The 72,089-nt window shown below is 38.1% G+C and overlaps 2 protein-coding genes and 1 pseudogene across 2 annotated transcripts; 1 reads left to right on the plus strand and 2 right to left on the minus strand.

Moving 5' to 3' along the window:
• Positions 1-17,219: 17,219 nt before the first annotated feature.
• On the minus strand, positions 17,220-33,984 carry LOC148576650 (uncharacterized). The gene is made up of 5 exons (XM_088502765.1): positions 33,865-33,984; positions 18,284-18,410; positions 17,985-18,043; positions 17,611-17,670; positions 17,220-17,507 (listed from the first exon to the last, which is right to left on the minus strand). The coding sequence occupies exons 1-5, from the start codon at positions 33,982-33,984 to the stop codon at positions 17,220-17,222; spliced, it is 654 nt and encodes a 217-aa protein (XP_088358891.1).
• Positions 33,985-38,821: 4,837 nt separating this feature from the next.
• On the minus strand, positions 38,822-39,654 carry LOC107606925 (pentatricopeptide repeat-containing protein At2g15690, mitochondrial pseudogene; annotated as a pseudogene).
• Positions 39,655-44,898: 5,244 nt separating this feature from the next.
• On the plus strand, positions 44,899-46,865 carry LOC148576651 (uncharacterized). Its single transcript, XM_088502766.1, has 4 exons — positions 44,899-45,099; positions 45,185-45,382; positions 46,269-46,364; positions 46,473-46,865. Exons 1-4 carry the CDS (start codon positions 44,899-44,901, stop codon positions 46,863-46,865), a joined length of 888 nt encoding a protein of 295 aa, XP_088358892.1.
• Positions 46,866-72,089: the final 25,224 nt, after the last annotated feature.

A 72,089-nucleotide genomic window follows, 5' to 3' on the forward strand; every position in this document is an offset into this window, starting at 1 on the left:
TGAAAATATTCTAAGTAACAAGGATTCACGGTAGGGACTATAAGTAACTCATAACCAAACAAGGAAAACAGGTTGATGCTGAGTCAAATAGATATAGAGAAAGCAAAAATTGGAATCAAACATCAAAAATGCAATATATGAACCAGGAAATCAAAGAGAATAAGAATGCGTGCCTGGCATTCATGAATGGGTTTGGGTAAAGCAGAGGCAAGCAGATTTCAAAATGCCAAAACCAAAACATGAAGGAAAAATTTTACAGAAATTTGGGCAGCATTCCGGCTAAAATTGGATTGTCCCGGAAAATAAACTGCAATCAAATAGTTCATATGAATTAAAATTGAAACTTGCAATTACATATAAGGAATATAAACATGAAAATTCAGTGTAAAGAGCAGCATGAAATAAGAAATCACAGCATATGAACATTACAAACATCACAGCAATAGCAGAATTGCAAATTTGATAAAACAGAAACATAAACATTGCAAGTAATCAGGCCTAAATCCACTAACCACATCCTAGGCTACCTAACAACCTAAAATCCACTACAACATGCATATCTAACTAGCCTAAACATGAGCATAAACAGAAAATAATGAAATAACGACTAAGGATAGAAGGGAGGCGTTCGTCGGAACCTGGTAGGCCGAATAAGGAGAGTGAACAGAAAGGTGGCTGGGGGTGGTGGTGACGGCGTCTGGCACGGCGGCTGGCGGCAGTGGGCACGGCTGTTCGGGGCAGGGGGAAGAAGGGATGGGTAATGGGGTAGGGGGTAAGAGGGGAAGGGAGGGGGTAGGTGTGTGGGTGGTGCGGCTGGGATAGGCGGCGGCGGTGGGTGGTGGTTGCGAAGGGGGCAGTGGCGGAGAGGGGGGTAAGAAGGAGAAAGAAGAAGAAAGAAGGGGGAGGAGGAAGGGGGGTCGGTGGCGGCGGCGTCTGGGAGGTCGGCGGCGTCTGGGGGTGGCGGTGATGGTGGCTGGATGGTGGTGGTTGGATTGGAGGGGAAGAGAGGGAGAAGAGGGTTTCAGGGGGAGCGCGACTGATAGGGTTCGCGTGGTTTGGGGGTTATAAATTTGAATCCACGCGGTCGCGTGGGGCACGCGGTCGCGTGGCTTGAGCAAAATGGGGGGTGACGCGATTACGTGGATGACGCGATCGCATGGAATGGCTAAAAGAGTGAATGATGCGATCGCCTGGGGAATGCGATCACGTCGCTGGGATTTGTGCTAAATGCACAAATCCAGTGTCGTTTCAGCGCAACTCTCTGTCTCCTTTGGGGTGTTCGTGCAATCCATGCGACGCAGTCGCGTCGATCACGCGATCGCATGGGGTTGGCATTGTGCAAGTGACGCGATCGCGTGGGTGACGCGATCGCGTGGGTGACGCGATCGCGTGGGTCATTTGTGCGAAATGCACAATGGCCGCACGATTCCAGCCTAACTTTCTGGACGTTGGATCTTTACGCCGATCTCCAGGTCACGCGGCCGCATGGATGACGCGGTCGCGTGGGTAGTGTTTTTCGCAATATGACGTGATCGCATGAGTGATGCGGTCGTGTCACGCACCCCTTTTTTTATATGCAGTATGCAGAATGCAATTATTAATATAAATGCGATGCAAAGTTCCAGGTTCAATATTATAAAATAAAATAAAACTTGAAAACAAGCAAAACAAAATAAAAATTGAAAAATGAACGATCATACCATGGTGGGTTGTCTCCCACCTAGCACTTTTAGTTAAAGTCCTTAAGTTGGACATTGGAAGAGCTTCCTGTTATGGCGGCTTATGCTTAAATTCATCTAAAAATCTCCACCAATGCTTGGAATGCCAATAGCCTCCGGGGTCCCAAACTAGGCATGTAAAGCTCCTGAACAGGTTCAAACAAATTTTTGGGCTCCCGGAATGACGAATGTCGGAATAGATTCCAGGATCCCAAACTTTGCTTTTAAATCCGCCTCCGTCTTGATCTATATTTTTCCATCCGGGTGGTTTAGAAAGTAGATTCTCACCATGGTGACCAAACATTTTCCGCGATCCATTCGATTGAATATGATACCAATCCGTGCACTTCAAGTTGAAGCGTGGAACCTTATTGAGCCTTGTGCACCAGCTCTGAGCACGAGCCATTTCCCTCTTACTCTTAAAGCCGCAGAGAGCTCTAAGCTGACCATCTGTTTGAAGCAAACCGTATTCAAGTGAAAAAGTAAAGTTAAAGGTTAAAGATTGCACCCACTTGAAGCTTGTATTGGGTGGTAATGACCTTGGGGAAGGTGTTTCCGGTGGTTCTGTAAGTTCTACTCCCTTGTGCTCTTCTGTGAATTCCTCCACTTCTTTGCAAGATTCTTCAAATGTATCTGTGTCCTGGTCAAAGTCTTCTGTGTCTTCCTCATCACTTAAGTCATAGATTGGAGGTTGAGAGAAATCTACCTCTGCATCATCTTCGTATTCATTTGGGGAAGATTCTTCGATCTCAGAGAATTCACTTGCGGATGCAAGTTCATCACTAAGAGAGCTTGACTTGTGACTATCATCATCAAGGGAATTTGTGTCCTGGGTTATTCCATCTAGTTCTTCGTAAACGACTTGCCTGGAGGATTGTGCACTGTCCTCCTTAGCATTAACTGTAACGTCCTTGACGGAGTTCTCTTCAGCTCTAAATTCCCATGGAGGTTCAGCGTCTCCTAGATCTTCAATCAACTCTTCTTCTTGCATAATGACAGCTCCTTCTACTTGTTCTAGTACGAATTCATTCTCTGTCTTGTCCACTAGAGTTTCTAGTAATTCCTTCATGCTACGCTCTTCGTTAGATTGTCCACACGGGGCTGTGGTTGGTTCTTGAATGTTCGAACGTCTAGAAGCTAATTGAATTACTGCTTGCTCCAGTTGTCGAATAGTTGTTTGAAGTTTATTTACTGTCTCCTTGAGGCGAACCTCTGATTCTTGGGGTGATGGATTTGGACATGAAACCTGGGAAAGTGGTGGTGCTTGGGAGTGAGTGGATTGGAACTGGGATAGGAAAGGAGCATACGGTGGCGAATGGTGAAGAGAAGCTTGTGAGTGTGGTGGTTCGAGGTTATGTTGAGAGGATGGTCTATAAGCACGGGGTAGGGCTTGTTGGTAGTTACAAGGTTGTCCACCATATCTATCAGCTGGGTATGCATTGTAGAATAGTCGTTGTCCATGATATCTTGGAGGGTGTTGTTGCCGAAAGGGTTGATTAGATCCTCCTGGCTCCATCCTTCCTTGATTGGTCTGACCTTGATGCATATTCCTGCTATAAATTCTATTTCCTTCAACAAAGTTAGAACCAAACTCAAAGCGAGAAGGGTGAGAGTTCATAGTAGCAAATAAAATTAAAAAGGAAAAACAGAAATAAATAAACAAGTAAAAGAAAAATATTTACAATAACCAATAATAAGGCACACGTTAGCAGTTCCCCGGCAACGGCGCCATTTTGATAAGAGAACTGAAGATTGATGGTTTAGAAGTTATAGTAAACTCTCGTTGCAAGTATAGTTACTAAACCAAGCAATCAACCTTTCTTGCAAAAGTTTTGGTTGTCACAAGTAACAAACCCCTAAATAAATTGTTAACCGAAGTATTCAAACCTCGGGTCGTCTTCTCAAGGAACTGCAGGGAAGTATGTTCTTATTATTGGTTATGGAGATTGTAAATTCGGGGTTTCAAGAATGAGGAGCAATTATGACAAATAATTTAAATAGCAATTAAAATAAATAAATAACTGTAAAATAAACTTTTGGCAAGGTATGAAAAATTGGAAGTCCAGACTTAGTTATCCTTATCAGTAATAATGAAAGTTGAATCTTAATTCCACTTAGTTGACCTTTACTAAAGCAAAGGAAAGTCAAGGGACTAATTAGTTTGATCTTCGAATCCTATTTATTTCCTAAGAAAAGGTTAGGATTATTGAAGTTCAGTTCAATTAGCAAAGATAACAGTTATCAATTATATTGAGCTAAGATAACTCCTGAGTTACTGATTTCTTAACCAAGACCAAAAGGGAAAAAGTAAATCTATTGGAATAAAGATGTCTTCAGAGTAAAAGCAATAATAGAATAAATAAAAGAAAGCAATATTAAACTGAAATACCTCAAATAACATTAATTCAAATAATCTGGAACATAGAAGAGTTCATAAATTAAATGGCAAAGTAAATAATCAACTAAAGTAATGGAATGAATAAAAGTGAAAGGGAAGCTTAAAATAAAGGAACATTAAACCTGGGATTGAGAGTCACTCCTAAAACTAAGAGAAGTCCTAAATCCTAAGAGAGAGAGGAGAGAACCTCTCTCAAGACTAACCTAAATCATGAAAAGTAACTAATTGACGAGCTCTCCCTGAATGGATGCATTCCCATACATTATAACCTCTGGTCTATGCCTTCTGGACTTGGATTTGGGCCAAAAAGGGCTTCAGAAATCGCTGAGAGCGTTTTCTGCAATTTCTGGTGCGTGGTCTCTGTCACACGTCCGCGTGGGGCACGCGGTCGCGTCATTCGGAGCTTTTCTTGTCACGCGGTCGCGTCAGTCATGCGGCCGCGTCGCTGTTGATTCGTGCTTGGCATGCGTTCGTGTCGCCCATGCGATCGCGTGGATGCCAGTTTCTTTAGAAACTCCGTTTTGTGCTTTCCTTCCATTTTTGTATGTTTCCTTTTCCATCCTTTAAGTCATTCCTGCCTTAGAAGATCTGAAACTACTCAACACACTAATCACGGCATCGAATGGAAATAAAGGTAATTAAAAATAATTAATTTTAAAGTATAGAAAACATGTTTTTCACATACATCACATAATAAGGAAGGGAAAGTAAAACCATGCAATTAATATGAATAAGTGGGTAAAGGATTGAATAAATCACTCAAATTAAGCACAAAATACATCATAAAATATGGGTTTATCAGCCATATAGTACCGTATGAAACGTGGAAGATACAGGTCCTTACCCTCCATCATACACCAGATGAGGGTGATTATAGCAGCAGGCACCTCTATCTAATGAGTGCTCGGCATCACATAATTACTCAGGATCTGCTGCCAAAGCCGAGCCTCATCATTCAAGTAAATCAACTTGATTCCCTTAGGCATCACTGTGTTCTTTCCCATGACCCATGGGGCAGTAGGATCAATGGTTATTCTCTGCTTGACTGCATCCCAGTCAAATCTCATGTATCTCATATCCTCTTCAGCCTTTTGGTAACCGTCAGGCTGATCTGACTTAGGCTGGAGCCAGAGGATGTCCTCGATAGCTTCCTCAGTGACTAAAATTTGTTTCCCTCTGAGGTGCATTGCATCCAGGGAGGTCTTGAAATAGTTACAGTAAAATTCTCTAACCCAGGAGGCATTGACCTCTGTCAAGTTCCGTTCCATGAAGAACCAACCTCTTTGTTTTATCTGTTCGGAAGTGTACTGGGTGAGTTCTTCTGGAATTTTAAGAGTTCTTTCCAGGTAGATGTTCCTGGCAGTGGCAAACACTGGATACTTGAGCTCGCAGTATCGGTTTGCGAATTTGATTGGGTCTGTGGCAGTGAGGAGCTAGTCGGCCTTTTCCTGCGAGGTAAAGTTCTTTTCCTGCCAGGAATCGTCGTGAAGGAGATCCAGGATAGAGGTAGAAGATTCTCCTCTTTTTCGTTTGCCTGTATTTGCCTTGCCTTTTCCTTTCCTTTGGGGATCAGACATCCTGAAAAGCAAAAATAGCAGGATATAATTGAAGAACTAAAGCAGGAAAACAAGTAGGCAAGTAGGATTTTGTCAATGTAAGAATAAAGGCAAAAGAGTAATATAAGCATGAAATGAGGTAAATATATGTACATTTTGGATTGAATTCGAGTTAAAGTCTGAGATTAAAAATCACAATCCAAATATATTATAAGTGGAATTCAAGTTAATTAGGAAAAATAGTAACCATGCCTTGAGTTAGAAAGTTAAAGTAGTTAGGTAAAAACCAAAAGGAGAAGTTAGAAAGCTAAACTGGTTAGGAGTTAAAAAGGAAGTTAAAGTGAGTGGCATGAGAATAATTTCCCTAGTTACCAAGAAATTCACAATTTTGAAGAACAATCAACTCATATCCAAGCAAGGAGTGCAGTTTATTGATGATAATTCCTATAGATAAAGTAAATGTAAAATGAGAATGAAATTATCAATTAGCAATTTATTACTCAGGGAACCAAAAGGAATGAGAATGCAGGCCCGTGCATTCATGAATTGGTTGGGTTGTAGCCAAGTAATGCAAAATATTGAATTTCCAAGCCAATATATGAATGGGGGTAGATTAAACCATTTGCAGAAAATTGGGCAGTATTCCGGCTAAAATTGGATGTTCCCGGATAATTAACAACAAGAAAAGCAGTTCATATGACAGGAAATAGTGCTGAAAAGATTATCATGGTATAATAGCAGCATCAAACATGAAAGAACAGCATATGAACATGACATCATCACAGCCAATTCAGAATCACTAATCAGATAAAAACATGTAGCAAAAACGGTGCAATTATCAGGCCTAAATCCACTAACCACATCCTAGCTACCTAACCACCTAGAATCCACTACAACATGCATCTCTAACTATCCTATTCCAAACAAAAACTGTAAAATATGCAACTAACTGACTAATTGGAAAATGAAATCGGTGTTCGGCGGAACCTGGTGTGCGTATGAACAGTAATTGGACACAGAGAGATGAGGGGAACGTAGTGGTGGTGTTGGTGACGCGGCGGTGAGGGAAGGATGGCGCGACGGCATTCTGCGGTGGCAGCAGAGGTGGTTTGGTGGTGTTGGGTTACGGTTGGGTGAGAAGGGGGAAAGAAGAAGGGGGCGAGGTTTTGTGGGGGACTAGTGGTGGCACGGTAGAGGTGGCTCAGGGCTGGGGTGGCGGCAGTGGTGTTCGGTGGTTGTGGAGGGAGGAGGAAGGGGAGAAGGGGAAGGGAAGAAGAAAGGAAAGAAGAAGAAGGGGGTGGCATCGGTGGCAGTCCTGGCGGCTGGGATGGTGGCGCGGCGGCAGGTCTGGACGGCTGGGAGAGGTGGTGGTTGGAGGGTGGAAGAAGAGAAGTTGCAGAGGGGGGATGGGGGGTTTCGCGTGAATGGGTAGGGTTTCGCGTGAATGGGGATTAGTGTTTTTGAATCCACGCGAACGCGTTGGGCATGCGATCGCGTGGTTGGGGTGAAAAGGGGTGTGGCGCGGCCGCGTCATAGACGCGATTGCATGAATTAGGTAAAAGGTAAGTGACGCGTATGCGTGAAGTACACGAACGCATCACTGAAAATTGTGCTAAACGCACAGTTTCAGCGTCGTTTTGGCACAACTCTCTGTTTCCAAAAAAAAGGGTCCATAAAATCTGCGCGACACGTATGCGTCGCTCACGCTTTTCACGTGGGATGTGCATAGTGCAAGTGATGCGTTCGCGTCAGGGACGCAAACGCGTGGGCCAAATTGTGCTAAAGGCACACTAGCCGCACAATTCCAGCCCAACTTTCTGGGCGTTGGATCCTTACGCCGATTTCCATTCAACGCCCACGCGTGGCCTGCGCGCTCGCGTGGGGTTTTTTTTTTTGCAAATATGTAGTATGAAATATGCAGTGCTAATGTAGATGCTATGAATAATTCCAGGTTCAATGAAAATAAAATAAAATAAAAACAAACAACACGAAATAAAATTGAAAAAGGAACGATCATACCATGGTGGGTTGTCTCCCACCTAGCACTTTTAGTTATAGTCCTTAAGTTGGACATTTGATGAGCTTCCTGCTATGGTGGCTTGTGCTTGAATTCATCCAAAAATCTCCACCAGTGCTTGGAATGCCTACAGCCTCCGGGGTCCCAAACTAGGCATGTAAAGCCCTTGAGCAGCTTCAAACAGATTCTCAGGCTCCCTGGGTGTTGAATGTCAGAACAGATTTCAGGATCCCAAACCTTGCTTTTATATCCGCCTTTGTTTCGATCTATATTTTTCCAGCCGGGCAGTTTGGAAATTGTATTCTCACCAAGATGACCAAACGTCTTCCGAGACCCATTCAGTGAACTTGACACCAATCCTTGCACTTCAGATTGAAGCGTGGAACCTTATTGAATCTTGCATACCAGCTCTGAGTGTGAACCATTTCCCTTTTACTCTTAAAGCCGCAGAGAGCTCTAAGCTGGCCATCTGTTTCAAGCAAATCGTATTCAAGTGGATAAGTAAAGATAAAGGTTAAGGATTTTACCTACTTGAAGTTTGAATTGGGCGGTAATGGCCTTGGGATAGGTGTTTTCGGTGGTTCTGCAAGCTCTACTCCCTTGTGTTCCTCTGTGAATTCCTCCACTTCCTTGCAAACTTTTTCAAATTCAACCATGTCTTGATCAAAGTCCTCGAATTCGTCCTCATCATCACTCAAGTCATAATTTGGAGGTTGAGAAAAATCTACCTCCACATCACCTTCGTATTCACTTGGGTAAGATTCTTCAGGCTCAAGGAGTTCAGTTGCGGATGCAAGTTCATTACTAGAAGGGCTTGATTCATGATCATCAATGCTAAGGGAATCAGCTTCTTGGTCTGTTCCGCCCAATTCTTCACAAGGTATATGCCTTGGAGGTTGTTCACTATCTTCCTTAGCATCAATTTCAAGCTTCTCGGCAAAATCCTTTACAGTTCTCGATTCCTATGGAGGTTCAGCATCTCCTAAATCTTCAACCACTTCTTCCTCTGCAACTATTATGGCTTCCTCCACTTGTTCCAATACAAAGCCATGCTCCTCATTGTCCACCGAAGTTTCTAATGTCTCCTTCATGCTACGCTCTTCTTTTGATTCTCCACATGTAGCCATAGGAGTACTTTGAGTGCTCAGATGTTGGGAAGCTAATTTATTTACTACCTCGGTTAAGGCAGTCGCAAATTTCAGTACATCCCTTTGCATCTTTGCTTGTCCTTGAATAAGAACACGAAGGGTATCATCCATTGGAGATTGGGGTGGATACGAGGGTTCATTAGTTGGGGGAGAAGGCTCATAATACGGAGGTGGTTCTTCTTGATAAGGGGACGGAGATGGTGAATATTGAGGTGGTGGTTCTGGAGAGTAATTGGATTGGAGTTGGGGTGGATATGGGTTAGGGTCGTCTGGAGGTGTTTGGTTGTAGGGGGCTTGTGAGTATAGTGGTTCAAAGCTATGTTGAGGAGGTGGATCGTAGGTATATGATGGGGGTCCACCACATCTATCATCTTGGTATGCACCTTGGAATGGCTCTTGACTATAGCAGTTTGGTGGGTGTTGGTTATCACGGAAGGGTCCACTATAACAATTGTCTTGGCATGCATTGTAGGATGGTCTTTGTCTGTGGTATTGTGGAAGATGTTGCTGCTGGAAGGGTTGATTAGATCCTCGTGGCTCCTTCCATCTCTGATTGTTTTGACCTTGATGCATGTTCCTGATATAATTTCCATTCCTTGCAACAACATTGGAACCAAACTCAAAGCGATAGGGATGAGAATTCATAGTAAAAAATTAAAATTAAAAACAAATAAACAGGTAAAAGAAAATATTTACAATAACCAATAATAAGGCACACAGTTGCAATTTCCCGGCAACGGCGCCATTTTGAAGGACGAAACTCTCGCGTGATCTAGAATTTTCACAAATAAATTCCCGTTGTAAGTATAGCTTCTAGACCGACAAGAATTCCTTTCTTACAAAAGTTTTGGTTGTCACAAGTAACAAAACCCAAAAAAATTTATAACCGAAGTTTTCAAATCTCGGGTCGTCTTCTCAAGGAATTGCAGGGAGGTATGATTTATTATTGGTTATGGAAAAGGTAGAATTTTTGGGTTTTTTTGAAATAAGGAGCAAGTAATTTAAATGACAAGAAAAATAAATTGATAATAATAAAATAAAATCTCTTGGCAAGATATGAGAATTAGAAGTCCTATCCTAGTTATCCTTATCAACGGTGATGAGAATTGGGTTTTAATCCCACTGAGTTAACCTTTGCTGAACAAAGGAAGGTCAAGTGGACTAATCAATTTGATCCTCATGTCCTAGTCAATTCCTAAGGAAATACTAGAGTTATTGGAATTTAATTCAATTAGCAAAATAACAATTATCAAAATAACAATTATCAATCACGATGAGTTTGATAACTCAAGAGGCTCTAATTAATCAATTAAAGCCAAGAATATAAAAAGCTAAATAAAAATCATAAATCTGAAATACCTCAATTGCATTAATAAAAGAAAATCAATTTAGACATAAAGAGTTCATAAACTAAATTCTCATAAAATAAAATAAATAAAAAGAACATTGAACCTGTGATTAAAGAAGATGAAATCCCAATCCTAACATAAATCCTAATCCTAATCCTAATTCTAAGAGAGAGGAGAGAACCTCTCTCTCTAAGAACTACATCTAAAACCTAAAATTATGAATTATTCAGTTGTATCTCCGTCTATCTTTTGATTCCTTCATTCTCTGGCTTATATTCTGTGTTTCTGGCTTGGATTTGGGCCGAAAAAGGGTCCAGAAATCGCTGGGGGCATTTTCTGCAGATTTTTGTACTTGGCGTCTGTCACGCGTCCGCGTGGGTCATGCGCTCGCGTCATCTGGGAGTTTTTGTTGTCACGCGTACGCGTCAATTGCGTTCTGCTCAAGGCGCGCGTCTGCATCATCCACACGTTCGCGTCGCTACATTTTCGCGCCAGGCACGCGTTCGCGTCGTCCATGCATTCGCGTCACTGCCTTTTTCTTCAAAACTCCATTTTTTTGCTTTCCTTCCATTTTTGTATGTTTCCTTTTTGTCCTTTGAGCCATTCCTGCCCTATGAGATCTGAAAATACTTAACACACAAATCACGACATCGAATGGTAATAAAAGGGTAATTAAAATTAATATTTTTAAAGCATAGGAAACATGTTTTTCACTTATATCATAAAATAAGGAAGAGAAAGTAAAACCATGCAATTTACATGAATAAGTGGGTGAAGAATTGAATAAATCACTTAAATTGAGCACAAAATACATCATAAAATATGGGTTTATCAGTCATGCTTCTTTATTTTTTTACGCAGATAATTCAATGGATGTGCTACAGTTACATCGATCCACCAGTCATGCAATTCAAACTTGATTTCTATTGCGTGTCGCCAGGAATAGTGGTATAAAGAATATAGTGTTTTCGTAATCTCACGGTAACTATTGCATGACTGGCTGCTGCTTTGACAACAGGAAACGGTGATAGGACAACGTAACCTGGATGCATTCCATAACGGGCTAGATCCAGTTTATGAGGGCTTAGGTACGAATGATAAACCACTATTTTATGGTTTATCTTGTACTCAATTGAGTAGTTTTTATTAACTCTTTACCCACTTATTCATACTATTTGCATGGTTTTATATTTCCTTCCTAATTATGTGTTTTGATTGAAAACATGCTTCTTTGATCTTATATTTGCTTATTATTAATCCTCTCTTATTACCATTAGATGCCTTGATATGTGTGTTAAGTGTTTTCAGATATTATAAGGCAGGAATGGCTTGGAGGATGGAAAGGAAGCATGCAAAAGTGGAAGGAATACAAGAAGTTGGAGAAATTGCTAAGCTGTCCAGCCTGACCTCTTCGCACTCAAACGGCTATAACTTTAGCTACAGAGGTCCAAACGACGCGGTTCTAGTTGCGTTGGAAAGCTAACGTCCGGGGCTTCGATTTAATATATAATATGCTATAGTTTCCCTGAGGTTAGGTGACGCGACCGCGTGATCCATGCGGCCACGTCGCAGTGACAGAAATCAGCGTGTTTGAATTCTTCTCCAGCGATTTCCGGGCTGTTTTCGACCCAGTTCGCGGCCCAGAAAACATAGATTAGAGGCTATAAAGTGGGGGATTGCATCCATTCATAGAGAGGCTTTCACAATTCATAATTTTAGGAGTAGATGTAGTTTTTAGAAAGAGAGGTTCTCTCCTCTCTCTTAGGATTAGGATTTAGGATTTCTCTTAGTTTTAGGAGTGACTCTCAATCCCAGGTTCAACGTTATTTTACTTTATATTTATCTCTTACGTTCAGATACTTCAATACTTATATTAGTTATGTTGCCTATTTGGCTTATGCTACATTCACGTTATGATTTTCTTAATTAATATTATTTGAGGTATTTCAGATTTAAGATTGCTTTGCTTTTAATTTAATTTAGATATTTTCTTCCTTTTGGCTTTGGTTAGGTAATTGGTAACACTTGAGTTGTCAAACTCAGGAGTGGTTGAAATTGGCAGATTTTGCTTTAGCTAGGATTGCTCTAACACTAGTCCCTCCACAGGAGTTGACTAGGACTTGAGAATCAAGCTAATTAGTCCACTTGACTTAACTAAGTGGGATTAAAATCCAATTCTCATCACATCTGATAAGGATAACTGGGATAGGACCTCCAGTCTTCATACCTTGCCAAGAGTTTATTTTTATTGCTATTATTTTATTTCCTCTGCCATTTACTATTGTTGCTTTTTATCTCATACATTAAAAACCCCTAATTTACAAGACTCATAACCAATAATAAGAACACCTCCCTGCAATTCCTTGAGAAGACGACCCGAGGTTTGAATACTTCAGTTATCAATTTATTTAGGGGTTTGTTACTTGTGACAACCAAAATGTTTGTACGAAGGGATTTTTGTCGGTTTAGAGACTATATCTACAACGCGACCGTTCTTATGACATTCTTTACTGGCAAAAATCCTAACGTCAACGAACTTCGGCGAGGATACCATATTTTTTGACAAAGTGGAGGCAGCCAAGAGAAAATGGGTGAGACATCATTCTAAATTCAACCATATTTAGATGAGAACTTATTTGTCCAGTTTATGTATTCTACCTGAAGTGTTGTTGTGTTGAAAAATGTTAGACACTGCATCATTTTTTTCTTCATGAACTTATTGAATCGTACTCTTTTCATTTGAAAATTACTTTGTTATGTCAACTAACAATGAATGGGAAAGATTGAACGAACTTGTGAATTGCATGATATGGTTGTCGTGTATCTTACAACATGCAGTTAATAGTTGAACGTGTTGTTATTTGTGAGTTCTTGTCGCAGTGGTTTATTACAATGTGTTGGAAAGGACATTGGTGGCTGTATGCATTTGACATGGTAAGGAAAAGGGTGTTGGTAATCGATAGTCTGAGATATGATGAATCCACTGATGAAAGGAAGAAACTAGATGCATATGCAGTAAGCTAAGATACCACGTGTGCGTTGTTTATGTATTCGTTGATAAAAAAACAACAAAAACTGACGACACATCGATGAGTATTTTACAGGGGCAAATGATTGAAGAAATGGCCAAAATTGCCATCCCAACTTACGAACGTAGTACGAATGGGCCAAATTTTGCATATGCCACCATCCCTATGCAACCAAACAGGTAAGTAGAACCCATCAACATACCCAACAAATTTATCCATTCGCGGTTACAGTAACATTGTTATCATACTTATTAGACCATACTAACTTAATTATATAGTTGGGATTGTGGCATCTATGTCATTAAATTCATGGAGTCATAGACTGAGGATTGTAAACTATTTGAATGGGATTATGTAAGTTACTCAGTCACTTTGTTTTAATTCTGTAAATTCCAGTTCATGTTTATTTGATAATTCGATCATCACCCTCACAATGAAAATACCATACAGGATATGCTTTAGGGATTGAGAAGGGAGCTTATGGTGGATATTATCATGGGAGCACACAATGAATTAATTGAACAGGTGCGAACTCTATTGGAACACAATGATCAACGTGTATGATACAACCGTACACGAAACAAGAAAAAGGAGGTTAAATCACCATTCACGGCATCAAGCACTAGGACATTGATGAAACGGGTTGGAGAATTACCTGTGAGAAAGAACCGGAAACAGAGAAAGCAATAGATTTACTTAGTCTTAAGACCAAAGATACCTTTGTCACATTGTTTATGTGCTTTCACTGGTGAAGTTTTGTTAGAACAGATAGGATATATTTCCATTTAGAAGAACATGCTTGGTTCTATGTAGAACAACTCTGATTCTGTTTCAAGAGATTAGCTAAGCGCGTAAAACCTATTGGTTAAGAATAATCATCTGAGTAACAATAGAAATAAACATACACTATCCTATTGAGTCGAACATCCATGATAAAATACTTCTAACAGATCACACACAATACACCAAGACTATTTTAAATAACATTCTATGAACAAGAAGAAATAACCATCCCTATCATACCGAATCGGACATCCAGGTTAAATTACTTCTAATTTATCAAACATAATGCACCCAAACTATTTAGAATAACCATCCAGGTACCAAGAAAAATAAACATCCGCTATCCTATTGAATCAAACATCCAGGTTAAAATATGTGTGAATTCACCGTGACTTTTCTAAATTACTTTTTGGGTACAGGTAGAAATAACCATCCTCTATGCTTCTAAATCAAACATACTCAGTAACATACTTCAAACTGATCACATAATACAACCATCCTATTCAGAAAGACCATATTGGGTACCAAAAAAATATAAACATCCACTATCCTATTGAATCGAACATCCAGGTTAAAATACTTGATACTGAAAACACACAATACACATTAACTATTCTAAATAACTATATGGGTACAGGTTTAAATAAATATTTACTATCATACCGAATCGAACATCCAATTTTAGATACTTCTAATTTATAAAACACACTACACCCATACTATTCAGAATAACCATCTGAATACCAGTAAAAATAAACATCCACTATCCTACTGAATCGAACATCCAAGTTAAAATTCTTGTGAGTTCACCATGACTATTCTAAATAGCTGTCTGGGTATAGGTAGAAATAACCATCCGCTATGCTACTGAATCGAACATCCATGTTAAAATACTTGAAGCTGATCACACACAATACACCATGACTATTCTAAATAACTATATGGGTACATGTTTAAACAACCATCCTGTATCATACTGAACCGAACATCCAAATTAAAATTCTTCTTAATTACAGAAAGCCAAACTCACAGAATACCAGTTTCATATACATCTGACCATCAGCAACTCGCAAAACGAAATAACCATCATACATACATACTGAGTTGGAATAACTAACAAGAAAAGGAGATGTAATATATACATAACATATTATGTATCCAAAATAGTCTAGGTATTGTCGAACGAGTTTAACAAGGACATGAATCCACCAACTCCTTGCGGACCAATTTGCCGAGCGGGAGCATCCAAATCTATATTTCTGCAAGATTCCACACGCTTGTCCAGAAAGAAACAAACACAAACAAAAACAAGTCATTATCCTATTAATCAACTATGTACTAAAGGTGAAGCTTTAAATTAATTACGATACCTACTGGGGCTGAACTCTTACGCTTTCTCTGCATGGATTTCTTGATCGACTTTTCCAACTCATATCCAAGCCTTTTACCTTTTGGCCGACCCTTTGTGTTTACCTTCGATGGGCCTTGAATGTCCCTTGCAGCCACCACGGACGAAATCTCTGTGTCGATGCTAGTGTGTGCATCAGCGACAGCCTTATTCCGAACCTTGCCACGGTAATCAACTAGCTTGGCCCTTGCATCGTCCAGAGCAACATGCAACATGGCTGCCTCATCATCACCATTCACAAATTCTTGAGCAACGTTGTAGAAGTGTGCCCACAACCCTCTAAATAAGTTGTGGCTCTCATCCGAACGTCTCACGTCGTGGGTACTCTTAATGTAGGTGTACTTGCGCTTTATTTTCTTACTCCAACAATGAAGAACGTAGCATGAAGGAAATTTATTCACTTTGTAAGATGAAAGTACTACAAGACAGTGGCAACGCAACACACCTGAACTCTCAAACAAGTTGCACTCACATTGTACCTCATGAGTCAAACGGTTCAAACGGACGTTGTACGTAACATACCGGGTCTTTTCGCAGGCTAGAATTTCCTATTCCACTTTTATCCAGGCCAAGTCGCCCTGTTCATTAACAGCAAGAATATTGCAATCAGCCTTCTTGGCAAACTCCATTTGGACATCCCTAAACATGTCGTTGGTGTACTCTTGTTGAAATTGTCGCTCGATGGCTGAGCTAGTTGCACATGGGATAAATCCTCTCGAGTCTGCAGCATCGTCCTCCAATTCCTTCTGCTCCTTGTTTCCAAGCACATTGTCGAGCTCGTAGACGAACTGAACCAAACTAGTCTTGGAATGTAAGTATCCACCAAAGAATGAGTGCATACTCTCACTCCTTTGCGTACTCCTCATAGATGCCTAAAATTGACCCTTGAAAAAGATCGGCACCCACATGTGTCAGTGATGAAACAAGTCTACACAAAACATACCACCCAACAATAGAAACCCACATAAAGAACAGATTTTTAGAACAAAATACAAGAGCAGTACATAGCATAACCACCGAGCTTATATGGTATCTTTTGCGTAATATACCATATGCACCAACGGTGGCGTGTATTGGGTATGACCTTCCTAATTGCAAACATGGACCTGTACTGGTCTGTGATGATGCCATATGGTGCAGTTCCCATGTACTTCAGCCATTGCGTGAACACCCACTCGAAGCTAGGGATCTCCTCACTACCTAGCAGAGCACAACCCAATAAAGTAGACTTACCATGGTGGTTCACACCTACGAAAGTGGCGAACGGCAAATCATGCCTAAAGTAAAAACAACCACATTTATTAACATCCAACTAATACAAAATACTACAAATCGTAAAAAATGTGAACGTAATTAATTTTTACCAGTTCGTGTTGTATGTGGTATCAAATGATACCACGTCTCCATAGTACTCATAAGAAGCCCTACACCGTGCATCCACCCAAACTGCAATCCGAAATTTGTAATCGTCATCCACATTTACTGCATAGAAGAAGTTCGGATTCATCTCCTTCATTCGCATGAAGTAATCCAGCATCACCTTGACATCAGCGTTGACATTAGTGGATCGTAGTCTTATTGAGATGTAATTCCTGCCATCCTTCTCGGAGAAGCCCAGGTTCGACGGCCCACCAACCTTATTAGCCAGTGCTAGAAATGTCTTGTTGGGTCGAACTCCCGCCTCATCATTAACCTCAATCATGCATTTCACATGCATGGTCAACTCTCTATTATCGTGGTAATGCACCGCCTTTTTAGTTGAACACGAGTGCGAGTGCCTCAAATCAACCTTCAACAAGATTCAGTCTTTCTTCTATCTGTCAAACTTTGCATATATCTTTGCTCTGCACCACACACCTGCAACCCTGTTCTTCCGTGTAGGTGCTTTGACACAAGATCCACGAAAACCCTCTCGGTTACAATGGATAGATTGGTTAATCGGTTCCTTTGTCATCCTATCAAGATTTATTTTCTGTATCTTACATACGAAACCGACTTTCTTTGCATATGTTGTATAAAAATCCTGAGCCAACTTCAAATGCTCAAACCGGATCCCAACTGTTGGTATTTTGTCTTCGGCAAGGCAACTATGATCCGGTAACTACGAATCAGTTCGAAACAGACATCATTTTATGAACATGAGAATTAATGTTTGATACAAACATGAAGTGCACGAAAAAACAACAATATACTAGAGACCAAACCTCATCAACAAGATCTGTGTCATCACTTCCAAACTCAATAATGTCCGTACATTCTATGGCCTACAATCAAACATACACAAACAAACACAAAAAAAATCCAACTACTTAAATACCGTACTATTAAACAAGTGTCATCTAAAAATATTTTATTCATACTTTTTAAAGGAATATCATTAAAATTTTATTATTATACAGCACTTAACAGAAATCATAACAATGAGAAGTGTACCACATATGAAATACACCTAGGCAACCTAAACCAAATGTTCTTCTATGCTTTGAAAAGCTCCTTAATAACTGCTGTACCCTTTTCCTTTTCCTTACATATGTAGCTAGTTAAATTTTTTGCATGGATGGCATGGGAGCATAGGTACGGCGATTCCATACAATCTCATGGCAACCATGAGCCATAATTTTTCAATAAACACTAAACCTATAATCAACCAATTTCAGTTTAACATATTAAAAAGGTAATATAATATTTTATCGGATCAAGAAAATAAATGGTTCATCTTCATCTTCCATAGAAATTGATCTATAATTTATTACTATTTAACTATTTACAATATTGATGAACCAGAACACCACCAAAAATTTTTTGGACTAAATACCAACAACGATTAAGAATGTTTGGCTTAAAATAATCATCTCATTTATATGAAAATGAACATACGTCCCACTCCACCAACATACATTGCTAACCGTGTTAGACTTTTCACCTTCCACGTCGCAAGAATTGAGAAAATTATCACTTGAATGGATGGTATTGCAGTCGGTGAAGGAATCTGTGGAATGAGAAACTAGTTCAACAAAATTGGACTCCATAGAAGGGGCTATAAGAGGTCACGTAATCTTGAAATGGCAGCCGCAACTCTCCCCTATATTTTGGTGGGCTTCGATGGACTGGACGGTCCGTGTGTTTGTCAGCGGCAGGAAGGAAAAAAAATCATGCGACGGCTGGATTCTCGGTGGTTGGGATAGAGGGAGGCGGGGCCTGGTTTTGGAGGCACGGCGTAGGTTGCGTGGGGGGCGGCAATGGCTTCCGTTCGGTGTGGGGAGGGTGCAACGAGAGAAGAGAGGCTATTTGGAGAGTCTCGGTGGGATAATCCTTATTTTTTAAAATTTTTAAGGTTGATTATTATTAGATATTAATTATTAATGCCACTAATTAAATTTGGTATTATTTTACTGTTTTAACCCTGTTGGTTATATTGTTCCACAACTACATTGGTTACGCATACTTTTTCAAAAACAATAACAGGAAAAAGTTCAAAATATTTGTTTTCTATCTAATAGCATAGTAAATTATGTATTACTAATGTTGTATGTTTTTTTGTTGATGTTAGTTAAAAATATTTTTTATTGATGTTTTTATAATTATTGTCCAAAAAATAATATTTGTCTATGAGAATATAAAGCATTAATTTCCTATTAACACATTAGAATTTAATTTTAATGTACTGTTAGCTAGTGTAAAGTAGTTTTATACATACATTCAATTACGTAACGCCACATCAGCAAAAAAAACTTTCTTTTATGTTAACTGCATAAATGGTCATCCAAATAAAATGGATCTGATTGGATGACTGTGTAAAACATTTTACACTGTCAGTGTATTAAAATTAAACTCTAATATATTATTAAAGGTGAATTCTATCAAACTCTCTCTAAAATAAAGGATAAGTTAAATATATTGCTAAAAAGATATATATTGAATAAAAAAATTATCTAAATAAAATAAATATAGCTCAATGAACATAACATTATCATCATAGAAAATAAAATATTAAAAAATAGTTCAATCCAAATAAAAAAAATTAGACACTGATATGAATATACTAACCACTATCTACAACTAAAATTGTTCTTCCTCTCTCCACCAGCCTAGCCAAGCCAGCATATTCAATCTTGCCCTTACCTCTCAGAGCTGACCAAATTTGTCATTTCATTACAGCTCCTGGAGAATGCAATTTTCATTCAACATTTTGGTAAACGACAAAGCTAACTAATTTACCGAGTTGTATTAAGAACAACGTTGTTCTAACATAGTACATTTATATACCTGATAATTTTTTGTATTTATATACATGATAGTAGTGTTACGTAATGGTTTACTATGATAAGCAACAATTAGAGTAATAACTCCCATGTTAATTTACTATGTATATTTTGACCAAATTAAAATATACATGATGCACCACTATTTCGTGGTACATCTTGTGCTTAATTGAGTGGATTTTATCCACTATTCTCACACTTGTTCATGTAAATTGCATGTTTTACATTTTCCTTCCTAATTCTGTGCTATGATTGAAAACATGTTTTCTGGGCCTTTAAATTACTAACTATTAATCCTCTCTTATTACCATTCGATGCCTTAATATGTGTGTTAAGTGATTTCAGGGTTTATAGGGCAGGAATAGCTTAGAGAATGGAAAGGAAGCATGCAAAAGTGGAAGGAATACAAGAAACTGAAGGAATTGCTAAGCTGTCCAGCCTGACGTCCTAGTACTAAATCGACCATAACTTGAGCTACAGATGTTCAAATGAGGTGGTTCTAGTTGCGTTGGAAAGCTAACATCCGGGGCTTCGCAACGATATATAATTTATCATAGCTGACCCGAAGATAGGTGATGCGCACATGTAGATCACGTGCATGCGTGACCTGGCAAAAACTCAATCCGCGTGAACGCGTGGACGACGCTCACGCGTGACTTTGCCGCATGCTGGACGTATCAAAAATCGCTGGGGGCAATTTCTGGGCTGTTTCTGGCCCAGAAAACATAGATTAGAGGCTATAAAGTAGGGAAATACATTCATTCAAAAACACAACATTCATACAATATTCATAATTCACAATTTTAGGTTTTAGATGTAGTTTTCTAGAGAGAGAGGCTCTCTCCTCTCTCTTAGGATTTAGGATTTCTCTTAATTTTAGGATTGCTTCTTCTCAATTCCAGGTTCAATGTTCCTTTGATTTATGTTTCTCTTCTACTTTTATTTTCTCTATTACTTTAGTTGCTCTATTTCACTTGCTAATTACTTATGTTGCCAAATTGGCTTATGAACTCTTCATGTTAGATTTGAATATTCTATTTAATGCAATTTGAGGTAATTCAGATTTATGATTGCTTTCTTCAATTTATGATATAAATAATTTAGATTTTTCCCCCTTTGCTTTGGTTAAGTAATTGGTGACACTTGAGTTGTCAAACTCAACTGTTGATTGAAAATTGGAATTTGCTGATTGATTTGGATCCCTCTAAAGCTAGTCTTTCCAAAGGAGTTGACTAGGACTTGAGGAATCAAATTAATTAGTCCACTTGACTTTCCCTTATTTAGTAAGGGTTAACTAAGTGGGAGTAATAACAATTCTCATCACACCTGATAAGGATAACTAGGATGGGATTTCCAGTTCTCATACCTTGCCAAGAGTTTTTATAGTTAGTTTGTTTCAATTTCCATTTACTATTGTTGTTTCTTATCTTAAAAAACCCAAAAAGATACTTTTTTTTCCATAACCAATAATAAACACACCTCCCTGCAATTCCTTGAGAGACGACCCGAGGTTTAAATACTTTGGTTATAAATTTTATTGGGTTTTGTTACTTGTGACAACTAAAACTTTTGTACGAAAGGATTCTCTATTGGTTTAGAAACTATACTTACAACGGGAATTTATTTGTGAAAATTTTTTACTGACAGAAAATCAGTTCGTTCAAAATGGCGCCGTTGCCGGGGAATTGCAAACGTATGTCTTATTATTGGTTATTGTAAATATTTGCTTTTTCGTTTCTTTGTTAGTGTTTTTAGTTTTAGGAGTTTATTTTCATTAATTTTCATTAGTTTTTATTTCTTTTGCTACTATGAATTCTCACCCCTCTGGTTTCAAGTTTGGTTCCAATGTTGTTGTAAGGAATGGAAGCTATAATGAGAACAGGCATCAAGGTTGGAAAAATCAAAGATGGGAGGAGCCACAAGAATTTGATCAACCCTCTTGGCAACAACCCCCTCCAATGCGCTATAACCAACAACCATTATATGATGCATACCAAGACAATAGTTATGGTGGACCTTTTTGTGACAACCAACCCCCACCAAATTACTATGGTCAAGAGCCATTCCAGGGTGCATATCTAGATGATGAATATGGTTGACCCCCTTGTAGTTACCAACAAGCCCCGCCATATGCTGATGAACCACCTCTTCAACATAGCTTTGAACCACCATACTCACAAGCCACCTACAACCATTCACCTCCATATGACCCTAATCCTTATCCACCACACCAACCACCATATGAACCATACCCAGAACCACTACCTCAATATTCATCATCTCCATATCCTTATCAAGAAGAACCACCTCCGTATTATGAGCCCTCTCTCCAACAAATGAACCTTCTATCCACCCCAACCTTCATTGGATAACAACACACTCATCTCTAACATCATTGGTCTCACCTCTACACTCCAAAATCTTATATCCCGCATGAACCAACCCTCTACCTCCAATATTCAACCCTCAAGCTCTAGTGCGCTTCCTTTTCAACCACATAATGATCTTTCCATCCCATCACCATCCTCCATGGAAGAGCACCCACATCCATCAATCCAAGAGCAAGATGATCCCAATTATGCTATTGATATGGAACAAGAAAGAAGGAATCATCTTTGCGAATCCATACTTCATAAGAAGCTAGAGGAGGCCCTAAGGGTAGCGGTAGCAGAGACCCTTGAAGACGGAGGAGTGATTAAAGAATTAGTGAAGGAAGACATTAAGGAGGAGTCTGATTTTGTATTAGGGCAAGTGGAGAAGGCCGAATTTATCAAAGAAAAGGAAGTGGTTGAAGACTTAGGAGATGCAGAACCTCCATGGGAAAATCTAGTCATAGAGCCTCCTTCCAAGGTGTTTGATGTTGATGTTGAGGAGGGTGTACAACCTCTAAGGCATATCATGGTTGAAGACTTTGCAGAGGTTGATCAAGAGATGGAGATTAAAGATGAAGAAGCACAGCCTCCCATGCTCTTGGTGAACAATGCAGAAGAGATTGAATTGGAAGAAAGCTACTGATGGGATATTTTTGCGGAAGAAACGAATTTCTCCAAAACACCCAAACTTAACCGGCAAGTGCACCGGGTCGCATCAAGTAATAATAACTCACGGGAGTGAGGTCGATCCCACAGGGATTGAAGGATTGAGCAATTTTAGTTTAGTGGTTGATTTAGTCAAGCGAATCAAGATTTGGTTGAGAGATTTGTGATTTGCAGAATTTAAATTGCATAGAAAGTAAAGGGAATGGGTAATTGGCATGAAATTAAAGAGAACAGGAATTAAAGTGCTGAATCTTAAAGAACAAGAAATTAAATGGCAGAAACTTAGAACGCAAGAAATGTAAATTGCAAAATCTTAAAGTACAAGAAATGTAAATGGCTTGAATTGTAAAGGGAATGGGGAGTTGGATTTGCAGAAATTAAACAAGGAAAAGTAAATTGCAACAAACAGAGAAATAGAAGATGTCTTGAATCAAACCGGATCTTAAACAGAAAAGTAAATGAGCATGGAAAGCAGTAAACAGAGAATATAAAATTGGAATTCAGATCTCAGGACCCAAGAGACTAGAAAACCAAGTCTAGATCTCAATGCCTTCCTAGATCCAACAAGAACAATTGCAAAGGAAATTGTAAATTGCAAAGAAAGTAGATGAAGAAGCAAGTAACCGAAACTGAAATTCAATTAAGCAGAAAATTAAACAAGATCCCAAGGTGAGATTGAAACAGAATTTCTTCAATTCTCCACCCAAAATCCAAGACAAGAAAAGTAAAGAGTGCTGGGCAAGAACAAGGAAGAAGAGAGATCAATTCTCCTCCCAAATTCTCTTCAATTAAACAACAATGCTAAGAAAAATAAAAGTGAGCTCTCAGCAAAATTCTAAAGAAAGCTATTCTGAAAAACTAAAAGGGAAGCTCCCTTAAAAACTTGAATTCTATCTTATTTATACACTTTCTTCAAAAGATCTTCAAGCCTTGAGTTGGGCCTTTGCTCTTGGTGAAATTGGGTTGAGAGAGGCCTTGGTTGATTGCTCTTGGAGTTTGGAGAGGAACCAAAGTGAACCAATTGAACCGGGTTGGAGTTTTGCAAAAGTTTGAGTAAAAGTTTGAGTAAAAGTTTGAGGCTAACTTTTACTCTAACTTTTACTATTAGCCTCCATGCTTTGCTGCTATCCACGTTAGGGCAAAAGTTAGGGGTCTAACTTTTGCTCCAACGTTGGCCTCCTTATGTGTACTTATGGCGCCAACGTTAGCCCAAAAGTTAGAGGCTAATGTTGGCGCAAACTTTTGCTCCCCCTTTGTATTGTTCATGTGCCAACGTTAGCCCAAAAGTTAGAGGCTAACATTGGCGCAAACTTTTGGTGGCCAGGGGGTGTTTTTCTCATGCCAACGTTAGCCACAAAGTTAGGGGCTAACGTTGGCGCAAACTTTTGGTGCCCAGGGGGTGTTTTTCTCATGCCAACGTTAGCCACAAAGTTAGGGGCTAACGTTGGCGCAAACTTTTGGTGCCCAGGGAGTAACTTTCATGTGCCAACGTTAGCCCAAAAGTTAGGGGCTAACGTTGGGGCTAACTTTTCACCCAAAAGTTTGTGCAAAAGTTTGAGGCTAACTTTTGGTCCAGCTTTTTGCTTCCTGGTTCATTTTCACTTATTCCATTGTCCTCTCTTTACTCCTAGCCATTCCTTCTTGCTTCAACCTTTCTTCAAGCTTTCTTCACCTATTATTAATCAACCAAACACATCAAAGCTATGCTCAAAATCATGAGATATTCATTATTTCATAATATATGACAATTATAGCATAAAACCTCATGAAATAGCATGAATTCATACATGGTTGATTAAATCAAAGGAAACATGAAAATCTACCCAATTGGCTTGCTTTTGGCTCAAGAAAGTGCATAATTCAATTGAAAACAAAAGAAAAAGGCTAGTGAAACTAGGCTAAGATGACTTGTCATCACAACACCAAACTTAAAGCTTGCTTGTCCCCAAGCAAGAAATGATTTATTGAGAAGAAAGAATGAAATGGGAGAGGATGTTCATGCTAGTAGAGTGTTATTGATAGTTCATGGGGTTTTATGTGGATATGTACACACTCACCTCTTATTGACTCTTAAGCCTAGAAAGCCTCCTTCAAGCTTCAAGTAACATACTGCTATGACCTCTCATTATTCCTTTATCCTTGGCTATTATCTTGTTCATGAGCTTTATTTGAGTGTCATGTGTAGCAAGTTCATCTTCTTTTCTTTATACTTGACACATTATTCACTATAGACACTTGGCTCACATTCCTTCTTAAAACATTGATGCCCAGCACCTCTTTGGGCTACTAAATGCCTTGTAGTTAGGTTGCTCTTGACAGTGGACTTTCAGCTGATGATCCCGGGTTAGTTAACCCAAGTCACCGAGTGTTGATGCACCCCAAAGAGCTTAGTAGTCCAAGCAGATCCTAATACAAAGACACCACAGGCATATATTCTAAGGTTCAAGATATTGGTGTCCAGCTTTGTTTCTTTTTGTTTTCTTTTGTTCTGCCACTCTTTGGCTGTTTCTTTTTCTCCCCTTTTTTCTTTCTTTTTGTTTTTCTTTCTAACCAAGGATTTTTATTTGATTGAGATTCATAGACAGTAGGCCACTTTATACTTAGAAGGGGACATCCTAGTTCTTTTATTCACTAAAAGTGAGCTATTATACAATCACACATACATACCACCACTTACTTTTATTGTACTTCTATCTAACAGAGAACTATCTCACTTCACATTCAAACATTTCTTTTATTGAATTGAAAATGCAGGGGATAAAGCATGCGTTTTGTTCAGTGAAAGTAAACACACAAGTACACATTTAGACTAGCTTACTTATTGCAAAAAGATAGATTCTACTTGTACTAGATGAACACTTCAGCAAGACATAAATCAAAGCATTTCTCAACAGCAGAAGTTAAGTATAGATACAACCTATCGGTTTGCAGTTCTTTTGTCCTTCCTTCTGTTGTGCCCCTTTTGAGTTATGATGCATAATGTCCTCAAATGGTGGTTAGTTCCCTGCACAATTCTCAAAAGTTGCTTGCTTCTCAAGCCCTTAGGTGACTGGTTAGTATGCATGAATTGAGTGTGGCTTTTAGATTAAATTTGGTTTGGGAACACCAAACTTAATTCTTTGCCACTGTCCCTAATGCAACAGGTTGTACATTTATGAATTCTTTTGGCCTTGCTAAAGGTTATGGAACCAAAACTAAAAAGCAATTAACTGGTTGAATAATTTGTCTGATTGCTTGGAGCTATCATTATGCAAGAGGTGGGAGTATGCTTTTAAATGAGATTTTGGTGGAACACCAAACTTAGAATCCTTCATTCTCCCTTAAATTGTTTTGGTGTGCAACACCAAACTTAGATCCTTGCAATACAGATAAAACTACTCAACCTTTTTATTGAAACAGCTATGAAAAGAAAACTACCTCAGGTTGGGTTGCCTCCCAACAAGCGCTTCTTTATTGTCACTAGCTTGACATCTTATTCTTTGATCATGGAGGCTGAAAAGCATAGTGCCTCAGTTTTTCTCCTCTTACTGTGAACTTCCTTCCGGTCTCCTTTTTGATGATCTCTAGGTGTTCAAGTGAAAGGACCCGGTTCACAGTGTAGTATTCAGATGATTGTGGGGACACCTTCATTGGTTGGGTGTTTAACACCACTTTATCCCCTGGTGAAAAGCCTTCAGTAGGGATCTTCTTGTTTCTCCACCCTCTTGGCCTCTTCTTCTTTTCTTTCTCAAAAGATACTCCCTGCCTTGGTGGTTCCTTATCTAAGATGTTGAATTTCTCATATGGAGGTTTTGGATCCAGTTCTTCCTTGATTTCTTTGGTCTGTTGCACCATCTCTACTTCTTTCAAGCATGGATTTGGAAGTCTTGGAGCTAACTCATTGACTACCTCCTTCAAACTTTGATCTCTGGCCTTATCCTCCGTACACTCTTCTTCTTGAGTGGGCTCATGTGGGGTTTTAAAAACATGGAATGCTAGGTGCTCATCATGCACTCTCAGCAACAATTCCCCTTTTTCAACATCTATCAGTGCTCTGCCCGTAGCAAGAAAAGGCCTCCCTAGGATGATGGGGGTGTTAGGGTCCTCCTCCATATCCAGAATGACAAAATCAGCTGGGAGAAGGAATTTCCCCACTTTTACCAGTACATTCTCTACAACTCCAACTGCTTGCTGGATGAATTTGTCAGCCATTTGAAGGAGTATTCGTGTGGATTTCAGCTCACAAATTCGAAGTTTCCTCATTAGAGACAAAGGCATCAAGTTTAGGCTTGCACCAAGGTCACAGAAGGACTTTTCAATTGTTATGTCTCCTATGGTGCAAGGTATATAAAAACTCCCAGGATCATCTTTCTTCTCTGGTAACTCTCTTTGGAGAATAGCACTACATTCCATTGTCATCTCAATAATTTGTCCTTCTTTTAGGGACTTTTTCTTTGTCAGCACTTCCTTCATAAATTTGGCATACACTGGCATCTGTTCAAGTGCTTCTAAGAAAGGAATATTGATGCTGAGGGTCTTGAATATGTCCAGGAACTTTGAGTATTGCTTATCCTCATTCTCTTTTTTGAACCTCTAAGGGTATGGAAGTTTGGGGATATGTGGCTTCACCCTTTCCTTCTTCTCTTGTAGTTGTGTTTCAAGGATGTCCTTATCTCTCTTTGAGCCTTTTGCATTCTTGATTTTCTGATCCTCTTCACTTCTCTCTTCTGTCTCTTCTTGTGGAACTTCTCTGTTGTGTTCTTCCTGATTGATGGCTTTCTTCTCACTTTCCACTATGATTGCTTTGCACTCCTCCCACTTTGTAGCTTTTCCTTTGTCCTTTGGATTGGAGATTGTATCACTTGGGAGAACATTGGTTGGCCGTTCAGCTTGTTTGGCCAATTGTCCCACTTGTCGTTCAAGGCTCTTCATGGTAGCTTCATTTCTCTCTTGCATTTTGACCAAGCTTTGAGTGGACTGAGCAATTGCTTGTATGGCTGCCTCAAGACTTAAAATTCTACTTTCATGATGGTCTATTGGTGGTATGATGGGGTGGAAAGTGGTTGCTGGAAGTTATTTGTAGGGGTAGAGTGGTAGTTTTGGGGGTTAGATGTTGGTGCGGAAATGCTATTTTGATGAGTTTGTGGATTGTGGTGGGGTGGTTGATATGTATTTTGTGGTTTCTTGTATTGATTATTATTAGCGTTTTGCTGGTCGTGGTTTGAGTAAGTTGTGTTTCTTGAGTTGTTTTGGTTTGAGTTTTTCTGCCACGGTTGCTGGCTGTGGGTGTGGTTATCTCCCCATCTGAGATTTGGATGGTTCTTCCAGGATGGATTGTAGGTGTCATCATAAACCTCATTTTGGCATGAGCCTTGGTTGTGCACATATTGAGGTTGTTCCTGCTGCTGATTGTGGTTTTGGTTGCTTCTTGGGTTGTTTTGATTTGAGTTCCTCTGCCATTTTCATGAGTTGCAAGGAGCCTCCAGCTGAGTGGTCAAGTGATTCTTGAGCCTTTAGGGTGAGTCCTTCATAGAAGTTCTGTAGCTTGTCTCATTCAGTGAACATTTCTGGTGGACATTTCCTCAGCAGAGCCTTGTATCTCTCCCATGCTTCATACAGATTTTCAGCATCTAATTGTGTGAATGTTTGTACCTCGGTTTTCAGCCTGTTAACCCTTTGAGGTGGGTAAAATTTGGCTAGAAATTTAGTCACCAAATCATCCCAGCTAGTGATGCTTCCTTGAGGAAAAGTTTCAAGCCATTGTGCGGCCTTGTCCCTTAATGAGAACGGGAACAGCAGAAGCTTGTAGGTCTCAGGATTCACGCCATTGGACTTGACAGTGTCACAAATCCTTAAGAAGGTAGATAGATGTTGATTTGGATCCTCCAATGGTCCTCCCCCAAACGAGCAGTTGTTTTGGACCAATGTAATGAGTTGTGGCTTTAATTCGAAGTTATTTGCATTGACATTAGGGGTGAGAATGCTGCTTCCATAATGTCTAGCATTTGCAAAGGTATAGGAGGCCAAAACTCTCCTCTGGGGTGGATTGTTATTGTTGTTGTCTGCTCCACCTGGTGGATTGGTTGAATGTTCCTCCATATCTTGGAATTCTTCTTCTGATTCCTCTTCTCCAACAATATTTTTCCCTCTTTCAGCTCTTCTTAAACTTCTAAGAGTTCTTTCGTCTTGTTCATGAAAGATGGGTGTATTTCTTCTTGTACCTGACATACAAGCAGAACATAAGAAACACACAAACCGGTGACACTTCAATCTATTGCTAGAATGAAGTTTTAGTTAGCTTAAGCAAAAATTCAAACAGTTAGTGGGTTAGCCAAAAATTAAAGAAACAGGAAATAAAAATGCTAGATTTAGATCACCACCTCACTTAATCATTGTCAATCTAATCAATCCCCGGCAACGGCGCCAAAAACTTGATGGGATATTTTCGCGGAAGAAACGAATTTCTCCAAAACACCCAAACTTAACCGGCAAGTGCACCGGGTCGCATCAAGTAATAATAACTCACGGGAGTGAGGTCGATCCCATAGGGATTGAAGGATTGAGCAATTTTAGTTTAGTGGTTGATTTAGTCAAGCGAATCAAGATTTGGTTGAGAGATTTGTGATTTGCAGAATTTAAATTGCATAGAAAGTAAAGGGAATGGGTAATTGGCATGAAATTAAAGAGAACAGGAATTAAAGTGCTGAATCTTAAAGAACAAGAAATTAAATGGCAGAAACTTAGAACGCAAGAAATGTAAATTGCAAAATCTTAAAGTGCAAGAAATGTAAATGGCTTGAATTGTAAAGGGAATGGGGAGTTGGATTTGCAGAAATTAAACAAGGAAAAGTAAATTGCAACAAACAGAGAAATAGAAGATGTCTTGAATCAAACCGGATCTTAAACAGGAAAGTAAATGAGCATGGAAAGCAGTAAACAGAGAATGTAAAATTGGAATTCAGATCTCAGGACCCAAGAGACTAGAAAACCAAGTCTAGATCTCAATGCCTTCCTAGATCCAACAAGAACAATTGCAAAGGAAATTGTAAATTGCAAAGAAAGTAGATGAAGAAGCAAGTAACCGAAACTGAAATTCAATTAAGCAGAAAATTAAACAAGATCCCAAGGTGAGATTGAAACAGAATTTCTTCAATTCTCCACCCAAAATCCAAGACAAGAAAAGTAAAGAGTGCTGGGCAAGAACAAGGAAGAAGAGAGATCAATTCTCCTCCCAAATTCTCTTCAATTAAACAACAATGCTAAGAAAAATAAAAGTGAGCTCTCAGCAAAATTCTAAAGAAAGCTATTCTGAAAAACTAAAAGGGAAGCTCCCTTAAAAACTTGAATTCTATCTTATTTATACACTTTCTTCAAAAGATCTTCAAGCCTTGAGTTGGGCCTTTGCTCTTGGTAGAATTGGGTTGAGAGAGGCCTTGGTTGATTGCTCTTGGAGTTTGGAGAGGAACCAAAGTGAACCAATTGAACCGGGTTGGAGTTTTGCAAAAATTTGAGTAAAAGTTTGAGTAAAAGTTTGAGGCTAACTTTTACTCTAACTTTTACTATCAGCCTCCATGCTTTGCTGCTATCCACGTTAGGGCAAAAGTTAGGGGTCTAACTTTTGCTCCAACGTTGGCCTCCTTATGTGTACTTATGGCGCCAACGTTAGCCCAAAAGTTAGAGGCTAACGTTGGCGCAAACTTTTGCTCCCCCTTTGTATTGTTCATGTGCCAACGTTAGCCCAAAAGTTAGAGGCTAACGTTGGCGCAAACTTTTGGGGGCCAGGGGGTGTTTTTCTCATGCCAACCTTAGCCACAAAGTTAGGGGCTAACGTTGGCGCAAACTTTTGGTGCCCAGGGGGTGTTTTTCTCATGCCAACGTTAGCCACAAAGTTAGGGGCTAACGTTGGCGCAAACTTTTGGTGCCCAGGGAGTAACTTTCATGTGCCAACGTTAGCCCAAAAGTTAGGGGCTAACGTTGGGGCTAACTTTTCACCCAAAAGTTTGTGCAAAAGTTTGAGGCTAACTTTTGGTCCAGCTTTTTGCTTCCTGGTTCATTTTCACTTATTCCATTGTCCTCTCTTTACTCCTAGCCATTCCTTCTTGCTTCAACCTTTCTTCAAGCTTTCTTCACCTATCATTAATCAACCAAACACATCAAAGCTATGCTCAAAATCATGAGATATTCATTCTTTCATAATATATGACAATTATAGCATAAAACCTCATGAAATAGCATGAATTCATACATGGTTGATTAAATCAAAGGAAACATGAAAATCTACCCAATTGGCTTGCTTTTGGCTCAAGAAAGTGCATAATTCAATTGAAAACAAAAGAAAAAGGCTAGTGAAACTAGGCTAAGATGACTTGTCATCAGCTACCAAGAGGAAGAGGTTGAAATTGAAGAAGCTTACAAGGAGGTGGAAGAATTCAAAGAAGAGCACAAGAGAGTGGAGCTTGCAAGATCATTAGAAACACCTCTTCCAAAGCCATTACCATCCAATACAACATTCAAGTGGGTAAAATTCTTATCCTTGACCTTTACTTTCCCACTTGAATATGGTTTACTTGAGACAGATGGTTAACTTAGAGCTCTTTGTGGCATTAAGAGTAAGAAGGAGATGGTTAGTGGTAGGAGTTGTCAGGCAAGGTTCAAAATGGTTGTACGCTCCAAGTTGAAGTGCAAGATTGGTGTAGAGCTCGATAGAATGGGTCTAGGAAGTCGTTTGGGTACTTCATTGAGAATTCAAATTGCTTGCCACCCGGTTGAAACAATGGTAATCCACTTCAAGACGGGTGTAGAAACAAGATTTGGGATCCGGGCATACAATAGGATTAATTATGGGAGCTCAAAGCTTGTGAAGAACTCCATCAAAGCTTGAGAAATTTACCTAGTATTGATAGAGCTTATTGGAAATCCAAGCATTGGTGGAAGTTTCAGGATGAGTTCAAGTACAAGCCACCATGACAAGGAGCTCACCAAATGTCCAACTTAAGGACTTTAACCAAAAGTGCTAGGTAGGAGACAACCCACCATGGTATAATCGTCTCTTTTTATTCTTAGTTTTATTTTATTTTAATTTTATCAGTGTTAATTCGTAAATTCTGCATCATCATCTGCAATCTATATTCTGCATTCTCTATATATAAAGCGCGTCCCACGCGTGCGCGTGAACCACGCGCACGCGTCACATACGACGCTAAACCATACAGAAAGTTACGCGAGAGACGCGCAGGAGGGGTGCGTGGCGCACAGGCCACCCCACGCATACGGGTACGCGTGGGCATGAAAAATTGGCATAAAAGCGTGTTAAACAGAGAGTTGTGCTGGTCTGGGGCTGGTACTGTGCTAGAGGTACAAAATCACCCACGCGTACGCGTCCCTGACGCGTGTGCATCATTTCGCTTTCAGACCACCCACGCGTACGCATAGGCTACACTTACGCGTCAAACGGCCAACTCAGTGTCCACGTCACGCGTACGCATCGCGCCCCGTTTCTAAATTCTTACTTCTTTCTTCCCTCCTTTCTACTTCTTTCTTCCCTCTTTCTTACTTTCTTCTTCTTCATCTTTTTAACCTCTCATCCCTCTTCACTTTCATTCATTGCATTTTAATTTTTTGCATATTATTATCTCCTTTTCTAAATTTATTATTTTTCCGTTGGTGTTAAATTTTCTTATTCAACTGTTACATCTTTTCTTGAATTATTCTGGTGCTTCATGACTTATTTTATTCTGATTGGGTATTATTATTCATAAGTCAATGCTATTCTTTTATGATACTTGCATTCCATTTGCATTGATATGCACTTATATTATCTTGCATTACCCACTCCCTCTCCCCCATTTGTTGCAATTTTTGCACTATTAATATGCCATTTGCTTCTAATGTTTTCTCACTTGCATGTTGTAGCTACCATGTAATTGAGACCCTCATTATTTGGCATTAACCCAATCATATTTTATTTGTTTTGTTATCTTTATTTCTGGGTTACTTTTCTTCTTTTCCTCTTCTTTCAGGATGGCCACCAAAAAAAAGGGAAAGGAAAAGCTTCTAAATGGGGAGACAAACAAGTCCATCTGCACAATCCTTGGAGAAAAGCATCAGTTGGAGCCACCCATCCACTTGTACATCTTAGCATGCACCGAAGACGGTGCAATCTTTAAGTGTGGGGAGGTCGATACCGACTTCCGTGGGTTAGTTATTTCCTTCTCAAACACCAATATTTTATTTTCTTTGTTCATTATTGCATTTGCATGTTTGATTGCATATTTGTTTGATTTTGTGCATATTTTACCACTTGGTTGAAGTAATATTTTCTTTTTCAAGAAACTCTTTATAGCATTTCACTAATTTGAATTAAACTTTTTGAAAAACTTGTTTGAAGAAATTTTAATTTGGAACTTGGTTTAGAGCTCGAACACACAAAACCTGTGAGATTCTTGAGCTTATTTGAATTGGTTGCATTTTACCAACCAATATTTTATTTTTGGTGTGTGTTTTTCTCTCTAAAATTGTGATGTTTGTCTTGCTTAATTCTATATTTCCATGGTTTGATGTATGCATGCACTTATATGATTGAGGCCTTGTTTCACTAAGCTTACATACCCATATGGCCTTATCCTTTCATTATCCTTTGCAAACCAATTTGAGCCTATTTTACCCCTTTTATTCTTTCACTACAAGAAAAAAGGCCTATGGCCACGCTTTTTTCTTGCCACGCTTCAAAAGCGTGGCCAAAAGTGGTCAATGGCCACGCTTTTATGAGGGTGGCGATAGATTAGAGATTTGGCCACTTTTTTTTTGCCACGCTTCAAAAGCGTGGCGAAAAAGATCAATGGCCACGCTTTTGTAAGGGTGGCAATTGATTAGAGAAACGGCCACGTTTTTTTTCTGCCACGCTTCAAAAGCGTGGCCATAAAGAGAAACAAGGGCGTTTTAAAAGCGTGGCGACAGGGTTTCATTACGGCCACGCTTACAAAACGTGGCCATATCCTGGTACTCTTTTGGCATGCTTTAAAAGCGTGGCCAAAAGTTTTTTTTCTGCCACGCTTCGAAAGCGTGGCCGTAGAGTGAAACAGCGACATTTTATAAGCGTGGCCAGAGGGTCCCAACCCATTGACTATAACCCGGCCCCAAACCCGGTCCCCAACCCGGTCCCCAACCTATTGACACTAACCCTAATCTTCGAAAACCACTCTTTCACCTTCGAAACCACTCGCCTGGAAGAGCTCCTCCCAACCTTCACCCTTCGCCCTTCGCCCTTCGCCGTCGTCACTCGAAACCACTTCTTCTTCATCTTCTTAATCTTCATCTTCGTCTTCATACTCTTCTTCTCTTTCTTGTTCTTCTACCAATCTTTCTGGATCTCTCTGTTCACCTTCGAGCTCCACCAAACATGGGCGACGGCAAGGTCAAGCTCGCCGACGATCTCTTCTCCTCCAAGCCCTCCGATTCCAAAGGTCTGATCGATTTTCCCTTCCAACGCTTCTTTTTTTTATTTTCTCGATTTTTTCTGTTGTTTTTACTTTTAGGGCTTTCCCTTTCCATTTTCATTTTCCCCTGATTCGTTCTCTCTGTCAATCGCATGCTCAACACGCATGTTCCTTCTTGGTCACAATATTAGCGTTGTTTGCGATGCTGTGGACGTACATGGTTTTTTTATGGAATGAAAAAGCCACAAAGGTGCACTCTGTTTTGGTTATGACTTGAGCATTGTTTCAGTTTGGGCTAAAATCGGAAAAAAATAGTGAGCACTCTGTTTTTGTTGTTGCTTCCATAGTTCAACTAGTTGATTTGTTCTCTTTGTTTGGTTCTTATCTGTTTTGATTTTAATTACATATAATGTTGATTTGTTATCCACCTCATGACTTGTTAGTTTCTTGTTGTTGGCCTATTATTTCTAAGTATCTAAGTTCTGTTCATCCAAAAAACACCAACCCCATTCATAATAACTCTCTAACCTACCATCCATTCCTACAACAGAAATTTAAGAGCACAACCTGTTTGAGAAAAGGTTTCACAGAAAATGAAACACGAGCCTCTTCATTTGTAACATAACACCATCTCTACTGTTATAGAGACTCTATATTATTGTGGCTGAGAAAAAAAAAACACTTATACATATCAATATTTTTGGCAATGGAAGATTCAAGCAAGATACTAAGAAGATCTATTAATTGTTTTCTTCAAAACTATCACTATTTTACCTCAACAGTAAATGCGGTAAATCATTTTATTGTGAAGCAACTTCTCATTTTAGTTTTCGTGATTTTTCATGCCTAAACCTAACAGGGCTAAAGCTCAGGATTCTTGATTATATAGATGTTTAAACTCTGGAGTATCTTTCTCTAACAATAGCTATATCACCTAATATTTGACTTAAATGTGAAATGAAACCATGATAAGCATATGCATATAGGCATCGCTCGAGTTATTGTCATTCTAGTCGCTCAATTCAGCTTAGTCAAGCTATTGGTTCTATCCAAGCAATTGCCAAGGCATCAAAAGATCAAATTCTGGAGAACACAAACCTTTCTGCTGAGAAGGCAGAGATGATTTCAAGGTTTCTGAGGGACTCCAAGTTTTACTCTTCTCCCAAGTTTTACAACAATAAATAATAATGGAAAGTGAGTATCTCCTTCTAATTCCTTTATCTGGTTAGCTTCAATGAGTCAACACATAAGGTATTAACTGATTATCAAGCTGCTGCAGTGACTCTCTTAGCGCTATTATCAGCTGCACCTGGTGATGTGAGTATTACTTATCATGCTTGCTTGCTTGTTGCATTTTGTTCATCTATTGGCTAAGCTTGATTTTAGAATAATAATGTTCATCTCTTGGTTGCTATTCTTGATTCTTGATTTTCGTTATGATTTTTTACTGCTTCTATTTTTTCCTGTTTTGTACTTGATTTTTGGTTCTTGATTTTTCCCTGCATCTATTTTTCATTGCTCATTTCTGTTCTTGATTTTTGTTCTTGTATTCTGTCTGCATCTATTTTTCACTGTCAGTTTCTGTTCTGTTCTTGATTCTTGATTTTTGTTGATTTTTCTATCTGTAAAGTTATGAATTTTGGACTATTCTGTTTTAATATATCTATTGCTAACATTTTGAACTTGTTCTTCTGATCCTAATGCATTGGCCAAATGGCAGATACTCAACCGATTGCATGATAGAAATGAGACTATGTACTATACGGTATGTTCAGAGTTTTCTGCCTCATTCCTTTGTTAACTAACCAATTTAGGCAGAGATATTGATTGATGATTATTTAGCTTTCAATATTTTCCGTCCTTACAAAATGATGAAGAAAGTGATCAAGGTCTCTATAACATGTGGCATGTAAAACTGCATAGAATTTAAGACAAAATGGTATGCTACTGTTCCAACTAACATTTGCTGTTCTTGAGATGTCAAAATATAATGTCACTCTACGTCACTAGCAGAATCCCAACTTGGTTTGGGGGCACTGAATGATGCAGCTCACTTCCCACATGCAAGATTTAGTTTAACTGTTCAAGTCAGTTAGAAAATGATCCCACATTCAGTTATATCAACCGAAAAAGAATCAGGCCTATTAGTAGAATTGAATGGAACTGAGTAATTCAACTCATTATTACATTTGTCATCGAATTCTATTGAGACTCAAACTCTTTTTCCCTTTCCCTTCCTCTCATTCCCTTCTTCTTCTTCCTACCCTAGACCCTAAACATTTACCTTACAGAAAAGTATAGGTTTTTAAAGGTAGTGTAACATTGGAAAATGAATTTCCAGGATGCATGAGCAGCAGAAAAGCATTATTATCAACAGAGCATTAATAAAGAGGGTAAAACAAGATATAAAAGCTGTGAGTAAATGTAATTTAGAATAAATTGAGAGATAAAGCAGGCACAGGAAGTTTGGTTTTGGTGTGAACTTTGTTTCAGTTGTGCCATGTGTGTGTTCCGAGTTTTGGTTAACTTTTTCTTTCTTTGATAGGCGAGGGTTTTGGAATTGTTCAATGTATATTGTGTGTTTAGTCAAATTGAATTGCTGATATATGCAGAGAGTGTGCTATCCTGCAATACCAATGGAAGCCCTGTCATCAGTGGGGTCTGCAATAGAAAACTGTTTAATTTAATTTTAAGCTGCGCAGGTTTAGCTTTTGAATGCATTATTTTAGCTATCAAATTTAATTTTGTTAAGAAAATTGCTTACCCTGTCTCTGTTTCTGTTGCTGTTCTCATTTACTTCAGATTATAATTAAAATTGCTGCCGAGAATGGTGTTCGAAAAATTTTGATTGGACAGTAAGTATCTTAATCATTTGAATTTTTCAATGAATCTTTCTAAAACAAATATGAAGAACTTTGTAACACAAGATGGCAGTAAATGACATCATCATAAGGATAAAAAATCTTTGATGGACTAGTGCATCACCTTATTGTTCACAATCCTCTAGTGTGTATTATTATTAGCATGACTCTCTTAATAGAAATTTAGGACAACTTATCTTTCTAATACGGGAAGGTATATTGTCAACACCAGCTATTCCTGCTGTGATAAGGAAGCAGAAGGCAAGCCAATCTAATTAACCCCTTTTTATCTTAGTCCTGGTGCGTTGGGTTATTTTTTGCTGTAAAATATGTAATGATTCCTATTTATTGATTGATTTATTATGTTTGCAGACTGATTTGAGGTTCCAGAACCTTGCTGTCCTTGCTTTCCACAAAGCTGCTGAAGCCTACTTGGTTGGTTTGTTTGAGGACACCAACTTGTGTGCCATCCATGCCAAAAGGTCACCGTAATGCCCAAAGACATTCAACTTGCTCGCCGCATCCGTGGTGAACATGCTTAGGCTGATTGATTTCATGCTTCTTGATCGCTTCGGAATACACCTTGTGTTACTAGTTTAGTATTGTTCAAGTTTCCTATGCCATTGTATAGTTCTTGACAACCTTTTAGGTTTCAATTGATGTCTTTAGAATGATTATTTTGGTTATGGTACAGTAGATCATAGAAAGATACTACAAATGGAATGATTTGATTACTGGTGTAAGACAGTTTATTTTGGATTTAGCTCTTAATAATTAATATTAACTTTGATACAATTCTGAATGTGTTGGGTATTTGATATGTGAACTTCAGTAGAATTTCTTTCTCAACATGACAGCAATGATAGAGCTTTGTAATTTAACGGTCGTATCTCTTGTTATTGCCACGCTTTAAAAGCGTGGCCGTATCTATCCCTATTGCCACGCTTTAAAAGCGTGGCTGTATCTCCCTCTATTGCCACGCTTTAAAAACGTGGCCGTATCTTCCACCTTTGGCCACGCTTTAAAAGTGTGGCCATATCTTCCACCTATGGCCACGTTTTTAAACGTGACAATCTATAAAAAGCGTGGCAAAGAAAAAAGCGTGGCGATAAGTTTGAAAAAGCGTGGCGACAGAGCAACCGCCACCCTTGTAGAGGCCACCCTTTCAAAAGCGTGGCGATAGCTGAAAAAGCGTGGCGAAAAGCTATCGCCACGCTTTTTTCAGCTTTTCGCCACGCTTTAAAAGCGTGGCAATAGACATATTTTCTTGTAGTGTTTACTTTAGCACATCATTAACTCTAAGCGGAAAACAATAATGTCCTTAATTTGAATCTTTGGTTAGCTTAGACTAGTGAGAGTGCTCATGAATTAAGTGTGGGGAAAATGGGTTTGGAAACATTTGGTTTGAGAATTGAGTATGTTAGAATTTTCTGAAAAGAATAAATGACCATTTGTACCCATGAGAGATGAAAACGCTGACATTTGTACCCATAAAAGCTCGAAACTAATCTTGTACCTATGATAGATGCTGTCCATGTGACAAAAGTGCCCTGGCTTGGATCTAAGCTTGGTTCGTGGGTTTCCAAACCTACGTGGCACTCCCAAACCCCCCCCCCCCCAAATCTGAGCCAACCATTCACCATCATCATCTTCATCTTCTTCACAATCATCCCCATCCATCACTGTCTCTTCCTAGCCACCATAACCTCCATCACCATCACCTCAGCACCGCCACAGCCACCTCCCTTCACCACAACCTCTGGCGACAACCCACACTGCCGCGCCCCTTTCTCTTCTTCTTCCCCTCTTCTCACCTCCGTTGAGCCCAGAAACCACATCGCTAACTCCTCCTCTGGCCACTCAAACCCTTCAATTTCTCATCAACCTCTTTATACGGAACGGCACACCGATTCTCGGCCACTCTATTCTTCTCCTCTAGCATGTTAATTGCAGACTGTTTCTTCCTTGGAGGTGTTGGAAGCTTATCAGCAATGGCCATTGAAGGATTTAGACATGCCAACAACTCCTCCACACGATCCTCAAGATCCATATCTCCATGAATCCTAGCAAAATTTCGAAGAGCCTCCCAAATGTCATCTTCAGGCTGAAATGGCTTACTCTCAATGAACTCCTCAGCTTCATTCAACTGACCGGCATTACCCAGAATGTTAATAACCTCCATGTAATGCTCCATGGTGAGAACAATTCCATACTCCTTCATTGATTCAAAGTGCAATAATCCTTCCTCTACAGCTTCTTCCCTTGCACACGCAGCCAAAACCAATGCAAAAGTTTCACTCTCAGGCCGTATCTCTGCCTCCTTCATCTCCTGAAAAACCAACAAAGCATCATCACCATCTCCATTTTCAGTGTATCCAATGATCATCAAGTGCCAAGAACTCATGTTTCTCTTTGGCATTCGTCAAACACCTTGCATGCAATATTCATGTTACCACATTTTCCATACATTCCAATCAACTTATTGTTCAATTCAACCTCCCCTCGAAACCTCGATCTTCTCAAGAACTCATGAACCCTTTTCCCATACTCAAGCGACCTCGTACCCTTGCACAAATTCAACATGGCGAGAAAAACACCATAATCAGCAACAGAACCTCCGTTTTCCCGTGTCTTCCATCCCCTGCATTTTTTCCTGAGTTTTGTTTCTTTCATTATATTGCTTTTAGTTCATTTTGATTAATTTGGTTAGTTAGAAATGCATGTTAGTGGATTTAGGTTTATTTTGATTCATGCTGGTGTTTGAAAATTTTGCTGTTTTGGTGGAGAGGATGAGCTGGCGCTGTGGTTTCTAGGCTCAGCGGAGGTGAGAAGAAGGGAAGAAGAAGAGAAAGGGGCACGGCAGTGTGGGTTGTCGCCGGAGGTTGTGGTGAAGGGAGGTGGCTGTGGCGGTGCTGAGGTGATGGTGATGGAGGTTATGGAGGTTATGGTGATGGTGATGGTGAAGAAGATGAAGATGATGATGGTGAATGGTTGGCTCAGATTGGGGGGGGTTTGGGAGTGCCACGTAGGTTCGGAAACCCACAAACCAAGCTCAGATCTAAGCCAGGGCACTTTTGTCACACGGACAGCATCTATCTTGGGTACAAGATTAGTTTCGAGCTTTCATGGGTACAAATGTCAGCGTTTTCATCTCTCATGGGTACAAATGGTCATTTATTCTTTCTGAAAATGTGAAAGAAATGTTTAGGACATGTTCATGCATTCAATAATTTAATCATATGCATTAAGAAAATTAGAAAAAAATAAAATAAAATAAAATAAAATAAAATAAAATAAAAAAGAAAAAAAAAAGAAGAAAAAGAGAAAAAGAAAAGAAAAAGAGCAAATAAATAAAAGGGGACAAAATGCCCCAAAGTAAATGGTGAAAGCGATGCATATATACTGTACTCAAAATTAGGATGCATGAATATGTGGAAAACATGGTTAATGGATAGTCAGATGTGGTATTATGATTACATGGATTGTCTAAAGTTAGGTGGAAAGTTTAAGTTAATTAAGGATTCAGATTTTAGTCCACTTGGCCAAATACAATCCTACCTTGACCCTAACTCCATTACAACCCTTAAAAGACCTCTTGATATGTATATCTGTGCATTAATTCTTTGTTGATTGGTAGAAGAAAAGCAAGCCTTAGAAATCAAGGTTAGTAGAGAATTGAGAGAGTCGAACCTTAAACACTTGAGTGATTAGAGTGTATACACTTCCGGTGAGGGTTTGATGCTCGATTCTTTATTCCCGGCTTTCATGAGTTATCTTCTTCTTGCAAGTCTATTTGTACTTCATTTTTATGATTTGAATTAGTGAAATCCAGGTCATATTTATTCCTGAAAGATTTATTTACTTTTGACCAAGTAGGTAGAAGTATTTTTGCATTTAGTTGCATTCATATAGATAGGTTGCATTTCATAAGTTTTACCATTCCTCTTCACTCTTATAGCTTCTCTTGAGCTTAGCATGAGGACATGCTAATGTTTAAGTGTGGGGAGATTTGATGCACCACTATTCTGCGGTACATCTTGTGCTTAATTGAGTGGATTTTATCCACTATTCTCACACTTGTTCATGTAAATTGCATGTTTTACATTTTCCTTCCTAATTCTGTGCTATGATTGAAAACATGTTTCCTGGGCCTTCAAATTACTAAGTATTAATCCTCTCTTATTACCATTCGATGCCTTGATATGTGTGTTAAGTGATTTCAGGGTTTATAGGGCAGGAATGGCTTAGAGGATGGAAAGGAAGCATACAAAAGTGGAAGGAATACAAGAAACTAAAGGAATTGCTAAGCTGTCCAACCTGACCTCCTGGTACTAAATTGACCATAACTTGATCTACAAATATCCAAATGAGGCGGTTCGCATTGCGTTGGAAAGCTAACATCCGGGGCTTCGCAATGATATATAATTTGTCATAGCTGCCCTGAAGATAGGCAACACGCACACGTGACCTGGCAAAAACTCAATCCGCGCGAACGCGTGGCGACACTCACGCGTGACTTTGCCGGGTGCTGGACGTATCAGAAATCGCTGGGGGTGATTTCTGGGCTGTTTCTTGCCCAGTTCTCGGCCCAGAAAACACATATTAGAGGCTATAAAGTGGGGAAATATATTCATTCAAAAACACAACATTCATACAACATTCATAATTCACAATTTTAGGTTTTAGATGTAGTTTTCTAGAGAGAGAGGCTCTCTCCTCTCTCTTAGGATTTAGGATTTAGGATTTCTCTTAATTTTAGGATTGCTTCTTCTCAATTCTAGGTTCAATGTTCCTTTGATTTATGTTTCTCTTCTACTTTTATTTGCTCTATTACTTTAGTTGCTCTATTTCACTGGCTAATTACTTATGTTGCCAAATTGGCTTATAAACTCTTCATGTTAGATTTGAATATTCTATTTAATGCAATTTGAGGTAATTCAGATTTATGATTACTTTCTTCTATTTATGATATAAATAATTTAGATTTTTCCCCCTTTGCTTTGGTTAAGTAATTGGTGACACTTGAGTTGTCAAACTCAGTTGTTGATTGAAAATTGGAATTTGCTTATTGATTTGGATCCCTCTAAAGCTAGTCTTTCCACAGGAGTTGACTAGGACTTGAGGAATCAAATTAATTAGTCCACTTGACTTTTCCTTATTTAGTAAGGGTTAACTTAGTGGGAGCAATAACAATCCTCATCACACTTGATAAGGATAACTAGGATGGGATTTCTAGTTCTCATACTTTGCCAAGAGTTTTTATAGTTAGTTTGTTTCCATTGCCATTTACTATTGTTGTTTCTTATCTTAAAAAACCCAAAAAGATACTTTTTTTCCATAACCAATAATAAACACACCTCCCTTCAATTCCTTGAGAGACGACCCGAGGTTTAAATACTTCGGTTATAAATTTTATTGAGTTTTGTTACTTGTGACAACCAAAACTTTTGTACGAAAGGATTCTCTGTTGGTTTAGAAACTATACTTACAACGGAAATTTATTTGTGAAAATTCTTTACTGGCAGAAAATCAGTTCGTTCAATACACATGTTCATATAGTTGTATATATATAATTTACTATGTATATTTCACTATTAAAGTAGACAATAATAATTGTTATACTTGGTTTTATATATAAATTAAATGTACGTTAAAAAAAGAAAAACATCTCTAATTATGGGGATATATTCCCCTATATATAATACAGACACTACAACAGACGCGGTGGATGCCTGCACCGAACTTCCTGCGGTGTCACAAACCGCAGCAACTTGGGGTGGATTGCTGCGATTCATCTCCAATTTAGCCTTCTGCCACCGAATCGATCTGCTTTTGTGTCGAACCCACTAAACCCGCCGCTAACCCCAAACCATCTACTGATATTATAACCCAATTTCACCCCATGATACCCAAAATAAGGTTCTGATAAACCCGCCAAAGGAGAGTGCAGAGCGCGCGAAACCATTCCCTACTCTACGGTGGCCCAATCTGTGACCGTGGAGTCTCCTGGCTGTCGATCCATCCTTCTCCCTCCTGCCATCGACCCTTTCTAGAATCAGATCTGTAGCTCAGATTCTTCATCGCGCGAACACACAAGGGGCAGAGGCACGAAGCACATCTCCCCGCGCCCATCCTTGTCGACGTTCTCCTCCGGACACCACTAACAGCTGCATTGCACTTCCTATTGCCGATGGATCCATATTCGACTAGCTTCGTGGTTTACAAACCTTGAAGAGGTTAAAGTAAATAAATAAATACCAAATCTTCCTCACAGCAGCCCCAGTCGCGCGTACATTCCCAATCCTCCCATAGTTGAATCCTTATTTTCGCTTTTCACGTGGTCGGTTCTGAGCAGCGTAGTCAGTATTGTTGCGCCCTTGGCTCCCTCACGGTCGTCAGTCAAATCCTCTTCCACACGGTCATCGTACTCGTTGAGGTAACAAGTTCCAGCTCTTTTATGCTAATAGTTATGTTCCTCATATTGGGTCAGTTTTTTATGTTGGGACCTGAGCATTTTTAGTTGAATGGGTGCACTATGTATCAATGCTATTATGAAGAAATCACATTACTTGACATCCGCTGGTCACAAGTGTCAATTATATTAAGTAAAAAAATATTCTCTTGGTTAAAAAAATCTGTAATCGTTACACTTGCTAGGAATATGAACATTGATAACGGTAATGGTGAATCTAATGGAGTAGATGTTGCTCAAGCAAAGAGGGAATATTAACTTTAGGCATATTTTCTTAATTAATTCTGTTAGGATTATTAATGATGGATGTTAACTTTAATCATAGTTTCTTAATTAATTATGTTATGATTATTAATGATGGATGTTAACTTTAATCATAGTACCTTAAGTAAAAATATATGGAATTTAATACACATGTGATAAATAGCAATATCAAAAATGGTAATTAATAATCTAATGCAGTAGATGTGGCTCATGCACATAAAGAATTAGGAAAACTAGTAATTTATTTATGCTCTGTATACTAGGTTTCATTTTTCCAACAGAATATCCTATGGCTTTATTAGTGTCTTTGTCCATTAACAGCTTTCCCTTTGAAATATAATTTGATTCTTCTAATTTACATGTAGTTGGATCATTTGGAAAAAGAGATACTATTTATATAATTAATATATGTACATATATAGAATGGTTTTTACTATCTTGTTACATAGTTAAAATGTGAGTAATGCTATTAGCCTAAGACGCGGTGGTTTCGTTAACAGATTGTAGATGTAGATAATTTTAGCTAATATCCACTGTTTAGTTATGGGAATTTAATACGACATAGAAGGTGAAGGAGAAATAGCGGATATTTGTTGGTTAATTATTCTATTCTTCCATGAGGAATTAATCTTTTTTGGCATGATACATGTGTTTATACTAGAATTGTAAGATGCCCAGGAAAGCTCGCTTCAAGAAAGGCACAAGAGTGGAGCCACCACGTCAGCAGACTCCAGCTGTACCTCCTGTGTCTTCACCATTCGATGATGATGACTGGCTCATCCCTCCGCCCCCCAATAATGGTGGTGTCTCTGTAGCGGCTCTTCTGCAACCCTTTCGTCCACCCAGGAGCGAACCAAGACCTGAGCCACAAGCCGCTAACGGTTCACAAGTGACAGAACCTTGCAATGAAGACATTGACCCGGAGGCGAACGAGGTAGATTCGTTTGATGAACACATTGACAGGATGTTTACTGCTGCTGATGCTGCAAAGTGCAAAGGATGAAAGACTACTGAGTTTTGGGATATTGATCTCATTGGTAACAAGTGTTGAACCATAAAACTTTTTAGTTGATCAGCTAATGATATTGTTATGCTCCTTACATGTTGGGCACATTGAGCACATAAATAACATTTTTTCTTCTTTATTGATAGATTCTGAAGGAATAATCAAGCAAGCTAAAATGAGTGTGAGGGAGGCTATGTTGCGGTCTCTTAATGGTAGCAAGATCATCCTGAGGTTCAATGAGGAACTGCAGGCAGTCGGAGATGGATCTGGCCTGTTGAGTGGCATTATAGGAGTGCTGGGTTCTTATTATAGCAAATTTCCTATCTGTGAAAAGAGTTGGGCAAAGGTGTGGGCAAAGACAGGGTTTATGATGATTGTAAAAAGGTAATGACTTTCAGCATTATTTAATCATATCAAACCTTCAACTTGCAATTACTTACAGCTGGACATTGTCGTCGTAGGAAATGTTCCACTTCCAGGATAGCAGTGGTAGAATCAAGAAAACACTTTTGCAACAAATGGGGAGGTCCTGGAAAGACACAAGGGGGAGGCTGTTTGACTCGTATTACAAACCAACAAAGGTTGAGAAGCACCCCGAGGGAATTCCAAAAGTGCATTGGAAGTGGTTCATTGATTATCGTAATGATCCTGCAACAAAGGTACCCCATTCATTTAATACATATACTTTTTTTAAAAATGAAATCCATTCAAATCAAAAAATGTAATCCATTAATATTTTTATATGATTTGGTATATATAAATAGTTTTTATTCCGATTGAGCTAAATTCGAATCCTGTTGATTAATATACATGATTAATTCACTTTAATATATCAATTATCAGCATAGGTCACAGTCCAGAAGGAATGTTTGACTAAGATCATAATATATACATGCATGATGCTGAGATTGGTGTACACCAACCTTCCTTATTACAACCTTATTTTTTGTAGGTTACCATATAAGACATTTAATTTAATTTGAGTACCCCTATTATTATAATTTATGCTATATGATTGTTATTGGACTATCTCACAGGGACCTACTAAATATTTTTTCCGTTAGTTGTGGTGAGAGTTATGGGTTGCATTTACATATTAGAAATACAATAATATTGTTAACTTCTTATATATAAATAGGGACTGCACTATTGTTCTTATTAAAGCAATACTTAAATTAAGATTGCGTACAGTTTATTCAAATTCCAGACTACTATACTTAATGCCCCATTATTTTGAGTCTCTTGCAACGTAGGATATATGTATAGTATAGCTATATTTATTACTTCGTTGAATTCAAGCTCACTGTTGATTTTAATAGGCGAAGTACAAGCAAAACGCGCTAAATCGAAAGAAGTAACTTTACACGCACAATGGCGGATCTAAAAGCTTGGCTAGGGCTAGGGAAGAAGAGGTAATATAAAGTTGTAATCAAGTATAAGTGGCATTTAGTGTTGATTTATTCATAGATTCAAACAATGTTAGAAGTATTGAAAAAATTTAAAGAAGTGAAATTCATGGCATAAATTGTATTGTCACGGTCACAAAAACAAGGAAGGACAGTTGGTAGGGGAGAAGTATGGATCTTAAAGCACAAAAGATCTTATGGCAGCTATATACATAAAGAAGCTCAGAGGATTGGTGTAAGTACACTTAATCATATATGTTGTAACATGTTGGGTTTAGTTATTAAAATGTCTTGAGTATGCTATTAGCCTAGTGTGATTGTGTAATTTTGTTTATGCCTGCAGGAAAAAATATCTGAGATTGAGCAGCTGGATGAATCTACAAGAATATTGTCAGAAAATGATTTCCTTGCCCAAGCTCTGGGTAAAGAGCACCCGGGTAGAGTGCGTGGGATGGGACATGGGCCGACACCAAGTCAACTCTTCCATCTGAGTTCGCAGCCGCCGGTAGATAGAGCTCAAGTAGAAGAGGCCCAATGGATGCTGTGTGAACTACAAGCGGAGGTGACGACCGAAAAATTGAAGAGGAAAGCAATGGAGGATGAATTAGCAGCAGAGAAAACGAAGAGGCAGGCAATAGAGAGTGTGCTGAGTTATCTGGTCCAACAGCAATGTGGGGAGCTGCCTCCAGACATCGCTGCACGGATGAATTCTTTGGACGGACATGGCGGAAAATAGAAATTAGGATTTATGTGATACTTTGATTTTCAGTATATGTTTTGTTTATGTTAAACATGGGGCATTAATTATTAGCCAAGTACTTTACCTTTTTGGGTGATTATTGAAATACTTTATTGACATTATTAAAATAGACATGTTAGTTTGCTTCGCAGTTAAATATTAATGAGTTTTTTTTTTCATAGTGCAGAATTTTAGAGAAAAAAAAGTATAATATTCTTTAAATAAAAAAGATGGGAAAAAATTTATAAAATATAATAAAAAATAAAAAAATTAAATAAAGATAAGATTCTATAAATAAAAATAAGTTTAAAAAAAAGTCCAGGTTTGTAAAATTAATCAAAATAAAATTAAAAAAAATCTCAGAATAGCGGCGGTTTTAACCCGCCGCGAATAAAGTACATAAGAAACGAAGCAGAAAATAGCGGTCCAGCGAATTGCGGCGGTTATAAACCGCCACTAAGGTGTTCGACGCAAACCCACTGATTTGCGGAAGTTATGCCAGTGATTGCTGGTAACTGCCGCAAAATGTGACTGTGGGGCCTTTATGCGTTGCGGATGTTGTTCCGCTGGCACCCTGTTTAGCGGCGATTTTTAGCAAATAAACCGCCGCCGTTCACCGCTTGTCCTATAGTGAGACCACAAAGTTAATAGCTATGATAATGATGAATGGGAAAGTATGGGGAGCCAATGGAATATTTGTACAATACGTACAATGGAGGTTTAGGGAGTATTAGAGATATAAATATTAGTGTAACCTTTTTTCATTAGCGTAAACCTCTGGGATGAGTGGTATCATGACGTGGTATTAGAGTTCTAAATCCAAAAGATCAAAAGTTCAATCCTTGGTGAACCCCAAAATCAGCTTAAGCTTTTGAGATGAGTGGTTTTATGATATGAGATGTTTATTATCCCTAGTACCCGAATGGTTATTCTGAATATTATGGGAGATGTTCATTTTATAACTCATATAGTCTATTGTACAAATAAGTCATTGGCTCCCTAGCAGCCTAGCAGGACTCATGCTGAATTATAAGTGAAGTTTGTGACTGAAGTACATATCTTCTTGTCGTTGCTCCTTTTATCTTCTTTGGAATAGTGAGATATGCTATTACTGTTTTTTTTTTTTTTCTTATACAATGGTAATAGATAATAACAAATGACTATTGCATCCTATCTTCTCATAGATGCTTCTAATTTCTGCTTAATTTATTTGTTTTATTTATGCTTGAATCTATTTCACATAATCTATTTTTATCATATTTTTTTTACCTATAATATAAGTTTACTTGTCAGTTCAGTTGTGCATGGTTATTTCTCGGTCTTTTCTAGCTATAGAATATTATAAATACTATTGGATTTGTTAAAAATTGGAGACTCCTTTCAATGTAAAAAATAATGTAAACATCTTATTGTTGTGTTTTATGTATGATTGAATTGATTATGAAAAAAATTTAAGCTTGAAAATTTTTGAAGAAATTAATATATCCGTAACAGTAGGTCATTAATATAATCTTCTTGTAATATTTTTTTAGGGCGAACATAGTAGGTTATTATTAGTATATTATTAACAAGATATCAAAGTGCCATATATGTCCGTAAACCTAAATCTAAACACGAAGAGAAGTTAATTTATAATTATTATTTCAAATAATTGAAAAGGCATATATAAAAATGTATTATATATAATTACATCATCATATGTTTAACAATTTTTTATCTGCATTCTCCAACTTTATGTGTTTACGTGAGCGCAGAGTCATTCCTTTGAGGCTTGTGGTTATTTTATTTGGGAAGCTAGTTGGGATTATGTTATTATTTAATTTATTATTTTTTAAAAAGTCTTTCTATCAACTCTTAGCTTTGTTTATGTAATCTTTCTGTAACGTGGGCCAGTTATAAGATTCAGAGCTTTTAAAAAAATTTATTATGAATCAATTTTAATTTATTTATTTATTAAAAATTTTAATTTTAAAAATTATTTTATTAAAATTAATTAAATCAAATTTTGATAATTAAAATGGAATTTTTATTTAATTTTATAATAATTAGATAATTTTTATATTTAAATTATAAAATTTAGTAATTGTAAAATAATAACAATTTTATATGATTTATTTTAAATAATTTGAGATCTAGAGTTTAATATTTTTATTTTTATAAATAAAAAAAATTAACTATATTACCTTATATTTTAAATTAGAGTACTTGATTGAAAGTCAATTAATAAATTGATAAATGATAGTATTCTTAAAGTAATTTTAAGGATTTAATTAGGTTTTAAATTAATACCCTATCCCCTAATTTTATTAACATTACCCTTATACCTAGTTGAAACTCTAACCCTAACTAAAACCTAACCCACACACACTACCACCCCCTTTTTCCTTTTCCCTTTCTTGTAAAAACGCGACAAACAACAGCAGAGAAGGAGAGCTGCGAACTAGAACGGAAAGGAAGGTAGGGAGCCGTGCTGCCACCGCACCACGTCCAGCCTGTCCCACCGCCGCTAAGCTGCCGTCGACGCTGTTGCTAAAAGAAAAGAACGATGCGACGCGAGGGGAGAGAGAGAACTCGTGCCATCGTGCTCCTTGGCGCCATCGTCGAGGTCACCACACGTCGCCACCACTGGTGGGAGCCCGAGGACAGACACGATCGAGAAGCAACATCTCGTCGCTGCCGTCGAAGAAATCCCAGCCATGCCATCGCCGACGAACGAGGCAGAGAGAGAGAGAAAGTAGCGTCGCCTCCATCATTAGAGGAAACTTCGGCCGTCCTTTCCACTGGAGCTTGTCGCTAGAAGAGAGGAGGTGACGGTGGTGGAAGTTTCCGCCGCTGCTCACTGAACAATGCTGAAAAACTGTTGCTGCAGCCACCAGAGAACACCCCTGCAGCTGCCCAACCCTTTCCTACTCCAGTTTGCATTCCGACTCTAGTTCGTTTATGCCGGATTTTGTTCTTCTGAGTGTCGAAGCTACTGTCATTGTTTCGTTTTCATGTTTTCCTTTGTTACAGTAAGCATCTCTATTTTGAAACCCTCACCGCTAGTGTATATGTGTTCTGTTATGAGTTTGGTGAAGATTCTGAGGTTTTTGTAACGTAGGGTCAAGTTCCGGTTGTTACATGTCACGTTTGGAGTTGCTATTGTTGCTGCAAAAGTGGAATGTAGCTATGATTGTGGCTGCCGCTGTTGCGGACTGAGAAAAAGGAGTTTTTGACGTGCTATATAGCTTTCGGGTTTTGACTATTCGAGGTAGGAGCTTTTATTAAAACTTTTTTTTATTTTCAAGAATTGTTACAAGTCGATATTGATATGAAAAATATACTTTTATGATTTTGTAAATCTTATGGGTTGGTCTGAGTTGTGTAGGATGGATGAAATTGTTTGCTTGATTGATTTATTAATTGATTTGGTTAATTATAGATTAAGTGTTGTTTTGGATGAAGATAAATTGAGAATTTATGAAAATGAGGGTCTTGTAAACTTTGAATGAACGAGTAATTTTCCTTTGGCTTTAATGGAAAAAGATTTAAAAGGGGGTAATTTTTATTAAAATAAAAAGTGGCTCAAGTTCAAAGGAAACGATTTGATTATTGAAAATGATTTGGCATTTGGAAACGGTCTAATTAACGAAAAGATTTGATATTTGAAAATGGTTTGATTATTGAAAATGATTTGATATTTGGAAATAGTTGAGAAGGGTTTGAAGAACATTTGGATGGGACTCGAGAAGGGTGACAAAGTCTGAGTTTTAGAGGAGATGCTGTCGAAATTTTTATAAAAATTGGAGATTTGATTTGAAGTGTTATTAAAAAAAAAGAAAAGTTATATTATTTAATTTCAAATTATTAAAATAAGAAATGAGGTATGTTTTGGAGCTTTATTTATTAAGAAAAGTGATTATAAATTGAGTTTGATTATGATTTTGAGTATGATTGATTGTGAGTATTATTGAAATGTGATTGGCAAAGACGGTCGTCTTATCCTGCTTGCGTGTTTGAGATTGAAATGTGAGTATGGTTGATGTTGTGAGGGCGGTGATTTTGTCCCGCTCATGGATTTGGCAAGTTGAGGATGAAGGATTCCCTCTCTTGTCATGGTATAGATATGCGAAAGCTAGAAAGGCACTCTCCTTTGTATTATTTTCTCCCATATCTTTCTCTAGTTGTAAGGTAGAAAGGCATACTCCTTAAAAGTGGAAAGACACTCTCCTTTGTAATTCCTCTAGGAGAAGGTGGAAAGGCACACTCCATCGATATAGAAAGGCACTCTCCTTCATTTGTGTTCCTCCTAGGGATGCACAACCTAGAAACAATGTCCGGGTTAGCTACCAGATGTGTTGGGTTCTAACAGTTTAACCACCACATGAGCTCAAAGCCAGTAGGACAAGCATGCATCATACTGCATTTGTTTGCTTTGTCTAGGCATGCTTAAGTGTTTTGGTTTGCCTATCTAATGATTTCTGTTTAACTGTTAATTGATGTACTTGCTACAATTACTCTCTGATTGTGTTTGCCTTGCATTGTTTGTGTCTGTGATTGATTCTATTTTGGGATTGAATTTTGATAGTGATTTGTTTTGAATTGGGCCGGAGGCTGAGTTCATTTGATTTGGGTCGGAGGCTAAGTTGATTTAATTTGGGACGGAGGCCAGGTTGATTTGCTTTGGGCCAGAGGCTATAATTGGTTGGATTAATGGTAAGTTTTATTTAAATGATTTCTTAGTAAGCCGTGAAATGTATGGAATGTTATTTTGCGTAAACTTTTTATAAGAAAAATATGAGTTTTAGATTTGGATAATGAACTGACTATCACTGCGACTAAAAAATAGTTTTATTTAAAATGTCTTCTTATGACAATTCTTAAAAACCCTCGACTAAAAACCAGTGAGGACAATGTTCTCACCCCCTATAAACTTCTCTTTTCAGGACAGACGAGGAAGCTGATGAAGTTTTTGCTAAGTCCTTAGCTGTACTGTTTCTGTTTGTATATATTAGTCATAGTTTTTCCCTCGCCTTTGTCATTATAATTTTGTAAGAGGGATATAAGTTGTATGATTTGTATGTATATAATATGTATAAGTTACTTGTGTAAGAATTTTTGTATATATTTATATGCATGTTGGTAAAAATTTAAAAGTATTTTTGGTTTTTTAAAGAAAATAGCGATACAGTTTCGAGTCAAAGACTCCGATTTTATTATTAAGAATTTTTGTTGCTAAGCGTCTGTCTCTTAATATATGCTACATATGCCTTTATGGACTTCGTCCATGGTGAGCTTAGCGTTGGCCTTGCTTAGGCATTTTAAGAGGGGTTGCAAAATACATCTTCTGTATAGGTTGGCTCTAATCATAGTGAAAAAGCTAGATTGTCTTTTGAATTTCTTATGATCTTTGATGCCTTCTGATATTGTTCCAGTTTGTAGGTATTGAATGAATGGCTCTCGTCAATCTGCTTCCTGTGTAATACTCAAAACATATGTTAGTGTAACATTGGACACGTCCAGTGTTAGTTGCAATAATCTCGGCATATGAGTTTGACTCCTTGTAATTGCTACCTTTGACAAAATATCAACTCGGTAGTTTTGTTTCCGAGATATATGAGATATTTCAAATTTTGAAAAATAAGAGATAAGGTTGTTGATAATAGATAATATTATTCTAACATTGTATCCCTTACTTGGAAGTTATTGGTTAACTATTGTACTACTAAGAGTGAATCACATTTGACATCTATGGGTATTATTCCGAGGTTTTGAGCTAGTCTGAGTCCGGCTATAAGTGCTTCGTACTCTACTTGGTTATTGCTGGAATGGAAAGTGGATTATAGAGATTGTTCTATATCTGTTCCTTGGCTGTCGTCGAGCAATATTCTGGCTCAAAAACCCTGCATGTTTGAGGCTTCATCAATGTATAGTATCCATGTCTTGTTGCTCTGGGTTGGTTCGAGGGTTAGTTCTGCTATGAAGTCAGCCAAGGCTTGGACTTGATGGCCCCTTATTCTTGATGTTGTATGTCATATTCTGAGAGTTTAATGGACCATTTTATTAATCTTCCAGCGAGCACTAGTTTTGTCAAAATTTCCTTAAGGAGTGTTCCGTCCTTACTATAATAGTGTCACTTTGGAAATATTGTCTCATGCGCCTGGATGTGGTAATTAATGCTAATGCCAACTTATCCAATTTGGGATATCGGAGCTCGACATTCTGGAGAGATTTACTAATGAAATACACTGGCTACTATTTTTTACCTATTTTTGCTACCAAGACAGAGCTAATAGCATAATCGACAACAGACAAGTATAAATATAAAGGTTTACCATGCTCTCGTTTTTGGGGTATTGGGGTGAGGATAGTATGACTTTGAGCTCAGTAAACACCTATTCACAAGCTTTTGTCCATGTGAACTCCTTCTGTTTTCACAATGTTTTAAAGAAATGATGTGGTCGATTGGCGATCCGAGGTAAGAAACGTGACAGCGTTGCTAGCCGACCAGTGAGCTGTTGGACTTCTTTGACTGACTGAGGACTCCTCATTTCTAATATTGCTTGGCATTTTTCTAGGTTGGCTTCCATACCTGGGCATGTTAACATGAAACCTAAGAACTTTTCTCCATGCACTCTAAAGGCACATTTCTTTGGGTTCAGCTTCTTGTTATATAGTATCAGTTGCTAGAATATTTTCTTGAGGTCGCTTGTATGACTAACCTCAGACTTGGTCTTCGCTACCATATCGTCTACATATACCTCTATATTTTGTCCGATCTAATTGGCGAAGATCTTATCCATGAGCCTTTGATACGTAGTACCTGCATTTTTAATCCCAAAGGGCACGACCTTATAACAAAAGTTACCATAGTTATTAATAAAAGCAGTCTTATCCCAGTCAACCGAATACATGAGTATTTGGTTATAACCAGAATAAGCATCTATCAAACTTAAAGATTGAAATCCAGATGAAATATTAACTAATTTATCAATATAGGATAAAAGATATGCATATTTTGAGCAGGCTTTGTTAAGGCCAGCGAAGTCCACACACATTCTCCAACTCCCCTTATGTTTTTAGTGTAAGACCCAAAACTTTTGAAAATTTTATTATGAGTCAATTTTAATTTATTTATTTATTCGTTAAAGACAATAATTTCAAAAATTATTTTATTAAATATAATTAAATCAAGTTTTGAAAATTTGAGTTTGAATTAAATTAGAATTTTTATCTAATTTTATAATAATTGGAGATTTTTCATATTCAATATTTAAAATTTTTGTAAAGAAAACTAATGTGAATTTTATATGATTCAATTTGAATTTTGAGAGATTGAATCTAAATTTTATGAATAAAATAAAATTAAGTAGAGTATTTCCAATTTAAAATTAGAGTACTTGTTTGAAAAATTTATTGGCAAATTGATAAATAAAATGGTATCCTGAACGTAATTTTAAGGATAAAATTAAGTTTTAAATTACTACACTATCCCCTAATTTTATTAAAAATTATCAAACTACCCTTATCCTTCATTCCCAAAACAAACCCTAATTGACACACACTAATCCTAACCCTAATAAACCCACTCCAGCTGCCACCCCATCACCCTCTCTCATGCAAAAACACATCCACAGAGAGAGAGAGAGAGAGAGAGAGAGCTGCACTACGAGGGAGAAGAAGAAGAAGAAGGAGGAGGAGGAAGAGGAGGACGAGGAGGAGGAGGAGGAGGAGGAGGAGGAGGAGGAAGAGGAAGGAGATGACGCCGGCGGGGCTCGGAGCTGCCGTGGCCATCGTGCACAAAGAGAGAGAGAGAGAGAGAGACCACGCAAGAGAGATGGAGACGCTGAGGAAGGAGACATTCCACATCACCACATCTTACCACCGTCGTCGAGCTTCCATTGCCATTCGCCATTACTGATGAAGAGCCCGAGGAGAGATAGAATCACGCCAAAGAAGGAGGTTTTGGAAGGGACCACAATGGAGAAAAAGGACCAAGTTGTCACCATCGCTGGAGCCACGGTCGCCACCGCTGCTGTCAAGGGCCGTCGCAGTCAAAATGCTACTGTCGACACTACTAATAGAGCTCGTTGGAACTACTTGGGGTTGCCGCTGCTTCTTGTGGTTCTGTTCTGACTGCGTCGCCGTGATTCTAGTCACCAGTATGGTACTGTTGTCGTCAGAACCATCGCCAGAGCTTCTGCTACTCTGTTCCATCGTTCCTCCTTAGTTACAGTAAATATGCTTGTTCCGAAAACCTTACGGTTAGTGCTTTGTTATAAATTATTGAGGATTTTGCGATGTTAATGTCTTAGGGTTGAGTTACCGTAGTTTCATGATGCGTTTGTGGCTGTCGTTGCTGCGGGGAGTCCTCGAAACTGCTAGAACTGCAACCATAAGCCGTGTTCGATGATATTGTTGTTTCTGCTGCGAAATAAGAATAAAAGAGAGTTTGTCGCATAGTTGAGTGGCGATTGAAGTAGGGGCTTTTCTTAAAATTCACTTTTATTTCAAGGAATTGTCATAATCGATATCAGTGTGAAAAATATATTTTTGTGAAAGTGTGAGTCTTATGGATCAGATTGGATTGTTTTGGAGAAATGGAATGAAATTGATAATGTATTAAAAAGGGATTGAAATTCTCTAATAACAAAATTAATTAGTAACAATGCTTGAAGCCTGGTGCACGAAATTGTGATCTCAGGCAACGGCGCCAAAAACTCTATACGCACGTCTTAATAAATCATTTTTCATTCACAACTTCGATACAACTAACCAGCAAGTGCACTGGGTCGTCCAAGTAATAAAACCTTACGTGAGTAAGGGTCGATCCCACGGAGATTGTTGGTATGAAGCAAGCTATGGTCATCTTGTAAATCTCAGTCAGGCGGATATCAAATAGTTATGGAGTTTTCGAAAATAAATAATAGATAGACAGAAAATAAAGATAGAAATACTTATGTATATCATTGGTGAGAATTTCAGATAGGCGTATATAGATGCTTTCGTCCCTCTGAACTTCTGCATTCCTGCTGTCTTCATCCAATCAGTCTTACTCCTTTCCATGGCTGGCTTTATGTAAGGACATCACCATTGTCAATGGCTACTTTTCATCCTCTCTGTGAAAATGGTCCGATGCGCTGTCACTGCATGGCTAATCATCTGGAGGCATCACCGTGGTCAATGGCTGCATCCCATCCTCTTGTGAAAATGGTCCAAATACTCTGTCACGGCATGACTAATCATCTGAGGTTCTCGATCATACTGGAATAGGATTCACCCTCCTTTTGCGTCTGTCACTATGCCCAGCACTCGCGAGTTTGAAGTTCGCCACAGTCATTCAATCCTAGAATCCTACTCGGAATACCACAGACAAGGTTTAGACTTTCCAGATTCTCATGAATGCCGCCATCAATCTAGCTTATACCACGAAGATTCTGATTAAGAGATCCAAGAGATAATCATCCAATCTAAGGTGGAACGGAAGTGGTTGTCAGGCACGCGTTCGTGGGGGAATGATGATGATTGTCACGTTCATCACATTCATGTTGAAGTGCGAATGAATATCTTAGAAGCGGAATAAGTTGAATTGAATAGAAAAACAGTAGTACTTTGCATTAATTCATGAGGAACAGCAGAGCTCCACACCTTAATCTATGGAGTGTAGAAACTCTACCGTTAAAAATACATAAGTGAAAGGTTCAGGCATGGCCGAGAGGCCAGCCCCCTAAACATGATCAATAGTCTCTTAAGATGAACAATAGATTAAAACTGAGACCAAAGATCCCTAATACAATAGTAAAAAGTCCTATTTATACTAAACTAGCTACTAGGGTTTACAGAAGTAAGTAATTGATGCATAAATCCACTTCTGGGGCCCACTTGGTGTGTGCTTGGGCTGAGCTTGAATGTTACACGTTCAGAGGCTCTTTCTGGAGTTGAACGCCAGGTTGTAACGTGTTTCTGGCATTCAACTCTGGTTCGTGACGTGTTTCTGGCGTTTAACTCCAGACTGCAGCGTAGAACTGGCGTTCAACGCCCTTTTGCATCATCTAAACTCGACCAAAGTATGGACTATTATATATTGCTGGAAAGCCCTGGATGTCTACTTTCCAACGCAATTAGAAGCGCTCCATTTTGAGTTTTGTAGCTCCAGAAAATCCACTTTGAGTGCAGGGAGGTCAGAATCCAACAGCATCAGCAGTCCTTCTTCAACCTCTGAATCTGATTTTTGCTCAAGTCCCTCAATTTTAGCCAAAAAATACCTGAAATCACAGAAAAACACACAAACTCGTAGTAAAGTCCAGAAATGTGAATTTAACATAAAAACTAATGAAAACATCCCTAAAAGTAACTAGATCCTACTAAAAACATACTAAAAATAATGCCAAAAAGCGTATAAATTATCTGCTCATCAAAGCCTCTTCGGGGGTGGATTAGGACTTGAACAATTTGTTTGTTGCCCTACTGTGTGAAAATTTAATAACTTAAAGATAATTAAAGATAACAAGCCAAGAATATTCATGTTGAGAATGGTTGGGTGTTTGAAATGGTTGAGAAGAGTTTGAGAGTGATTTGGTTTAGATGAAACTCTTGAAGGATGGAAATATTCGAATTTTAGGGGAGGTTCTGCCAAAATTTTTATAAGACTTGAATGAAATCGAATAATGAAGATAATGAGAATTATTGTGTTTTTATAAAGACTAGAGATTTTGTCTTGGAGATTAATTCGATGTTCTAATTAAAGAATTATGTCTTGGAAGAGTCTTAATCTTAAAATAGAGTTGATATATCTTATCTCTGGATGTTTAGTCCTTAGACCTTTGGCAGGGAGGCTGGCCATTCGGCCATGCCTAGACCTTTTTCACTTATGTATTTTCTACGGTGGAGTTTCTACACCCCATAGATTAAGGTGTGGAGCTCTGCTGTTCTTCATGAATTAATGTAATTACTACTGTTTTCTATTCAATTCACGCCTACTTCTTCTCCAAGATATACTCTCATACTTAATTCAGTTAAGTCAGAATGAAGGGGTGACCTGTGACAATCACCCAATCTTCGTTACTCGCTTAGCCAAGATCCGCGTGCCTGAACAACCACAAAGCGGTCTACATGATGTTCAACGTAGTCATTGGGCGACAGCCGGAGTATATTCTCTTGGATATCTAATACACGGACCGAGTCCATGAGATTAGTATCTTCGTGGTATAGGCTAGAATTATTGGCAGCCATTCCTGGGATCCGGAAAGTCTAAACCTTGTCTGTGGTATTCCGAGTAGGATCCGGGAAGGAATGACTGTGAGGAGCTTCAAACCTGCGAATGTTGGGCGCAAGTGATAGTGTGCAAAAGGATCAATGGATTCTATTTCGACGCTAGCGGGAACCGACAGATGATTAGCCATGCGGTAGCTGTACCTGGTATTTTTCATCCGAGACGAGAAATCTGACAGTTAATTAGCCGTGCAGAAACTGTAGAGGACCATTTTCACTGAGAGGATCTTACAGCTTACCATGGAAGGAAGTAACGCATGGTTGGAAGAAGGAAATAGAAAAGCAGAGGTTCAGATGTAACAAAGCATCTCCAGACGCTTATCTGAAATTCCCACCAATGAATTACATAAGTAACTTTATTTTATTATATGTTTTATTTATATTTTAATTATCAAAACCTCATAACTAATTGAATCTGCCTGACTGAGATTTACAAGATGACCATAGCTTGCTTCAAGCCGACGATCTCCGTCGGATCGACCCTTACTCACGTAAGGTATTACTTGGACGACCCAGTGCACTTGCTGGTTAGTTGTGCGGAGTTGTGAAAAGTGTGAATCACGATTTTTGTGCACCAGTAAGCGTGTGCTTTAGTATTATTTTTACCTGGACCAGAGGGTAGCTTGGTTCTATCTTTTGCAAAGTCGTCGTTAGGATTACAAGAGCTTAGAGTTTTGTTGGAAGTGAACCATGGGAAGGGAGGCTTCTAGCAGTGGTAGCCGAAGATTTCGGACTTTTGGTGACGAACGACCAGAGTGTACATGCCAGAAGGATTACCAAACATGATTAGAAGTCTTGACGGTTGTCGGTATGGGTGATGGGTGCAGTTCAGCACCTATGACAATGGAAGTACCGACTAACACCTTTACGATTTTTAACTATGATTTTTGCAGTTTTAAGGTTTAGAATGACTTTCAAATCTGATTTGGAGCTTTGGTTTAAATGATTTGCTTTTGAAACTAGGGTTGGAAATTTTGACCAAATGATACGGTTTAAAAGGGAAAAGGGGTTCTATGATTTTGTTAACTTGTGACTTTGGGTTTGTAATTTCACTTATAGAAAGGGATTCAAATGGAAAGGGTTTTGATTTAAGAGTTTCAATGAATTTAGGAAAATCATGCTTTAAAATGATTGATTTACAAACAAATGATTTTTGACTCTTTTGAAAAAGTTTTAACAATGAGCTCATTTATATGGAACTTGTTTTAAAGGTTTTGAAAAGTATTACAAAATTGGTAATTGGTTTAAAAGAAAGAATTTTCAGATTCCTAATGACGATAATTAGAGTGACGCAGTGGAAGGCGAGAGAGAACATCGACACGGTGGGATGATAGTGAACGAGATGCTTTGGCAACTTCTTGGGTTGGTAACGTTGAAAGTAGGACGCTTCCTGGAGAATATATATATATATTACATCGTGTGATTTAGATTTTCAAAGGTGAAAATCTTTTTAGGAGGGAAGAATGTAAGAATCGCAATTAATCAACCGGTTAATTAAAGTGATTATATTGCCCCAGATTAGATTCCAAAAAGTTAGGATGAGAATTTGGGGATTTAAATATGATTTTTGAACTTAGTAGGTTTTTCTGAGTCAGGAAATGTGTTTTCTATGAAAAATCGTAAAAAACCACGAACCGGTAGTTGAACCGGTAGTTGAACCGGTTGAACCGGTTCAAGCCTGCCCGATGCTGTGCGAGAAAAAGTAAAAACAGTTAAAAATCTTAGAAAAATATTAGAAATAAAAAACCAGGGGTTAATTTTGAAGGTTTGGCCCGAAGTTAGGCCAAACGGACAAAAAACGCTAACGGATTGAACCAGGCCCAAGTTGGGCCCAAACCGAACATATATAAAGGTTCATTTAATGAACCCTAACCTCACAAACACACACAAAATCAGAAATTGAAAGAGGAAGAGGAGAAGAGATTGAACACTATTCACCTCAATCTTTCCAAGCTCATACCTTAAGTTACGGTGCTCTGATTTGCGTGCCGTCAGTGGCTATGCGTTTCTTGCGAAGAGCTCTACAAAATAAGAAACTGGTAAAGAAAATTCGAAATATTCTCAGTTCCTTTCTTGAAAATTTCGGGTACCTAGGGCTTGTGATTAAGTGAGTTTTTGTGATTCTTGGTGTTTAAGTTCACTCTAATCCTTGCTTAGCTTTGGGTTTTGACATCCAAATCTGTTGTGAAAGGTAAGAGGCTTTGATCTCTTGTGAACTTTTGATTTATGATGAGTCCTAGGTTGATTTTTGGTGATTCATATGTATATAGCTTGTTTATTGTGAGTTTGGAGCTTGTTGGTGCTTGTTCGAGCTACATTGGTGGTTGGATTTTGGTTGAAAGCTCAATTGAAGCATAAAGGAAATCGGCCAAGGTATGGTTTCGATTTTCTGTATGTAGTATATAATATTCGTGGACACTTAGGCTAGTAACCCATAGGATAGGATTGGATTTGAATGGTTAATGAGTTGTTGGATGTATTGTATGATGATGTTTGATGAAATGATGATTTTTGAGTTGATATTTATGATTAATAGTGATATGATTAGGATGAATGACTTGTGAAGTTGAGTAGTGGATTATATTGATTAATGTGATATTGGTGTTGATCGATTGGTAATGTAGTTGGAAAATTGTTAATGAAGTTTGATATATGAGATATATTGATGTTGATGTGTGGATGACGAAAGGTGAAGGAAAAATGTGGTAATTTTGGGGTAGTATGACATAGAGGTTTGAGTTTGATGAAAAGTGGAGTTTGGAATGGTTTGGTTTGGTTTTGGTTATGTTTTATAAAGGAATTGCGGAAATTGTGATTTTGGAAAAAAGTTGAATTTTGGTGAAAATTTTCCAATCATAACTTTTGCCTCGATTTCCAAAATTGGTTGAAATTTGCTTAGAATTAAAGATCTTTGAAAACTATTTAAATTGATATAAAGTTTGCAAAATTTGGAATTATGTGGAGGAAGTTATGATCATTCAAAGTTGGAATTGAAAATTTGAAAATTCTGCAAAGTTACAGAATTCTGAGTTTTCTGGTATGTGCGCACGCACAGCCTTGTGCGCACGCACACTCTCCGAAAATTATGACGTGTGCGTACGCACAAACCTGTGCGTACGCACAAACCTGTGCGTACGCACAAACCTGTGCGTCCACACACGCAGTGGCAGGCACTCTGCTTGCAGTGCTGGCACAGCTTGTGCACGCCCACATCAATGGGAAATTGCAACCTGTTCGTACGCACAGACCTGTGCGCACGCACATGTTGGGGAGGTCGGTCTGTTGGGGGTGGTGGCACAGGTTGTGCGAGTTAATAGACCATTTTGAGTTTTGACACCTGTGTGTACGCACACCCCTGTGCGTGTGCGTACGCACACTTTAAAAAAATTTCCTAGGCGTGCGCACCTACACCCCTGTGCGGATGGACACGCACTGTTTCTCAAATTTTGCTTTCTTTTCAACTATTTCACCTTCCCGACAAGGTTGTAAGCTTCCATAACACCTTTTTGAGACTTTTGGGCATATTTTTGGGTGCTCAAATATGGGAAATAAGCTAACGGTTTTAGATAATATTATTTGGAAAAACTAGAGAACGAAGGCCTAGGTTTCTGGTGTGCTGAGAATGGGTTAGGTGGAGATTAAATAAGAATTGGTATATGAGATGAGAACTGAGGAACTATAAGTTCGGAATGGAAATCATGAATTGAAGAGGGTTGAGAGGAGTCGAGAACTCGAAGAGAAGCGATGATATTGATGAATATTGAGAATGGATAACTGAAAGTGATTAGAGATGAGGAATGGTAATGTCTGGTGATGATTTGATGATGAGGAAACGATTGGATTATATGAGAGTGTGCAGAGCCTATATCTCTGGCATAGCAGATTGTTCTGCTACATGACTAATTGTTGTTGAGAGTGTGCGGAGCCTATATCTCCAGCGTGGCAGATGTTTCTGTCGCATGACTTGTTGGATGTTGAGAGTGTGCGGGGCCTATATCCCCGGCATAGCAGATTGTTCTGCTACATGATTTGTGGTGGTTGGTTCATTTTCTGTTGCAGGAAGTGTGCTAGGCCTATATCCCCGGCGTAGTAGACTTCCTACTACATGAGTGTGCAGGGTACTATATCTCTGGCGTAGCAAAAGAGCTGCTGCATGAGTGTGCAGGACACTATATCCCTGGCGTGGCAGAAAAGGCTACATCCGGAAGGATGTGTCGGGTTTGCATTTACGGACCGACAAGTGATATCACGAGTCAATAGGATAGACATTCATCATATGCATCTCTTATGTGCTTGTTTGCTTTGATTACTTGAGTTTGCCTAGATGTATAATATGCTTACTTGCTTCTTGAATTACCTGTTATATATTTGAATATTACATGTGTTTTACTTGCTTGTATTATCTGAGTTTGTATGGACTTTGAGGAGGTAGGTAGGTGGTGGCGATGGGATCGCACGGAGGGTAGGATGGCGAAGGCTGTGGGACAGCGGCGAATAGTTTAGTTAGTAATCCCCTAAGATAGATTTCCCTCTATATGCTATTAAGGTTTTAAGTCATGATAAGATTTATGTATATATGCTTTATGGTTTTGGTATGCTTTAAGATGAAACATTGTGATGGATATGGAGCTTAGGATTGCCTTCGGCATCCCAGGGTCTTATATCCTACATTACTGGGCACTGTTACCATACTGAGAACTCCCGGTTCTCATACCATATTTTCTGTTGTGTTTTTCAGATGCAGGTCGCAACCCACCTCGGTGAGTTGCTTTGGATGGTGACAGAAGCGGATGATCTTGGATTCTTTTGGAGTCTTTTGGTTTATCTTGTTTATACATCTCTCTTTTTGTATTTTGTCCTCGCCTAGAGGCTTCTATTATGAGAGGAAAATTTGAATAAGCTATTTTTTTTAAACTGTCAGGTTTCTGTATGGTTCTGTATAATTGTATATGGCTAGCCGGCTTAAACTCCGCGAGCCGTGGCTAGATTCTTATGATATTCTACTACTATCTTTTGATATATCTTATCCGTACCTTGTGTTTTAAGCTAGTAGCTTTGGTAGTACGTTTTGCGCTTTTCAAATCCAAAATTTGAGCTATATCCTTCATCGGGCTTCTAGATTATACTAATCTTTCTATATATATATATATATATATATATATATATATATATATATATATATTATGTATGATCTTAGAACTGTCGTATATATATATATATATATATATATATATATATATATATATATATATATATATATATATATAAATATTATGTATGATCTTAGAACTGTCTTAATCTCTGATTAACCTTTGCTTTACGATGCGAGGTAAAGTTTCGGATAATTAGGGTGTTACATTATCTAACTTAAAGATTTTTATTCTACAGAACACTGCTGTCCCACAGCCTTCGCTAACCTATCCTCCATGCGATCCCGTCACCACCGCCTACCGAGCCTCCTCAATCCCAGTAGAAAACACAATTAGATACAAGCAAGTAAAACACAAGTAATAACATATATCGCAAGTAATCCAATTAGCAAATAAATATGTTATACAAGTTGGCACAATGCAAGTAAATAAAGCAAGCAAACACATAAGAACACATATGATGAATGCCTACCCTATTGGCCATGATATCACTTGTCGATTCAACTGCCAACCCGATACATCCCCTCAAGATGTCGCCTTTCTGTCATGTATATAAATTGTGCCCTGAGATATAGTGCCCTAGCACACTCTTACGGAATATAGTGCTAACAAACGGATTTCTGCTAAAGAATTCACAAATAAATTCTCGTTGCTAGTATAGTTTCTAAACTAATAGAGAATCCTTTCGTACAAAAACTTTGGTTATCACTTAAGCAAACCCAATAAAATTAATAACCGAAGTATTTAAACCTTGGGTTGTCTCTCAAGGAATTGCAGGGAAGTGTGTTACTATTAGTTATGGGTTTTTGTTTTCTGAGAAATTTTAAGAGTTGAATAACAGAAAAGTAAAGGATTGTGATTTAAGGCAATATAAATTAAAAGAGATTTATATATAATTAAATAAAAAGCCTTGACCGGGGGAAGATTAATTGGAAGTTCTATCCTTGTTGGATTTTCTCAAGTGTAGTATCAAAAGGTTATTGTTTTCACTTAGTTAACCCTTACTAAATAAAGGAAAGTCAAGTGATTGAGCTAACTCTTATTCGCAAATCATAGTCCTCTCCCTTGGGAAGGACTAGTGTTAGTAAATGGAGAATTAGCGAACAACTTCCAATTTAACTAATCACTTGAGCATTCCAACTCAAGGGTCTCCTTTTAATCAACCTTCAAGTCAAGTTGGGAGTCTACTCCATCATCATGGATACCATCTTCGTTGTTAGGAGAAGGGAGTAGAAAAGAGACATGATAATGGAAATAAAATTGAAAGCAATTAAATAAATAATAAAATTAAATGAAAAGGTATTCTTTACATTAATAAATTCTAAAAATAATCCAATTGTAACTATGAACAAAAATTAAGGATATGAAAGAGTAAGGGACAAAGAAAACAAACTAGAATAATAATGACTTCAACGGAGGTAGCAACTCTTTGTAATATCCAACTCAACAGCATAAAACTAGGAATCCTAAAACCTAGAGAGAGGAGAGAGCCTCCCTCTCTAGAAACTACATCCAAAAATCTAAAATTATGTGTATTAAAGTTCTCCCCATGAATGAATGGATTCCCCTACTTTATAGCCTCTAATCTGTGTTTTCTGGGCCAAAAATTGGGTCAGAAACATCCCAGAAATCGCTGGGGACGAATTCAGAAACGCTGATTTTCGCAGATGCGACGTGTACGTGTGATGCACGCATGCACGTTGCCTATATTTAAAGCAACTATGGCAAATTATATATCATTTTGAAGCCCCGGATGTTAGCTTTCCAACGCAAGTAGAACCGCCTCATTTGGACCTCTGTAGCTCAAGTTATGGTCGATTTAGTACCAGAAGGTCAGGCTGGACAACTTAGCAATTCCTTCAATTTCTTGTATTCCTTCCGCTTTTGCATGCTTCCTTTCCATCCTCTAAGCCATTCCTGCCCTATAAACTATGAAATCACTTAACACACATATCAAGGCATAGAATGGTAATAAAAGAGGATTAAAAATAGTGAATTAAAGGCCAAAGAAGCATGTTTTCAATCATAGCACAAAATTAGGAAGAAAAATGTAAAACATGTAGATTATATAAATAAGTGTGAGTTTAGTGGATAAAATTCACTCAATGAAGTACAAAATGTACCACAAAATAGTGGTGCATCAAGTGCCCGGGCACACTCTTGTGACCAGAAAGGATGCGGACGGGAGACTGTCACAGACCCCACATCTCAATGTAAATGGGATTAACCACCGTCCTTACGCCGGCTCCGCAACATCAATAAGCGAGATTAACCAACCATCCTTTCCAGGCGCATAGCGACTTACCAATCATAGCATAGCAGAATATGTATCCAGTTTAGTGATCACTTCTCATATTTTGCAAGTTCATTAACTTTCATTTCATTAGTTTCAATAACCTCAATCTTCTATTTTTCTCAATTCATTATCAATGCAACACTCCAATTCAATTCTCTCTAGTTATTCAATCCATAGAACTTCTCAACCCTAAGCCACCGTCTCTAATCTCATAATAGAAAATATCCAATTAAATCCACTCATTGTACGCTCCCTTATCCCAAAGCCTAAATACTAGCTAGGCGATCCTAAACAGCAATTACAGAGGTTTAGAAAGATAGAGGAGTATTTTAGAACTCCAAAATCACAATTTTAGCAAAACAAAAGTCATACGTACGCATGCCTGTTTCCGAGTACGCATGAACGTGAAATTGGTATTGTCACGTACGCGAGCATCATCTGCGTACGCGAGCTTTGGGGCAGGAAATGGTTGCTGCGTACGCACGCCTTTCGTCATGTACGCATGCGTGTAAAAATGACATTTTTGCGTACGCATGGCCTGTTAGTGTACGCATGTCTTTAAATTTTCAAAAAAAGTTATTTTGCTGCAGAATTCAATTTTTTGCACCAAAATTCAAACACGCATAATTTCTTCGTTAAAAATCATTTGTCATCTGTTCTTTGAACGACATAAACTACACGAAAAGGAATTTTTATTCAAAACAAGTTTCACAAAATTTGAGTGTCCGAAAACCAAGTTATTCCCCGTTGAAGTTCATTAAAAATAGGTTTTTACCAAAACTTGCAAAATCCTCTAGTTTTCAAAACTCACAAACTAAAGCCAAATCAACCATACCCAAATCAATACCAAAACACTCATCAATCATTTCTCAAGCATTCAAACATTTAAATCATTCCACTCTCACCTTATCAACTCATTCAATAATTTCCAAGCCACCCTGAATCACATTAATACTCATCAATTTCCATCAATTCTCATCAATTTCCATCAATTCTCATCAACATCGATAATCATCATCATATTCATTATACACCAATTTTATTCACATATTCATCAATATTCATCATCAATCTATAATATCATGCAAACTCATTCAATCTCCATTTCAACATTCTCATATCACACACATTTATAATTCTCAATAACAATTCAATCATTTATACAAATTCAACCTATCTTAAAGCAACTAGCCTAAGTCTCACGTAACATTACATATTAACTAAAGAAAACCGAAACAATACCTTAGCTAATTTCTTCCAAGTACAAAATCACCACCAAACAAGCTTTCAAGACTCAGCCAACAAAAGCTCAACACCAAGGAATCCGATTCACCAATTCAATTCAACTCACATTCAAGCTAGTTCATAAAATATACCCAAAAATTAACACTAGGGTTCACATATATGACAAACCACAAGGGCTAGAATTTTTTTACCTTACCCACGATGGATTGAGACAAAACCCAATAATTACCCAATGCTAGTTTGCACCTAAACAACCAAAAACACAAAAATTTTTCAAAACCCATAGCCAAATCGTGAACTCGTATCAGATAGAGAATTGGGCAAAAAATTGAAAGTTTCTTACCACTTTATTTAGATAAAATCAAAAAGCTTGGCGAGAGCTTTGTGTGGCTGCAAACGGCACGCCAATCGGAACTCCGAATCAAAAATTATAATCTAAAGAAGATGAAAGTGAATAATACCTAAAGTTTTCTTCTTCCCTCTTTTATCTTAGCTGGTTTCTCCATCTCTAGTGGTGAAATGAAACTGAATGTCTCATTAATAAACTTATATATGTTGGACTTGGGCCTAACTTAGGCCCGGTCCAACCGATTTTGCATTTTTAGTTCGTTTTGTCCAACTTCGGGCCAAAACATTTGGAATAAGTGTCCGGCTTTCTATTTTAAATATTTTTCTAAGTATTTCTGCAGTTTTTATTTTCTCACATAGGACTACCTGCTAAATTTTCGGTATGCATTTTTACGCATTTTTCACAGAAAATTATAGTTTTCAACTCGAAAAAATCTACTGAATCTAAATCTCACCTTTAAATTTTCAAATCAATATTTTTAAATTTTCCAACTTATTCTAAACAATTAAATTATTATTATATTCTAATTAAACGGCTAATAAATTTCCAGTTCTTAAATGTTTTGCCCACGGCAAAGATGGTGGCGTAGTCCCACTCGTGTTACTAATGAGGCACCTGCACCAGGCAAAGATAGTGGTTTTATCCCGCTTGCTCGTAGTTACGGTGTAATGTGGGAATGGTGGTTTTGTCCCGCTCATATTCTCTCTGGTTGCAAGGTGAGAAGGCACTCTTCTCTAAAGTGAGACGGCACTCTCTGTTGTTGTGGCATGGCCTATACCTTCAGGAGAAGGTGAGATAACACTCTCCGTCTTTTTATATGGTACCTTGATTATATTAATCCTGGAGATGCGTATAGAGAGACAAGTCTGGAGTTGCCACCAGATGTGTCGGATCTGGCAATATAACTGATAAGTAAGCAGACAGCCAGTAGGACAGGAATGAATCATACTGCATTTGTTTGTATATTGCTTGAATTTTTTTGTCTGTTTGATTATTTGTTTATTTGCCTATTTGTCTGCACTTGTGTGATTGTGTGTTTGGTTGTTTGTGTTTGTGATTGAAATTGTTAGTTCTGAAGTGATGGAAAAAGGTAATTCAAGAAAGAGTCTGACAGAACAGTAAATTTAAAAAAGAATAGAAAGTGAATAATATACCTTGTGGTCAGACATAAGAAAAGTAAATGTAATGGAGTTAAATCGGTTAATTTTAAAAAAGGGATAATTTAGAGGAAAGAATAGTGTTGAGGAATACGAGTTGTGAAGGAGTAATTGTTGAATCATAAAAGTCTAGAAGATAAGGAATTCCTAAGAGATAGAGAGGTTCATAAGACAAGCATTGATCATTGCCTTAAAACAAATTTTATTTTACATATCTTTCTCTGGCAATTCTGAAACCCCTCTACTGAGACCATGTGATTTTGTTCTCACCCCCTATATCCAACATTTTCAAGAAACGGATGAGGAAGCATCCAAAGATTTTATCAAGCATTGGACATTTATTTCTATATTTTTAGCTATTGTTTTTTCTCGCCATTATTATTGTGACTTTCTAAGAGGGATAGGAGATTGTATTACTTACTGTATGTTTATAATTATTGATATAACTATAATTGTTGTATTTTATTCATGAAAATAGGTGAAGCTGTTTGAATTGTTGTAATTGCTGATTATCTTGTTGTAATTGGAATAAGAAATGTATGTATGTAAGTATATGTATAAAAAAATATCCCTTTAGTTTCAGCTTTGTTTATTTTTAAAGGCTCCTACAATATGTAAATACAGAGAATACACGTAGTACTTTTACCATTAGCAATATCATGACTTAAGCATGATATTTTTGATAGTAAGGGTGTTACATTATGGTATCAAAGTAGTCCTTTCTATAGAGCTTGAGGAGTGGACTGACTATGCTTCATTACATACTCTGAATGCTTGTCATGCTTTAGGTCTTGTCATGAAGGTAAGAATTAGAGCTTTATGTGCATGACTATCTTTTGATTAATGCTATTGGCTTACCTTTGCATAATTTATGGTACTAAGTTTGGCCAACTTAATATTATTGAATTGCGTATATGTGAATGCTAATAGATTGTTGAAGACAACTTAGAAATTTTACGGAGTTAGTGATGATAATTTGAGAATATTAGAAATCAAGGGAATCTAGAATTTATAAACTATAGCTGCATAAAGGCTCAGTTACTTGGATATGATTAGGGATTGCTTAATAAATTCCTATTGTGTTGGTTAGAGTGATTGATTGTAATGGTTGAATTCTTTAATTTTGTGTGAGTCATTGATTCTCGAGAAAGCTAGTTTACTTAATAGATATGAATTTTGAGAATTTTGAGGGGTTTATACCCAAAGTAAAGAAAATGAAGTTAAAACCAATGTAACCCGTTTGAAAGAGTTCAAATTGAGTTAAGATCAAATTTATTATGATGATAAACGCTTCTAACGTTGTGTTACTAGAACTTAGCCGTAAACCATGTCCCTAATCAATTATGAGATAAGTGGTGTTTTGATATATTGTTGGGTAACATTAGAGCATAGCCATGATAAGGGCGTGGATCTCTTTAAAGAGAGTTCTCGTTTAGATGAAAACGAGTTGTATAAGAACCTTTGTGATTATTGATGATGTTAATCTTAGATATAAAAGAAATAGATAACGAATCAATAAATTGAGAATTGTGAATTGCTAAAGATTTTGCATAAATAATAGGATCAAAGGTTATTGATGTGCGGAAGAGATCAAAGAGAATAATTATAAAAGTGAGGTATTAAATTTTTATTGATGAGAAAATTTGGTCGTTTTGGAGATTTAGAAAGTGAAATCAATGATTGAATGGCGTTGCAAGAAGTTGTGGAGAATTAAAGTTTTAGAAGAGTCTCATTAACCCTATAATCTGGAAGTCAATATCGGCCTAGTGAGTCAGTTTGGAAATTAAGAAAGTGCTGAGCCTTGAGTGACTCAAGGAACAAAGGATTAACTTGGGTTACGAAGTTCAACGGTTAGAGTGGAGTTAAAGATTAGAAATTTGAGATGCATAATTAAAGTTATATAGATTGTTGATGAGTTCAATTAAGTTGAATGTGGTTGTGCTTAAGATTTGTAAAGTTGTAACCTATAACTAGAAGTGAGCTTAGTGCTTTTTCGAGTCATATTGGATAGTTAGTAGAATATAAAGGAAACATGGAGATAGATTACGTTGAAGGGGTTAGAACACCTATTGACAGCTGTAGAGCTTTATCACTTAACTTCATTTTTTGGTATGTGGAGTAAAATAGCACATTCGTGCTGCTTCCTGGATCTAAAAGGACTTTTTTCACCAATGGGTCTCCTACTTGGACTGAGATGACCACATGGTCGTCCAGGTTTTTACTCGCTATTTTGAAGTCTGAAGGTGTGAATCTAATCTCTGGTGGAGGTTGGCTCGGATCCAATTACTGATATCATGGCCATGTACAACCTCTTCCTGACAGAGTTACTACTGCCTCCACCTGCGAAACCACTAGAAATGCAATTAATAACAGGGTTTATTAGGATTTTTGTGTACCTTTTTTCCTTTGTCTCTATAACTATCATTTGATTTTAGATATTGGTCAAGGTCTGTTGTATTTCGCCTTTGTCCTTGACCATCGATGTATTTGTCTAATAGGCCCTGACGAGCTAGCTTCTCAAGGATGTCATTGGCTATAATACAATCGTCTGTGGTGTATTCCTATTTCTAATGGAAAGTACAATACTTGAACTTATCCACATATCGATGGTCTCGATAGGTTCCAGCCTTATTTGGGGGTTTAATTAACTTAGAGTGTAGGATGTCTTGCCTCTTGGTATTGAATTGGGTGTACGTATAGAACTTTGGGGTTAGTTTGAATGACTATGCCTTGTTGTTTTGATGTTTGCTGCGTTTATCTTCTTTTTGGATAGGGGTAGTCTTTCTGTCCTCTGGAGTTGTCGGAACTCTTCTTTTTCAATTTGACTTACAACTTTCTCTCAAAACTCGGTCAGCATTTTTGGCTTCGTCACTACTATAGTCTCTTGGAATTTTCCAAGGCGAAGTCCACTCTTTATGTATGCAAGTGAACCTCTGGATTGAAGTTAGTTTCTCTATGATCGCCTTAGCAAATGTTGTTATATAATCCTTAAAGCTTTTGTGTTGTCCTTACTTTATGGTGCTGAGATAATGTGAGTCATGCACATAGATCTTTGAAGCTACGAAATTGTTAACGAATAGGTCGGCTAACTCGTTAAAACTTGATCTAGAACCTACAGGTAAACCCAAAATACCAGATCAAGGCAGCACTATCTAAGAAAGTGGAAAATGTACGACAAAGTATGAGATCAGATGCATTGTTCATAAACATCATTGAAAAAAATTTGGTGACATAGATGTTGGGATCCCCGATTCCCTCATAGGATTTTAGTTTCATCGGCAGAGTGAAGTTTCTAGACATTTGAAAACTCATGATTTCTTTTGAAAAAGAATTTGTTCTTTTCACTGACGACTTTGGGGTGACTACCACCACGACTTTGGCTTCCAATGTATGGTCATCATCATCGTCATCATTACTAGAATTCTTTTATTCCTCCTCACTCTCTCCACCATTCTGTTTCTAATTTAATAATTCGGTTACCCGCTGGACTTCTACCTGTAGCAACTCATTGATAACTAACAGCTCGACCACAGGAGGAGGAGGAGGAGGAGGAGGAGGAGGATTTTTTCTCTTCCACTATTAGTTATATCTTGCAAAAAAAAGGTAAAAGTAAAGATGATGGTGGGGTTAGATCTAAACGTGGGTGCCAAATATTCCTGCATAGTAAGCCTCAGAGGATGTATAGCTTGTCCTTTCCAGAGTTGAACTTGTCTTCACTTGGGATGGATGAGGTATACGTCGGCTTCAAGAGAAATGGCAGCAATGGGAACATGC

Source organism: Arachis ipaensis, chromosome B1, assembly GCF_059453495.1.
Source record: "Arachis ipaensis isolate K30076 ecotype BB chromosome B1, ASM5945349v1, whole genome shotgun sequence".
NCBI classification, from domain to species: Eukaryota; Viridiplantae; Streptophyta; class Magnoliopsida; order Fabales; family Fabaceae; genus Arachis; species Arachis ipaensis.

Bases quoted from the DNA above. Each gene is read 5' to 3' on its own strand.
- LOC148576650 (XM_088502765.1), bottom strand. From the start codon at position 33,984: ATGAAGAAGAAGTGGTTTCGAGTGACGACGGCGAAGGGCGAAGGGCGA. The intron at 17,671-17,984 runs GTACCTATGCTC...GTTTGATTGTAG, and splicing joins TGAGATTGTATGGAATCGCC to GCCATAGAATGTACGGACAT. The intron at 17,508-17,610 runs GTTTGGTCTCTA...ACTGATTCGTAG, and splicing joins ACACAGATCTTGTTGATGAG to TTACCGGATCATAGTTGCCT.
- LOC148576651 (XM_088502766.1), top strand. From the start codon at position 44,899: ATGAGTGTGAGGGAGGCTATGTTGCGGTCTCTTAATGGTAGCAAGATC. The intron at 45,383-46,268 runs GTACCCCATTCA...TCACGGTCACAA, and splicing joins GTAATGATCCTGCAACAAAG to AAACAAGGAAGGACAGTTGG. The intron at 46,365-46,472 runs GTAAGTACACTT...TTATGCCTGCAG, and splicing joins AAGAAGCTCAGAGGATTGGT to GAAAAAATATCTGAGATTGA.